Here is a 72,089-nt window from a genome sequence, read left to right on the forward strand (position 1 = left end):
ATGACTAAAGTACCGTATGCGGGTCTGTCTGCATCTCTTGCAGTCACTGAGCATTCTGCTGGGTTTAGATCTCCACCAGACACCAACTGGGCCATGGAAGCAGCTCATCACATGAATGCTGGAGCCAACATTGAACTGATAACACTGGGTGAACTCCTCCAACCTTGATTCCAGTTACCCTGAGTGATTCTGACAAACCTGCCCAATGTTCCTGTGACAATGCATTAGAACTAAGTTTTTAATGGTTGACACCATGGAGCTGAGATGGTGCCTGGTCTTTGGAAGGTCTCTGAGTGCAGCAATGTGGATTGTTACTTCCTCCACCAGCTGCAGCAAAATGTCAGCAATGTGCTAACTGGGTCCAAATCTAACCTGGAAAGAGAACCCATCAAAGTGAAAATATCTGAGTTGATGGATGGTGCAGGGGAAAACGTTGGCAGTGCATCCCTGAGGGATTTGTAGCTTCTTCCTCAGAAATGGAGGGGCAGCTGATGGGCTGAGAGGATGGCTGTTTTGAGGGATGCCAAAGAGGAGACAGGCTATTAATTGTGTGATAGGATAGAAGCTTAACCATCTTAAGAATATGTTAATGAAGGTGGGAGTGCTGCACAGCACAGCTCAATGAATCTTACTTGGTTGCAGTGAGATGCAGATGAACCCTTCTCATCACAGCAGGTGAGAAGATGAATGTTGGCCACCCCAGCTTCCACCTTCATCCTTTCTGCCTTGTTGTGCAAAACTTTCTCTTGCAATAATGAAAAAGAAGGTATTGAGTGAGATGAAAGCTACTGGAAGAACTGTTGGTGGTGGTTCAGGAACAGAAGACATGGTGAGATGTCCCGAGTGAGTAAGTAGGAGGCATAGAGGCTGGGAAGGTTAGTAGGATTAAAGGGATGACTGGATGAGAGCCGTAGAGTGGAGAAGTTCAACTCAATAGTGAGAACTGTAGACTTTGAGTCTCGGTGGGAGGTATTAGACAAAAGATAGTGCCATTTCTCCTTGCCAAGTGCAGAAGATGGTTAACATTTTGCAGCACTGTTGAACATTCCTCTTGGACTGCGAAATGGCACTGATGTGGTCCAGGCTGGCCATGTCTGGTGTTATGTCAGTGCACTGGAAAAAGGATGGTTCACTTCCCCACAAACTCTTTCAGCAGCACCTCCAGCTCCCTTCCTCCAAAGTGAGGTTCCAGGTTCCCCTTCAAGTACGTCTCTGCAGACATTTATTGGAGCAATAGCATGAAGGACAATTCCTGTCTTGAAATGTCTGAAGCAGTGTGCAGTTGATGGTTAAATATGGCACCAGTGGCATGAATGGTGCAAAGTGCTGGCAGCAGCAAGCACCTTCATCTCTGCTGATTACATGATCACTTGAGAACATGCTCTGTGGAACCCACCATTATTATTGAGATCAGCATGGGCAGTTTTGTAAGAAAGGTAGCCATTGGCCAAAGTGGGAAACCATCCGTGAAAATAAACTTGGCCAAAATATAGGAATATTCAGCCCATTAGTTCTACTTGTGTTCTTGGTTTATTTGTTATGTTTCAAATGCCATATGCATTCGTTTACAGAGTCCTTATTTTGCTCTTTTATTATTGTTGCAACCCCCAGCCTTATCTATTGATTTTGTGTTAGACTTTTATTGTCTCTCGCTTCATTTCTCAGTGATTTATAAATATATTACTCTTTTCCATTGTCTCCGATTTTTGATCCACCATATCTTCCCAAATTTGATCTCTTGCCCAACTATTTAGTTTAAAACCCTCTCTTCTTTCCTTGTTATGTGCTTGCTAAGACATTGGGCCAGTATGGATTGTCCCAACATTATCGATCCCACTTTGTCCAGTACCAGTGCCAGTGGCCCATGAATCAAACCCATTTCTCTCACTCCAGCTTTTTTAGAGTAGATTAGATTCCCTACAATGAAAACAGGCCCTTCGGCCCAACCAGTCCACACCGACCCTCCGAAGAGCAACCCACCCACACCCATTTCCCTCTGAATGATGCACCTAACACTATGGGTAATTCAGCATGGCCAATTCACCTAATCTGCACATCTTTGGATTGTGGGAGGAAACCGGAGCACCCGGAGGAAACCCCACAGACACGAGGAGAATGTGACACAGAGAGTCACCCAAGGCTGGAATAGAACCTGGGACCCTGGTGCTGTGAGGCAGCAATGCTAACCACTGAGCCACCGTGCCACCCATGAATCAGGCATTCATTTCTCAGATTCCTCAGATTCCTAATGAAGGGCATATGCCCAAAATGTCGACTCTCCTGCTCTCGGATGCTGCCTGACCAGCTGTGCTTTTCCAGCACCACACTCTTCAGTTCATTTCTCTGAGCTGATTTGGCCTGTGACAATTTGCACGTGGCTCAAGTAATGATTTGGAGAAAAATCTGAAGTTTTTCACTTTTGAGGTTCCGCTTCTCAATTGGGTGCTCAGGTCCTCGTAGAGAGTATGCATTATCTCCTTCCTTGCCCTTTCAATGTCATTGGTAGGTACATGGAAAACAATGACTGAATCCTCTTCCTCCCAATGTGAGTTCCTCTCCAATTACCACCGCATTCTTTTTTGCTTCCCCTGTTTGAATGGCTTTCTGTAACAGAGTGTCATGGTCAGTTAGTTCATTCACCCCGCAGCCCTTGCTCTAATTCATCAAGCCAAAAGCAAATCTCAAACCTGTTAGACAATTGCAAAGGCTGAGTTTCCTGGACCCCCTTAACTTCCTCACTCACAGTTCTACCCGTTCTTTTTGTGATGAGTGACCAAATCAGAAGATTTTCCATTATGGGGTTTGACCATCTGCTGGAATATAAAGAGTTCAGGTAATTTTCCCCCTCTCTGATGCATTTCAGTATCTGTAGTTTGATCTCCAGCTTACTAACTCCAAACCAAAGCCATATACCTTGCAAATGCTGAACAACAGAGGTATTGGGCTGATGTGTTGGCCCTGGATAACACTGGCATTTAGGAGCTCTCATATTCCACAATTGCAACACATCACCTGCTCTGTCATTTTTAATGCATTTTAATTGACTATTCAATTATTTATTTTCCTTTCTTTCTACATTTTATAACTTTGCCAACAATTCATGTTCTATTTTAAATCTTAGGACTAGAATAGATCTTAATTGCTTGCCATGTACTCACCAAAAAGCTAGTCTCTTCTCCTCTGGTAGAGTAAGGATGAATACCAGGTGGTTGAACTATTAGCAAGAGAAAAGCAGTAATTCTTTGTCCTCTCCAGCTAATTCCCTTACTCACCAGATATCTAGCACTCTGTTTGAACTTGCACTCTACAAGAAAAATGGCAAATTTTCAAGATTTATAAATTTAACATCGAAGTAACTGCACACATTCTAACTTCACACCCTGATAAGGGTCACGTTCACAACTTTGTTATGATATGGAACTTGCTCATAATCAATTTTTCACACCATACAAGTACCATATGTTTTACCATTGCTGATCTGAACATGTCAGTGAAGGTGTCTCAGGTATCAGACTAAAGGACAACAGATGCCAACATATATGTGGCACCGATGATGATTGTTTTCATCGTGGACACACAGAAAATCCACAAAAGATCCTTTGTGTTAACAATTGTCTTAGCGGTGTACTGAAAACAAAAGTGCTAGATCACAGTGGGTCAGGCAGCATCCATGGAGAGAGAGTAAGCTGACGTTTCGAGTCAAGATGACGTCATCAGAGCTGATGTGAATTGTTAAGGGGGCAGCTTTAATGGGAGGGTGGAGTGCATGGCGAGAAAGGGTGTTGATAGTTCGGATGAAGTGATCGGAATGTGAGAATAGCAGAACAATGCTGTGTCTAACTACCAGACTGGAGAGAACAGACAGTCCCACTGGGGTGGGGGGAGGGGAGAGAGGAGACGGTGATGGACAATGTAACAAGTTCAGTAAAGCTAAAAGAAGGGGAAGGAATGAGTGTGGGTTCGCAATCTGAAGGTGTTGAACTCAATATGAAGTCCAGAAAGTTGTAACGTGCCTAGTCTGAAGATGAGACGTTGTTCCTCCAGTTTGCACTGTGATTCACTGGAGCATTGCAGCATGCCGAGGACAAATATGCGAGTAGGGCACTGTGTTAAACTGAATGGCTACAGGAAGGTCAGGGTCACGTTTGCACACAGACTGGAGGTGTTCTGCAAAGCAGCCACCCAGTCAGTATTTGGTGTCTCCAATGTGGAATAGGCCAATCTCATTCATTGAAAACTGTCAACATGGTATCGGCCATCTCAATCTCTCTGCTCCCCACACCCAGTCTAACCTGTCCCCTTCTGAAATTGCTGCATTCCAACCCTAACTTTGTCATCAAACCTTTGCCATCATATCATTTCTGCCAACTCACTATAGGCACCCTCACGAGTCCTAGTTATACCTGCCTTTTATGGGGTACGTAGAACAATTTTTGTTCCAATCCCACACTAGCCCCCTCCTACATCTCGTTGTTTGGTACATCCACAACTGTTTCGGTGGCATTTCATGCTCCTGCCTGGACGGTGAAAAAGTTTGCCTCCAATTTCCACCCCTTTATAAATTTAACATGGTCCCTTTATGACACTTCCCTTCCTTTCCTTGACATCTCCATCTCCATTTTGAGGAATGAACTGTCCACTGCCATCCATCACAAAGCCACTGACTCCCATATCTACTTCCATACAGCTCATCACACCCCATGTCCTGCAGGGACTCCATCCCATTCTCCCAATTCCTTTGCATACATTATATCTGTTCGGATGATGCCACCTTCCAAAACAGCGCTGCTGACCTAACCGTGATTTCCCTCAATCGTATCCGATCTATCACCCATGCTTCTACCCTTGCCCCTTCCCATCACTCACAACAGTGTGATCAGGTCCCCGTTGTCCTCACTTTTCAAGCCACCAGCCTCTGCATTCAAAAGATCATTCTCTGCCATTTCAGAAACTCCAGCAGAATGCCACCGTCAAACACATCTCCTCCTCCTCATTCCCCTATCTGCATTTCACAGGGATTGTTCCCTTCAGAACACCCCAGTCCATTTCACAACCACCAACACCATCTCCCCCCCCCCCCCCACTCCATGGCATCTTCTCATGTAACTGCAGAAGGTGCAATACTTGCCCTTTCACCTCCTCCCTGCTCACTATCCAAGGGCCTAAACAGTCTTTCCAGGTGAAGCAGGATTTCACCTGTACCTCCTCCACTCTGGTAGATTACATTTGCTGCCCCCAATGTGGTCTACTCTACATTGGAGAAACCAAACACAGACTGGGTGACCAATATGTAGAACGCCTCCAGTCCATGCCCAAGCAGGACCCAGACCTTCCCACAGCCAATTATTTTAACACAGTGTCCTGCTCGCATGTCTGTCCTTGACATGCTGCAATGCTCCAGTGAATCACAATGCAGACTGGAGGAGCAACATCTCAGCTTCAGACTAGGCACTTTATAACCTTCTAGACTCAATACCCCTGTACTGTATTGACTTCAACGCCTTCCCCTCCCCTTCCATCCCTTCCTTTTAGCTTTACTTGTTGCATTCTCTGTCACCATGTCCTCCCTTCCCTCCGGGAGAAAGTGAGGACTGCATATGCTGGAGATCAGAGCTGAAAAATGTGTTGCTGGAAAATCGCAGCAGGTCAGGCAGCATCCAAGGAGCAGGAGAATCGATGTTTCGAGCATAAACCCTTCTTCAGGAATGAGGAGGGTGTGCCAAGCAGGCTAAGATAAAAGGTAGGGAGGAGGGACTTGGGGGAGGGGCGTTGGGAATGCGATAGGTGGAAGGAGGGTAAGGTGTCCTCCAGGCGTCGTGTTGCCATGGTCTGGTGATGGAGGAGGCCAAGGACCTGCATGTCCTTGGCGGAGTGGGAGGGGGAGTTAAAGTGTTCAGCCACGGGGCGGTTGGGTTGGTTGGTGCGGGTGTCCCAGAGGTGTTCTCTGAAACGTTCCGCAAGGAGGCGACCTGTCTCCCCAATGTAGAGGAGGCCACATTGGGTGCAGCGGATGCAGTAAATAATGTGTGTGGAGGTGCAGGTCAATTTGTGATGGATATGGAAGGATCCCTTGGGGCCTTTGAGGGAAGTGAGGGGGGAGGTGTGGGCACAAGTTTTGCATTTCTTGCGGTTGCAGGGGAAGGTGCCGGGAGTGGAGGTTGGGTTGGTGGGGGGTGTGGACCTGATGAGGGAGTCGCGGAGGGAGTGGTCTTTCCAGAACGCTGATCGGGGAGGGGAGGGAAATATATCCTTGGTGGGGTCTGTTTTCCGCCACCTCCAAAACATTAGCTTGCTCTCTCTCCATGGATGCTGCCTGACCCACTGTGATTTCCAGCATCTGCAGTAATTTGCTCCAAGAAAGGGAAAAGTGCAGCCAATTGGAGATCAATAAGTCAACTTGTTAATGAAGTTGACAGGCATGGGAATGATTTAAGAATACTTTTATGTGTTTTCAAAAATAAAGTGAAGGAGGAAACATTGTTATTAAATATTGAATAGAATAAGCACAGTGAGGGCAGAAATGTTAAGCAGTTTAGCATTCTCTGATGTGATAAATCATGAGGTCCAGATGAAAGGTTAAAGAGTCATAGAGAGGTAGAGCATGGAAACAGACCCTTCGGTCCAACCCGTCCATGCTGACCAGATATCCCAACCCAATCTAGTCCCGCCTGCCAGCACCCGGCCCATATCCCTCCAAACCCTTCCTATTCATATACCCATCCAAATGCCTTTTAAATGTTGCAATTGTACCAGCCTCCACCATTTCCTCTGGCAGCTCATTCCATACACGTACCACCCTCTGTGTGAAAAGGTTGCCCCTTAGGTCTTTTTTATATTGTTCTACTCTCACCCTAAACCTATGTCCTCTAGTTCTGGACCCTCGACGTCAGGGAAAAGACTTTGTCTATTTATCCTATCCATGTCCCCCTCATGATTTTGTGAACCTCTATAAGGTCACCCCTCAGCCTCCGAAACTTCAAGGAAAACAGCCCCAGCCTGTTCAGCCTCTCCCTGTAGCTCAGATCCTCCAACCCTGGCAACATCCTTGTGAATCTTTTCTAAACCCTTTCAAGGTTCACAACATCTTTCTGATAGGAAGGAGACCAGAATTGCACACAATATTCCAACAGTGACCTAACCAATATCCAGTACAACTGCAACATGACCTCCCAACTCCTGTACTCAGTACTCTGACCAATAAAAGAAAGCATACCAAATGCCTTCTTCACTATCCTATCAACCTGCGACTCCACTTTCAACGAGTTATGAACCTGCACTCCAAGGTCTCTTTGTTCAGCAACACTCCCTAGGACCTTACCATTAAGTGTATAAGTCCTGCTAAGATTTACTTTCCCAAAATGCAGCACCTTGCATTTATCTGAATTAAACTCCATCTGCCACTTCTCAGCCCATTGGCCCATCTGGTCAAGATCCTGTTGTAATCTGAGGTTACCCTCTTCGCTGTCCACTACACCTCCAATTTTGGTGTCATCTGCAAGCTTACTAACTGTACCTCTTATGCTCACAGCCAAACCATTTATGTAAATGACAAAAGGTTGTGTACCCAGCACCGATCCTTGTGGCACTCCACTGGTCACAGGCCTTCAGTCTGAAAAACAACTCTCCACCACCACCCACTGTCTTCTACCTTTGAGCCAGTTCTGTATCCAAATGGCTAGTTCTCCCTGTATTCTGTGAAATCTAATCTTGCTAACCAGTCTCCCATGGGGAACCTTGTCAAATGCCTTACTGAAGTCCATACAAATCACATCTACTGCTCTGCCCTCATCAATCCTCTTTGTTACTTCTTTAAAAAACTCAATCAAGTTTGTGAGACATGATTTCCCCTGCGCAAAGCCGTGTTGACTATCCCGAATCAGTCCTTGCCTTTCCAAATACATGTACATCCTGTCCCTCAGGATTCCCTCCAACAACTTGCCCACCACTGACGTCAGGCTCACTGGTCTATAGTTCCCTGGCTTGTCCTTACCACCCTTCTTAAACAGTGGCACCACATTAGCCAACCTCCAGTCTTCCGGCACCTCATCTGTGACTATTTTTGATAGAAATATCTCAGCAAGTAGTATCCCAAACTGCTCAGAAAAACATAATTTGGAGATGCTGGTGTCGGATTGGAGTGTACGATGTTAAAAATCACACAACACCAGGTTATAGTCCAACAGGTTTATATAGAAGTGCTGACAACCACCTGATGAAGGAGCAGGAGAAAGTGAGGACTGCAGATGCTGGAGATCAGAGCTGAAAATGTATTGCTGGAAAAGCACAGCAGGTCAGGCAGCATCCAAGGAACAGGAGAATCGACATTTCAGGCATAAGCCCTTCTTCGGGAATGAGGAGTTCTTGGACTAAGGGGGACAGGACCGTGTCAAGGTATGCAGAGATGAGTTCGGTGGGGCACTCCAAAAGCTAATGCTTCCAAATAAACCTGCTGGACTATAACCTGGTGTTGTGTGATTTTTTACAAAGAAAAACATAGAAACATAGAAGATGGGAGCAGAAATAAACCATTTGACCCTTTGAGCCTGCTCTGCCATTCAATATGATCATGGTTGATCGTCAAGCTAAATACTCTAATCCCCCTGCCTCCCCACATATCCCTTGATCCCTTTAGCCTTAACTATATCTAGCTCCTTCTCAAAAACACACAATGTTTTAGCCTCAACCACTTTCCGCGATTGTGAATTACGCAGACTCACCACTCTCTGACCTGTGGTTCTGGACTCCCCCGCCATCAGGAACATCGTTCCTGCATCTATCCTGTCTAGTCTTGTTAGAAAATTTTAAAGATTTCTATGAAATCACATCTCAATCCTCAAAACCCCAGTGAATACAAACCTAACTTTCCTCAAACAGCAGTGCTGAATCAACTTGTTAAATGTTTGCTGCACTCCCTCTATCACTAGGACATCCTTCTTCAAATAAGGCGACCAAACTGCTCACAGCATTCCACGTGGTCTCAACAATGCCCTTATAATTGAGCAAAAAACAAAATAGTACCATAAAGGACCTGGCCTTTCGACCCGCCAAGCCTGTGCCAACACATGATGCCATTCTAAACTAAAAGCATTTAGCCTCTGCATGGTCTGTATTCCGCCGTACCCTTCCTATTCATGTATCTGTCGAGATGCCTCTTAAACATTGCTATTGCACCTGCTTCTACCTCCTCCTCTGGCAGCACATTCAAGACACTTACCACCCTTCGTTTAAAAATACTTTCTTCTCACATCTCTTTATCTTAAACCTGTGTCCCTTAGTAATTGATATTTCTATGGCGGGGAAAAGACTCCAATGATCTGTTCCATCCATTTCTCTCATAATTTTTTAAATCATCTGTCAGGTCGTCTCACAGCCTTCAATGTTAAAATGACACGACATTTTTTGGAGTCTAGCAGATCTTATCAGGGTCTATGAAATCATAAAAGTCATGATGACATCAATTCCAACATCTTTTCCCATGGTAGGGAAGTCTAAAACTAGAGGGTATAATTTTAAGGTGAGAGGGGAATGATACAAAATTGTCCAAAGGTGTACTTTTTTCAGAGAGGGTGGTGAGTGACGAAAACAGGCTGCCAGAGGTAGTGACAGCCATGACTACAACTTTGTCATTTAATAAACATTTAGACAGGTACATGGATGGGCTAAGTATGTAGGAATATGGACCACAGACAAATGGGGTTAGTTTAAGTTGTGAAAATTGGGCAGGAGAGGCACGTTTGACTCTATGACAACAAACCATCTTTATCCAATCTCTCCAAATAGCTAATCCCCTTCAATCCAGGCAACATCCTGGTAAAACCTTTCTGTACCCTCTCCAAAGCCTCCTCATCTTTCTGGTAGTGCAGTGACCAGAACTATAAGCAATATTCCAAACATGGCCTAACTAAAGTTCTATACAGCTGCAACATGTCTTGTCAATTTTTATACTCTATGCCCTGATTGATGAAGGTAATCATGCATGTGCCTCCTTGGCCTCCTTATCCATCTGTATTGCCACTTTCAGGGAACTGTGGTCTTGTACTCTTGGACTTGGACTGGTTTCTCTGTATGTTAATACTTCTAAGGGTTCTTCCATTGACTGTATATTCCCCCCCTGCATTAGCTCTTTCAAAATGAACCACCTTGCATTTGTCCAGATTAAACTCCAATTGTTATTTCTCCATGCAAGTCTCCAGCTCATCTATATCCTGCTGTATCTTCAAGCAATCCTCCACAGCTCTCCCAATCTTCGACTCATCTGCAAACTTACTAAGGAGACCATCAACATTCTCCACCAAATAATTTATACATATTACAAAGTACAAGGTCCAGCACTGATCCCTGTAGAACACCACTGGCCACAGGTCAGAAAACTACCCTTGCATTGCTACTCCCTGTCTTCCATGACCAAGCCACTTCTTTATCCATCTTCCCAACTCACTATCGGTCCCATGTGACTTGCAGCAAGACATTCTTGTTCCTGTACTCATATCCTCTTCCTATGAAGGTCAACATATTGCTTGCCTCCTTTTTACTGCCTGCTGCACTAGCAAGCTTACTGTCTGTGAATGGTGCAGGAGAACATCCTGGTCTTGTTGAACAAGCCCCTCTCTCAATTTACAACTATTCAAGCAATAATCTACTGTCCTATTTTTGTCACCAAAATGGCTAATCTCACATCTATCCATATTACACTGCATGCCCTGCATTTGCCCACTCACTCAGCCTGTTCAAATCACACTGCAACATCATTGCACCCTTCCAACCCAGCTTTTTGTCATTTACAAATTTTGCAACATTATATTTAGTTCCATCATCTAAATAATTAAATACATTGTGAATAGTTGGGTCTAAGTACAGATCCCTTAGGTGTCCCACTAGTTTAGTACCTATTATTTTGAGCAAGACCAATTTATTCCTATGCTGCTTCCTGTCAGCTGACCAATTTTCTATCCATCTCAATGCACTACGCCTAATCCCACATGCTTCAATTTCACACTTTAATCTCTTATGTGGGATTTTGTTAAAAGCCTTTTGAAAGTCCAAAAAAGTCACATCTACTGGCTCCCCCCAACAATTTAACTACTTTCATCCTGGAAGAATTCCAGTATATTTGTCAAGCATGACCCCCCTTTTGTAAATCCATGCTGACTGTATCTGATTTCCCAACTGTTTTCTAAATGTTCTGCTATAAAATTCTTGATAATGAATTCTAGCATCTTCTAGCATCAAACTGACTGGTCTACAAATCACTGTTTTCTCTCCACCTCCCTTTTCTAAGTGGTGGGGTTACATTAGCTACTCTCCAATCTGCAGGATCTGTTCCAGAGTTTAAGGAAACTTGGAAAATGACCACCAATGCATCCACTACTTTTCTGCCACTTCCCTTAGTACTTTAGGATGTAGATTATCAGGCCATGGAGATTTATCAGTCTTCAATCCCATCAATTTCTCCAACACCATTTCTCTACTCATACAAATTTGCTTCAGTTCTTCCCTCTCACTAAACCTTGTGCTCCCCAGTATTTCTGGTAAATTATTTGTGTCCCATTTGTGAAGACTGAAGCAAAGTATGAAGTTAATTGATCAATAATTTCTTTCTTCCCCATTATGACTGTCAGGGAGCTATATCAGTGTTTACTATCTTTTTCTCTTTACATGAAGAAGGGCCTGAAGAAGGGCCTGTGCCCGAAACGTCGAATCTCCTGTTCCCTGGATGCTGCCTGACCTGCTGTGCTGTTCCAGCAATAAAGTTTCAACTTTTCTCTTTACATACCTAGAGAGACATTTATAGTCCATCCATTATTTTTGCCTTCCTAACCTCTTTTCCTAACTTCTGAACTGTTCCCAATCATCATGTCTATTATTTGTTTCTTGACAAGTTTTATGCCTCTTTTTTGCAACTAATACAATATCTAATTTCCTGTGTAAGCCATGGTTTGCCTAATGTACTCTTCGCACTTATGCCAGACGGGACTAAACAACCTTTGTAGTTCACCCATTCACTCTTTTAATGTTTGCCATTGCCTATCCACTATCCCATTCCTTTCAGTAAAATTTCCCAATCCATCATAGCTAACTGTGCTGACAACCTTACACCATTGTCGTTTACCTTATTCAGATTTGGGAGCCTAGTCTCAGAATCAACTACATTCTCCATCTTGATGATGAATTCTATCATATCATGTTCACTCATCCCCAAGGGATTTCTCACAACTACATTACCATTTATTCCTTTCTCATTGCATAATAATCACTCAGACTGGCCTGTTCGTTAGTTGGTTCCACACTGTATTAGTTCAGAAAACTACTCCATACACTACTCTAGAGATTCCTCCTCTCCAGTATTGTGACGAATTTTATGCATCCTGTTTATATGCAGATTAAAGTCAGCCATAATTACAAATACTCCTTTACTGCATGCATTTCTGATTTCCTGTTTAATGCCATCCGCAAGACCACAACTAAAGTTTGGATGTCTATATACCACCTGGACTAATACATTTTTCTCCCTGGATTTCTCAATTCTACCCACACAGGACAGCATGGTGGCCTAATAGTTAGCACTGCTGCCTCACAGCGCCAGGGACCCAGGTTTCATTCCAGCTTCAGGCGAACGTCTGTATGGTGTTTACACATTCTCCGCGTTTTCCTCCAGATGCTCTGGTTTCCACAAAGATGTGCAGGTTCAGTGAATTGGCCATGCTAAATTCTCCATAGTGTTCAGGAATGTGTAGGTTAGGTGCATTAGTCAAGGGTAAATGTAGAGTAAAAGGGTAGGGGAATGGGTCAGTGTGGACTTGTTGGGCCAAATGCCCTGTTTCCAAGCTGTAGGGATTTTATTATTCCACACAGGTTCTATATTATCTGAGATAATATATTTCCCCGATATTGTGTAGTCACAGGTGAGGTGCCAGAAGACTGGAGGTTGGCTAACATGGTGCCACTGTTTAAGAAAGGTGGTAAGGACAAGCCAGGGAACAATAGACCAGTGAGCCTGACTTCAGTGGTGGGCAGGTTGTTGGGGGGAGTCCTGAGGGACAGGATGTACATGTATTTGGAAAGGCAAGGACTGATTAGGGATAGTCAGCATGACTTTGTGTGTGGGAAATCATATCTCACAAACTTGATTGAGATTTTTGAAGAAGTAACAAACTGGATTGATGAGGGCAGAGTGGTAGATGTGATCTATATGGACACCAGAAAGGCGTTTGACAAGGTTCCCCATGGGAGACTGGTTAGCAAGATTCGATCTCATTTAATACAGGAGAACTAGCCATTTGGATACAGAACTGACTCAAAGGTAGAAGACAGAGGGTGGTGGTTGGAGGGTTGTTTTTCAGACTGAAGGCCTGTGACCAGTGGAGTGCCACAAAGATCAGTGCTGGGTCCACTACTTTTCATCATTTATATAAATGATTTGGATGTGAGCATAAGAGGTATAATTAATAAGTGTGCAGATGACACCAAAATTGGAGGTGCAGCGGACAAGGAAGAAGGTTACCTCAGATTACAATGGGATCTTGATCAGATGGGCCAATGGGCTGAGAAGTGGCAGATGGAGTTTAATTCAGATAAATGTGAGGTGCATTTTGGGAAAGCAAATCTTAGCAAGACTTATACACTTAATGGTAAGGTCCTAGGGAGTGTTGCTGAACAAAGAGACCTTGGAGTGCAGGTTCATAGCTCCTTGAAAGTGGAGTCGCAGGTAGATAGGATAATGAAGAAGGCGTTTGGTATGCTTTCCTTTATTGGTCAGAGTATTGAGTACAGGAGTTGGGAGGTCATGTTGCGGCTGTACAGCACATTAATTAGGCTACTGTTGGAATCTTGCTTGCAATTTTGGTCTCCTTCCTATTGGAAAGATGTTGTGAAACGTGAAAGAGTTCAGAAAAGATTTACAAGGGTTTTGTCAAGGTTGGAGGATTTGAGCTACAGGGAGAGGTTGACTAGGCTGGGGCTGTTTTCCCTGGAGTGTCGGAGACTGAGGGGTGACCTTAAAGAGGTTTATAAAATCATGAGGGGCATGGATAGGATAAATAGACAAAGTCTTTTCCCAGGGTTAGGGGAGTCCAGAACTAGAGGTCATAAGTTTAGGGTGAGGGGGGAAAAATGTAAAACAGACCTAAGGGCAGCTTTTTCATGCAGAGGGTGGTACGTGTATGGAATGAGCTGCCAGAGGAGGTGGTGGAGGCTGGTACAATTGCAACATTTGAAAGGCAGCTGGATGGGTATATGAGTAGGAAGGGTTTGGAGGGATATGGGTCGGGTGCTGGCAGGTGGGACTGGATTGGTTGGGATATCTGGTTGGCATGGACAAGTTGGACCGAATGGTCTGTTTCCATGCTGTACATCTCTATGACTTTATAACCAAAAATGTAATTCCAACACCGCTTCCTTTTTGTCTGTCCCTCCTAAATACTGAAAATCCCTGTATGTTTAGTTCCAATCTCTAGTCACCCTGCAGCCTTGTCTCTGTAATTCCAACTATGACATGGAAAAACTCAACAGGTCTGGCAGCAGCTATGTAGAGAAAGTAGAATTACCATTTCAGGTCCAGTGACATGAAGTGAAGGTAAATTGTTGCTTCACCTGGAAGGTGTGTCTGGGGCATTAGATTTTCAGGAGGAAGGAAGTAAACGGTCAGGTATTATATCCTCTGTAGTTTCATGGGAAGGTGCTGTGGGGTGTGGGAGGTGTTGGGAGTGGGGTAGGAATGGACCCACAGAGAACAGTCACTGTGAAAGGCTGACAAGGGAGGGGAGGGAAGGGCAATATGTATCTGGTGGTGGCGTCTTGTTGGAAGTAGTGGAAATGGCGGCTAATAATCCTTTGGACGTGGAGGCTGGTAGGGTGATAAGTGAGGACAAGGGGAAACCTATCGCTGTTGTGAGAGGGGAGAGAATGGGTGACAGTGTGGGAGCTGGGTCAGACACGGCTGAGGGCCCTGTCAATCACATTGGTGGGGAATCCTCAGCTGAGGAAGAAGGTGGATATTTTGTCACATCTGTTCTTATAATGCCAGCTTCTATAAGAGATTAAAAAAAACTGCTGATGTTGGAATCCAAAATGTTCTTCCAGCCTCCTGCTTGTCAGCTTCTATAAGACCCTTTGAAATGTCCACCTTCTTCCTCAACCAAGGACTCTCCAGCCTTGTGTTTGACAGGGCCCTTAGCCGGGTCTGACCATCTCCCACACTTCAGCCCTCATCCCTTGTGTTCCCTTTGTGCTCGCGTACTATCCCACCAATAGCCTCCATTTCCTTCACCTCCAGCAAGATGCCACCACCAGGCACATATTCCCCTCCCCTCCCTTGTCAGCCTTCTGCAGGGATCATTCCCTCTGGGGCACTCTAGTCCACTCCATTCCCAACATCGCCCCACACCCCACAGCACCATCCCATGCAATTGCAGAAGGTTTAACACTGGACAATTTATTTCCTCCCTCCCCACTATCCAAGGGCCCAGACACACTTCCCAGGTGAAGTAGGGATTTTCTCAATGTAGTCTATTGTATTTGCTGCTCGCAAAGTGGCCTGTTTTACATTGGGGAAACGAAACATGGGTGGGCAACCACTTTGCAGAGCATCTATGTTCTGTCCACAAAAATCTCCCAAGTTTCCTGTTACTTGCCACTTATCACACCGCTGTGTTCCCTCGTCAACATCTCTGTCTCAGGCTTACTGTAATGCTTTAGTGAAGCTCAGCACAAGTTGGAAGAACAGCATCTTGTTTTCTACTTGGGGACTCTGCAGCCTTCAGGACACAACATCAACAACTTTAGAGCCTGAGCCTCTTCTCCAATGTCCTTACCCTAATCCCAACACACCAGACATTGCCATTATATGAGTTGTTAGCACAACCAACCCAATTGTCAGGTACTAACAATCCCCATTAGCATCTATTCATTTTCCCAGGCTGACCTTTAGCCATTCCCTTGTCTGCTCAGCTGTTTTTCTCTCTCTGCGGGCTCCATCTCCACCTATCAATTACTCTCCCCATTCCCCCCACCCCACCTTTAGCATACATGCAAACCTTTTCTGAGCTCCAATCAGTTCTTAAGAAGGGTCACTGGACCCAAAATATTAACTCTGCTTTCCCTTAATGGATTCTGCCATACCTGCTGAGTTTTTCCAGCAATTTCTGTTTTTATTTCTGATTTCCAGCATTCACAGTTTTTCATTTTTTTCCAACTATATCATATTCATTTGTACTTGTTTGTAAGATTAATTCATCCACTTTATTTTGAGTGCTCTGTTCAATCAGACACAAAGCCTTAGGCCTGTCTTTTTAAGAGTACCTTGTCCCATTCCTGTTGTTGTTTTTACTGTTGCCATTAAAAAAATTCTCTGTCTATCACTTCTCTTAACCCCCTTTCTGTCTTGTGTTCTTGTCTTTGATTCCCTTTCCTCTGATGCTGTGCAGAGGTTCCCACTCCCTTGCCAATTTAGTTTAAACCATCTCCAACTACACTAGCAAATACAACCCCCTCCCCTAGCCCCCGGCCATCAGTCCTGGTCCTGCCTAAGTGTAGCCAGTTTGTACTGATCTCACCTCCCCCAGAACAAGTCCCTATGCCCCAGGATCCTGAAAGCAGGACTTATACACTTAATGGTAAGGTCCCAGGGAGTGTTGCTGAAGTAACAGACCCTGGAGTGCAGGTTCATAGTTCCTTAAATGTGGAGTCACAGGTAGATAGGATAGTGAAGAAGGCATTTGGAATGCTTTCCTTTATTGGTCAGAGTATTGAGTACAGAAGTTCGGAGGTCAAGTTGCAGCTGGACTGGATGTTTGTTAGGCCGCTTTTGGAATACTGCGTGCAATTCTGGTCTCCTTCCTATCGGTAGGATGTTGTGAAACTTGAAAGCGTTCAGAAAAGATTTACAAGGATGTTGCCAGGATTTGATGGTTTGAGCTATAGGGAGAGACTGAATAGGCTGGAGCTGTTTTCCCTGCAGCATCAGAGCTAAGGGGTGACCTTATGGAAGTTTATAAAATCATGAGGGGCATAGATAGGATAAATAGACAAGGTGTTTTCCCTGGATTGGGGGAATCCAGAACTAGAGGGCAGACATTTAGGGTGAAAGGAGAAATATTTTAAAAGGACCTAAGGGGCAACTTTTTCACACAGAGGGTGGTGTGTATGGAATAAGCTACCAGACAAAGTGGTGGAGGCTGGTACAATTACAACATTTAATGGGTGGGTATATGAATGGGAAAGATTTAGAACGATGTGGACCAAGTGTTATATTAATTTAGCATATCTGATCAGCATGGACAAGTTGGACTAGAACTGTTTCCGTGCCGTACATCTCTATGACTCTTTGTTCATCTGATAAATCCTGCTATTTTTAGCATGTGCACTGATAGTAATCTTGAGATCATTACCTTTGAGGTCTTACTGTTCAGCACAGTTCTGAACACCCTATATTCTGCTTTTAGGACCTCAACCTTTTTTTAACCAATGTGTACCATGACCACTGGCTGTTCATCTTCCTCCTCCATAATATCCTTTAGCTGCTCTGAGACATCTTTGACCCTAACACCAGGGAGGGAATACACCATCTTGGAATCTCATTTGTGGCCACAGAAATGCCTGTCTGTTCCCTTACAATTGTATCTCCAATAACTATTATGTTTACCCATTTTTTGACTCTTCTCTATGCAGTCCAGCCAAACATAGTGTCATGAATTTGGCTGTTGCTGTTTTCACCTGAGAGGACATTCCCCTCCACAGTATCCAAAGTGGTCTATCTAGTTTTCAAGGGAACAGTCAGAGGGATTCCTGCACTGCCTGCCTAGTTCTTGTATTCTACCTGGTGGTCACCTATTCCCTTCCTGCCTCTGGAGTCTTAACTTGTGTTATGAACTCTCAATATTTGTTCTATCAGCTCCTGCCCTGAAACCTAGCAACTTCCAGCAGCTGCAGATGGAGACATTTCCTACGCTGGAAATATGTTCAGCTTCCCACTTAGAGCAGGAGGAGCACACTACAGATTTGAGCTCTCCTGCCATGACTTAACCCTTTAAATTAAATCTTTTGGAAGATACTTAATATCAAATAATGCCAATTTCTCTCAGACCCTTCCTGTTCCTTGTTACTGCAGAACACAGTCCTTGGAATCGATAAACCTCAAACCGACTTTACAAACTATAAGCGACCTGAGCTTACCTACTAGTTACCAATCTTGGAGCCTTTATGCTTAGAGTAGGGTAAGACCACTCTGGTTTTCCTGTGATATCACTCGTTATGTTTTCCCAACAAGCAGAACAACCTTCCCAGAAAGCAAAGGAAGAAATAGTGACCATCATTTTTCCAACCACCTTTGGTGACAGATGATGTTGTTTCATTGTCTACAAAGGGATAACCCTTTGTAAGTACAGGACACTCAAGCTAACCTCAGCAGCGTGCAAGTGCATGGAAAATGCTCTGAGAGATTGTAGAGATTGCCATTTACACAGGCACATTAAAAATAGCACAAATTTGTTATAGAAAAGTAATGTCTGAGTAGTGATTGAATTTTTGAGGAGGTAACAAGGCAGGTAAATCAGAATAGTGTTTTTAGTGTAGGTAGTCTGCATGGATTTCAGTGAGGCTTTTGACAATTTGGTCAGAAAGTGAATAGTTCATGAGACTGACATTCTCTTTAAATAGCGCAGCAATGTTCCCTGTGTAAGTGTACGCCACTTGGTGTGCTGACACATCCACTCCTGTTTTTCCAGCCCTGGGGGTCTTTGAGAAATTAAGAGGGGTCATAGCCTGGAACCCAAGAGAAAGTGGCAAATGAGGTTCAAAACTGGCTAGTGACAGGAAATAACTGATTAGTTGAATAGGTGTTTTTGTAACTAATGCAATTTCCAGTAGAGTTTAACAGGGCTCTGTGATGGGTTCCTTCCTGTTTGTGGTAAATACTAATAACTCAGTTTTGAGAGGTTGTGATTAAGAAATTTGCAAATCATTAAAAAAATCAGCCAAGCAGTTGATAGTGAGAAGAGAGATGTAGAACTTCAGGAAGACTATCAGCAGTGCAGAAAAGTCAGAAATGCAATTCAAACTGGAAAATTTTGAGGTAATGCATTTGTGGAAGGAATAAAAAAGATGAAGGAATGAACAAGACATGGTAGTAATCTGAGAAGTTTAGCAAAATAGGACCTTGGAGTATATGTCCATAGGCTCCTAATAGGCCAGGAAGATAAAGTGGCCAGAAGGCATCAGGATAATTTCCTTTATTAGTTAAGATCTGGCACATACAAGCAGGGAGGTAATGCTGGAACTGTATCAACACTAGTCACATCACACCAGGCTTACACTTCAGGCTTTAACATTACAAGAAGGATGTGTTCAGACTAGAGAAGGCACAAGAACATTGCAAAGACATGGGAATGTTAGTGGTGAGGAAAGATTGCATTGGCAGAGTTGTCTTCTTTGAAACAAATGAAGGAATATTTATTTTAAGTAAATTATGAGGGGCCAGAAAGAGTGAATGAAATGGAGTTACTTCACTTAGCTTTAGCTTAATGACCAGGAGGCACCAATTTTAAGGAACTAAAAGGATTGAATGGGGAGTTGGAGATATATTTTCCACCCAGAAGGTAGTGAAGATTTGGAAATCATTAAATGAAAGGATGATGGAGGCAGAAACCCTTATGGCAATTTAAAACAAAAACACTTGGCTATGACAGACCAAGAGTTGAAAGTGAGTTTGGGCAGAATAGCTTTCTAGCATAGGGCAAGATGGACCGAATTATCTCTTTTTGTGTCGTAAATCTTCCATGTTTCTACTCAATCTTTTACGCGTTGGCAAGACATTAACTACTTGAGAGCGATCTTTCGGTTAAAAATTGTGCAAATGCTAATTTCCGCTAATTCTTGAGGATTGAATTACTTTGGAAGCAATGCCACACCATATTCATCCTGTCAACAAAGGAAACAAAATATCGGCTGAAGTTTATTCTTTCTCTATTTCGTTTTGTTTGAATTCGTAACTGAATTGTTTTGAAACAAAGTTAGCTGAAAGAGAACATGGGCCCAAAGCGGAGCTGACCCAAAACATAATTGTAGCTTCCTGTAAACAGATCCATTTTAGTAAGACATAGTCCTCGCATAAAATACAATTAGAACTGAATTTAAATGCACAGAAATTGTGTTATTTACGGAATGTGTCCGCTCGGTTGTTGCTAGGTCCATCTAAATTCTTTCTTAATTGAGTGAAATGTTAATCTTTCTGTTTTTACCAGATTGTAATTTGGCCACAGTGCCCAGTCTCGACAGCCTGATCACGGGAAGACAGATATTTAATTTAATATTCAGAACCAGTTCTTAAAATGTTTTACTTTCGAGTTAATGAGATGGTTCCGTTTACAATTAAGTGTCTGACACCCGCGTTTCAGAAAATCGCTTCTAATTCGCGGGTGTTAATTGAAATTAGTTTAAAAAGTAACTCGGTGTTAAAAGCAACAACTTTTTGACCCAGTAAGTGAGAACACTAGGAGCCGAAACGGACTCTGCCTTTAGAAAATATTTGGTAGGTTTTCAAATATACAGTTAGAATTGTTCCCAGTCTATAAACCATTCTGTCTGTCTGCAATTGTACGAGGGACAGAGGACGTATCAATATTCTTATTAGAAGTAGATGTCAGAAGACATGCCTGGTTAAATCAAATATAATTTATTGTTAAAAGTTAATCCTTTTAACTGGGCTGTTACAGATAATGCGGCCATTCACAGAGTTTGACAGCAAACAGCACTTTTCTGGGTCCATATCATCTACACACAAGCCGAATATGCAAGATAATCTTTATTAGACAAATATTAAGTTTCATTTTCTTTTTATTTGTTCGAATGTCGTCTGATTTCTCAGAACTGACTGATTCATAAATGTCACCAGGTTGGTGAGGTGTTACATTTCGGAATCACTGCTTTCTGGCAGGGGAGATTGAACCAAATAACATTCCACGCCTTGGAAACCCGCTCGTTTCAGAATCTGTCTGATACAACCAAACCGGTGCGGAGCACCCAGCCGCCGTCATTTTAATGTTAGGTAACCTGCTTCCGTTCATACAAAGCTGCCGAATCCCTTCAGAAATGAGGTCGACATGCACTCCTTCATTTCTATCTTTCAAAAGTTTCAAATCCGCATTCTCAGTGTGAATGTCTCGTCCTGTTGGTTTTCCCACTTGTGGGTGACACTCCAAGGGGGGGGGGGGGGGGGGGGGGAGAGAAAGGCTCCCAAAACACATACAGAAATAAGGTTAAAATCCAAACAAAACTACAGGCCGAAATGTTTGGTATTCCCGCATCGATTTTTCATGCTGCGCGGCACAAAGTGGGATTACCCGTTTACTTTGAGAGGTAATTCTGCCACTGAGCGATTGGATAGTTTGCTCGAAATATCTTCAATTAGTTTTCAATTTTTTTTGCGTCTGATGGTCGGCAAATACGGATTTGACCTTAGTTTATACTGGCTGCATCGTTCGGGTATTTTAGATGTCAGGACTGACAACAAAATAAAACATGGAAATGCTGCCGATGTAGGGAATTTGAAATTCAAACGTAAGACGTTTGAAATAGTCGGCAGATGGGCCACTGTGTTTCCGATGGGACAGGGACTAAAGGTGAACCAGAGAAGTGATCTTATTTTCCTGTCAATACACACGCTGCCTGAGTTGCCTGTTGATGTGGGAACCCAGAGGATCCCTAAGTGAACAGAGGACAAACACTGTTTACTTTAGATGCCACACACATTCCGTCAATTTAAAGTATTTCTTGTCCTCTAATTGTTAAATACTGCAAAAGGGGATGAATAGTCGTTGTGCCCGATGTATTGCAGATGATGTGCTACATTGGACTGTACTCACTTTATTTAACGCCACACCAGTAAAAAGGGTCAAATCGGATCAAGGCGTGAACATGCCAATATCTAAATGAAGGGCTCATGCCCGAAACGTCGATTTTCCTGCTTCTTGGATGCTGCCTGACCTGCTGTGCTTTTCCAGTATCACACCCTCGACGCTAAGTGTGGCGCTAAGTTTGCGAAATGTTCACCCCGATTTTGTACCTTTCCAAGATTTTCACTTGAATTCAACGGGAGCACACACCAAATTATAGGAAGGGACGAGACTGCAAAGTGGACAATAGTAGATTATAAGGTGGTTGCACTACACTGAATCGATTGGCAATTGTCTTGCATCAGCCTGGATGGAAGCGGTGTGCCACACTTCCCGGGGAAGGTGAGACCCCAACCCCTACAGAATGAATACCACTGAATTGATATGGAGGCGCGCCCTTTATTCTGAGCGCTCCTTCCGAGCCGCCACAAGGTGGCGCTTGCAGACACCCCTCCCCCTGCGTTTATATAGCATTTTTAATAAGCGCCATCAAGCTCCCAACACCCATCCCCAAAATAAGTTGACAGGCGCTGTCTAAATTCACAAGAAGCCAAAACAGAAGTTGCTGGAGAAGTTCAACAGGTCTGGCAGAATCTATGCAGAGAAATCAGAGTTAACGTTTCAGGTTCAGTGACCCTTCCTCTGAACAAGAACCTAGTTTGGAAATTTTGTGCCAACCACACAATATCGCTGCACACAGGAATAAGGGAAAACTGATACCAGCCTCCACTTCCCGCGAGCATTTTATTTTGCTTTTAAGGCTTCTTCCATTGTTCGTGTGGTTTTGCAGTTTCGGAACGCAGTTCAGAGGCATTTGATTTAACTGTTTTTGAAGGACGTAAACCAAACAAAAATAATCAAAGAGTGCGACCCGGGTACAAGGCAGGACCAAAATAAACAGAAATTTTCCACAACTGCAAGAATGACGATTAAAGTGTAACTGCGTTGAAGGTGAGATTGCAAAGCGACAGAGATTTCGCACTGGTCAAACCGGATGGAGAGAGCATATACGAACGCGCATTTCATTCACCAAAGGAACGCAGCAGCTAAATGCTTTCGACGATGTGTCGATTAAAACACACACACACACACACACAAAAGTCGTCAGTCTCCCCGACCGGCCCTGCATGAGCTATGATTTAAACGTGTTGTCAATTGTGAAACATTTGCACCATTTCCAGTCAATGAGATTATGCTTTCCTGATTGCTGTCTTCTTTGTTGGAATTAAGCCTTCCTCAGAAAACAGGGCGGTTTTACACAACATTTTTATGCGGAATTTCCCCCCGATGATTGTTCCAACAATCAAAAATATTACAGAAACATTTCGTTATTTCTTGTTGTCTGCTCTTTCTACTTAGAATGCATAATTTGGAAATAATCAGCGAGATAACCATTTCTCAAGAAGCCAGTAAAGGGATTTCATTACCGCTGCATTTTAACCAATTCTTGAAAATCTAGTACTTTTATTTTGCAAATAAACCACATACCGACGCCATCTTTTAATTAAGCCCTGATTTGTTTGTTTTTAAACTCGTAGCAAATAACATTCCAAGATCATTTCAGACTGATGTAAAATGATCTACGTTCAGCAGGTACATAACAGGGTAATTGCACGCACAAAAATAAATGTTTGTCCAAGGCAAAAAAGTCTGAATTTGCCGAGGCGCATTTATGCTGAAACTTTTAAGCACATCGTGTTACTTGAAGAATGATTTGAATTATGTGTGAGATTTTAATGTCCACAATTACAGTCAAGTGACCACCACAAGCCTGATAAATTTGTAACTAAGGTGCCAACAGGTCTCTCACTATTCTATTTCTGTTATGTGAATGAGGATGGGAAATGGTCAGAATTATAAGTGCATTAGCTGTGCATTTATCAAGCCTTTAGTTGCCTTCTCACAGTATCCCTTGGAAAGCTGAAATTTTGCAGTCTGAACCAATCTTATTTTATTGCTTTTGAAAAAATGTAATGCTTGAAAATGCTGTTTTTGCTTCATCTGTACATATTAATGGAATTGGAAAGGACTGGGTTTTATTCATTGAACTAACACTGTCATTTTCTTTTACACCATACTGCACCCATTCTACAGTAGACTATAAAGAACAGGAACTGTACATATTTGTATTGTCAAATAAATAAAACCACATACAGTAAACGTCAATCTGGTATTTAAGCCCCACCCACCAAGAAATTCCTCCTAAAGTTAATACTATATATTATGGGACATCACATTAGACCAGGCTTAGCTAGAATTTCTCCATCTTATCGCTTACAGCATCAGATAGCTTTGGCACCTTCTTAAAAATTTGATTGCACTATTACACTGTACAAGGTCAGTTCTTAAGGTGGAAGGAAGCTTCAGTCTTTTTGGCACTCCTAAGACCATTTCGACATTTGGTGAATGGATTGGATATATACAAACAAACATCTCGGGAATACCTTAAGGGCTGGTGTAGAAAGTATAGTAGCCCATCGCTTTTGCACCATCCTTGTTATACTCTTTCGAAGTAATTGTCTCACATTTAATTGTTGGTGAACTTTCACTGCTTGAGTTGCCAGCTGAAACCCTTCTTCTTTTGCAGGCATTTTCATAGAGTCCAGAGTCTGAGTCCATGGATTTAATGGATGGTGGGGTTTCAATCCAAGGTGAGTTGGCTTCTTCCCTTGCCTTGTCCTCGGAGGACAATACTTGATCTTCAGGGAAAGCTGGTGGACTCGTTCTGGAGGACCATGTTAGCCCAGAGGTTATCTTTCTCTGGTATTGGGAACTCCTGGAGCCCCAACCAAATGTTGGGTCAGGATAATAGCTCAGAGAATGAGCTGACTGAATGGGTAAAGGCTTGAGACCATAGGGCAGCAAGGCATTGGCAGCATAATCTGCATCGTAAGAGGTAAAGTCCAACCTATTGGTGCCAGGCTGTTGCACGGAGGTGACAAACCACCTCTGGGGAGGATTGCTGGACTCCTCGGTTTGTTGTGGGGACAGGATGCCACTTGTTTGGGGCACTGCACGTTCACCATTGTAGAACCGGGCTGATGGTATGCTGTTGGCAAACTGATCCTGGAAGAAGGGTTGCATGGCATAACGTGCCCCAGGCACTATCTGATGGGACCGGGGTGAATCCGTGGGAGATGGGGTCAATCTGTCATTTTCTGGAGTAGTGAACATACTGAAGAATTAAAAAGGAAATTAGAACCTTGACCATGATATCTTGATATTTAAAGAACAAATGTATCTGAATCAAATTTATTAAATTAAAAGCATAAACTTACGAATCATAGTTGTCTCTGAAACCTTTGGCAAAAGGATTGTGATCTATCTTGAGCTGGGTAATCTAATGAAAGACAAAATAAAAGTTTTAAAACCTACCAGTTGCCAACTGTTACATTTGCTTTAACAATTCAAATCTACAATAAACAATCCTTACATCAGTGTTCTGGTAGGCAGTGACAGCAATGAACTGTGATTCGGGGAAAGTAAACGTTTGTGTTTTTGAAGACTCAGATATGTCCTCCACACCATCCTCATTCACCTCCACTATATGAAGGCGTGGTTGGTATTTGTGCAAGGACTGCAATACAACCATCTGTAAAAATGAAAGACACACAACTGTGAAGACACTCACCACAAAAGATTACTCTCAGACAAACACATCAGAGATATGCATTACCTGTTCACTGGCTCACCTGAGTGCTGTTGTTGGTTGCGCCCTTATTGTTAGTCAGTTTAAGTTTCCCAAAGGAAATCTCTTGTCTCATCCAGTGAGCTCCAGTGTTTGGAGACTCAGGGTGGACATAAGATCTGTTACCTGAAGAATAAAGTTAAAGATGATATTGTGAGTAACAAGTTAGGAACAGTGGAATATCTTAAGTTTCCTTTCTGAATTTTTTAAAAGAATACTAATATCAGTTTCAAAATTGACTACAAATGAGTAGCTTTTTCTAGTGAAATTAGCAGAAAATTGGGTCTTTAAAATACTGCATTTCAGTTTGAACTGTATATGTCTGCAAGGTATGACATGTGGCTACTGCAACCAGTTCACATTAATCAAAAAACATTTACACGAAAGCAAAATTCTGTGGATCACGCAAATTTGAAAAAAAGAAACCAGAAAATGCAGGAAATTAAAAGCCAGTCTACATCCATGAAGACATAAAGTGTTAAAATTTCAAGTCTGTAAATCTTCGTCATAATTTGTTAGAAGACATACATTTATCCTACTCTATCTCAACAGCCTTGCAGCCTGACATTCCAAATTAATCCTTTGACATTCAATCAGCCACAATCTTAAGGAGTCAATTTTCTCTGATCTGAACATTAAAACTCAATGTATTTCTACATAATGTGTAAAATTCCACTGATAACTTATGCCACAAATGAGGAAGAAGCTCCAAATTTTAAAGGTGCAGCACTTGAATTGCATTCCAGGAAATCAGTGTTTGCTTTGACACCAAGTTGTTTGTGCAGAATTGCACATTTTAAAATTAGGGACAACCACCATTTTGAATACGATGCCAGTTGGGCAGGGGCAGATTGGTTTTGACTTTACATTGGAGAGAAGCTTTGTTCAAGGTCTTGAAATAAATCAGTGTTATTGATTAGATTTTACTAAAGTACAGATTAAGTATTAGTTGTGCAAATTTAAAAGCTGCATTGGTCCAATTAATTTGATTTAAAGTCAGACAGATTGCATATTTCTGAAACTGTATTTGCAGAATAAAGCCGTAGGCTATCTAGGAACATGATAACCTGGTGAACAACTAGTGAGTTTGAATCCTCATGATTTAACTGCAAATTTTGCTAACTAACTGGATTATTAACACCATCTTTGTGATTGTTAGCTTGGCTCCTCGACATCATGATCAAATACCAAACAATCCTAGGACAAAGATATCCTGTAGTCCCGATCCATTAAACAGAGATATTGACATGAGGTGGTTTCACGGGAGATGAAAATAAAATTTATATTTGTGTATTTAACTAACAGAACATGAAAAACAGTCGATAACTAATTCTGAACATTCAGAACAAGTCATGTCAGACTCAAAACATTTGTCTGTTTCTCTCCCCACAGATGCTGCCAGACCTATTGAGGTTCTTCAGCATTTTCTATGCTTGTTATTAAAAAAATAGTGCATCAACCAAAAGAAAATTTTTAAGTACAGACTGAAAAGGTCACAGGCAATTTCCATATGAGGGGACGATGTCTCAAATTCTCAGATCAGTACAAGTCTTTTTTGTCCCCATCAACTTTAAACATAAGCACAAACAGTGGGCCATCTACATTAAAATTTGTTTAGCAATTGGCCCTAAAAGGACTCTGGGACATTTTAATATGTAAAAGGCACTATATAAGTGCAAGTTGCTTTAAAAGACAAGAAAAAGGGTCAGGAGTGAAGAGTGGCTGGAGAATGTGTGCAACAACACAGGAGCTATGGAGCGAATGACAGCATTCTGTGCTAAAAATTCTCACTTCATTATGAACGACACTCTTGACCCAGGCAGAAGCAACATTCCGTCATACACAATCGATTAAGAAGAGTAAGATTATAAAATTTTTATTCAAAACATCTTGACAACTCAAGCATGGCAGGTCAACCAGCTGGACGTCAATTGTTTCCCGCCTGTAAAATGATGAGTTATTCCAACGTTTTCTGTTCTTCCCAATGCACACGTAGTGTGGGTGGTGGGGGCGTGCAGTATGTGAGTTCCATGCAGGTATCAAAATATAACCGCAAGTACCGCGGTACTGGAGATCTGAAATCATTGGATTTCTAAAATATAATGGACTACACCAACAGCTGCGCGGATAAAACGGGGCTAATCGGAGGATTGCCGAGAAGGCAATGTTTGCCCAGCGATTTAATTTCAGTAATGCCTAACAGTGGACAATTTACTAAATAAATCAACATTTGGGAGAATTACGTCCCGAAATCCTGATGAAGTGTGACTTTATGCCCCTTTGACAGGCATCATGTCACGCCATTACACAGAGGATCCGTGACAGAATTACAAACAGATCTACAATGTACAAAGTCCGCACAAACGAGATGCTGCACAATCCGCGCGCTCACACACACCTTGAATGTTGTTGTCCGCTTTTCCGCAAGTCACCCATTTTCCACCTTGAAATCGCCAGTGATTGGGATCGGACAACACAACTTCCACAAACACATTGTAATGAGCGGTTGGGTTGAGAGCAGAAATATTGAAACTCAGGAAGGGGAACATACGCCTGGGAGAAGCAAAAACGAATAACTAAACGATACAACACCCCAAATGCATAAAAATAAACGACAGAAACCCGAACAATACCAGAAAATCTTCAAGAACTCAGCCAGTCTGGCAACTATAAAGAAAACGCATATCTGAAAGCTTCCCTCTGTTTCTCTCCCCACAGGTGCTGGTTGTCTGCTGAGTGCTTCCAACATTGTCTGTTCGCATTCACACCATTGCAATCATTTGCTTTGGCTGTGGCGAGAAATAAGTTTTCCCCTGTCATCGGCATTGAGGAGCGGTAAACATTCACCAACCTGTGCAGACTCAGGTCAGAGGGGGAAGAGTAACAGTCTTCGGCCATAGTCTAATTTTAATGATAATTTGCAGGATATGATTCCCGATCTAACAGACGCAAGCAACAACTGCGTTGAACTTTCACCATTTACCCTCCCTCAAATGTTTTATGAAGCGTGAATGACTTTTGAACATGCGGGAGGAGGTATAGTCCCAAAACAATGCCCCTCGAGTTTTGGACTCTGTGACCTCACTAGAGCTGAAAACTGAGTTTCTAAATGACAGCAGCACGCTGCTTGGTGCAGAGACTTTGAGCTGAGCTGTTGTTAACGGCCTTAAATGATAGGACCATTATCAAATCTGGTCCTGTACTGCTCGTGTTCATGAACCTGGGAGCACCGAACCTCTCCGTTCCAATATCTCCAAAATTCATTGCATGGAGCGGTTAGTTATTCAATACAAGGACTCCAAATTAAACTCCACTCCGCACTGACAACTCTACATAAATAACATTGTGTTTCCAGGCTGAAATGTTACAATCTGCGAGTCGGGAGTATTTCACAAACTGTAGCAAGGCATTGCCTGACGTTTCTTGCTCACTCGTGACACCTTAACATCTAATCATTTCTTGGGGGCAACCGAATTGGTATTGGAAATACGAAATTAGAGACGAGGTTGATTTTATGCATGTACACATAAACAGTACAGACCAATTATTATTGAAATGAGAAAATTGGGTTTAATTATTACCTACTGATCCGGATTGTATTCTCCCACAAGGCGTAAAGAAATATAGAAATATCACTCATCCCGAATAAATAAATCAAACATTTCGTCTAATTCAACAAAAAAAATGGGGTAGCGATTTCAACCAGTCCATCCATAAGACATAATCGGGCTACATCAATTCTTCTGGTACAGGATATCGGCCCCAATTTATGGAAGTACTATATTGTAGCATTTAAACAGGCCCTCTTTTCCCACACAAAACTGTGGTCTCATTCGCAATGGCGAAAAGATGTCAGCTCCAACACCCAGCTGATGTGTGGAGAAGCATTGGGGCTGGCTGTGATGGAATCCACTGATTCCGAATTGGCTGCTGTGAAAAGTGACCACATTATTTCATAAAACATTCTGGACCAGATGCCCAGGTACAGGCCGTGGCAGGAAACTTGGGCCAGTCTATCATGAACAACCGATTAAGTATGAGTGATGGGCTTCATTCAAACGCTACAAAGTGGAACAGCTGAGAACAACGACAGGATTGGAGTCAGTGTAATAACACCGAGGAAATCAGCACCGACATTAACAAAACGTGATTTCATTTTCTTCTCTACACGAATGAAACCAAAACTGAATCCAGACTTTTGTGTTTTGTTTGGGTGAGAGTGTGGCCTTCGAAGTTACAATACCATGCCCAGTTAAATGGGGCATGAAACTTCTACAGGCAATTAGAGAGGATGGGAAATGGGAAACAATACGGGTATTTCATGGGTGAGAGATTGTAAACACCTCTCTGAAAGCCAGCCCATGTAAAGGTCTTCGACCTGCAACAGAAACTGACTTCTCTCTCCACAAAGGCTGCCTGTTCTGTCGAATATTTCCAACATTTTCTCTTCCTTCAGCTTCCCAACACCCGCCTTTGAAAGCACGGACGCCACTCTGAACCTGGTAAACAGACCTGCCGAATCTGAGAGTAAATGTCCCTCCTTCGGGTGACCTTGTGGAAGGTAATTGGAGTGGACAACGTGAGTAACTCTGCAATTACCCCTGATCGCTCGGATTGCCAGAGCGTAAAAAGGCGAGTGCAGCCTCTCGTTACATATTAGTTTCAACCTTCAAACCTAAAATCAGGTGAAAATGCCACTATAAATTGCATATTTCACCCAGCACCACATAGCAGTCAATCACCGGGGAGCTCCCTACCTTTAACTCGCCAGTTTGGAAACTGGAAATATATAATTGATTCTGGGTCTGAGTGTAAATTCTCCCGCAATTCAGAATTCTTCCATTCCTTTACACAGTAAAGGAGGTGGCCGATATCTCAATGCCTTTATAATAAATGCGTTGGAGAATTGATTAACTACACTAATCGGGATTCCGATAGAGAGACTTAATTTCTTTTAAAGGTATCAACTTTCTATTTCTCTGCAAACCGAAAGTCTGGCGCTAGTGTCCCGGTTCCGTCATTCGCCAACCTTTTAAGCTTTACACAATCCTCAATAACGGAATACATCTGTGCTACTCAGGATCTGACACAAGTCGCTTAGGCTCGGGAATGACTCTGGAGTCACATCTTAAGAAAAAAAGATGCCATTTCCAGAGAGAACAAGCCAGGCTGGAAGCTCGGGAATGGTCACCAACCCCAAATCTGCACAGTTACAGTCGTTCCGCCGTTATCCATCATCAAGAATACTCTCTCCAGGATGTAGCAGATCCTGAGGGAGTTAGAACCTAAGCTCGACAGTGGCCTGGCGCAGTTCCTTCAGTGGCTGAGAGGTTGTATCGCGGACCCAGGACACTGAGCCAGGTGTGTCGTTCAACACAGGTAAACCCCCCAGCCCCACGTTACACAGCAACACTCCCGAATCTGCAAGGCTTTTCTCGATCGGAAACACAACAAAATCTAAACATCAGACCGTCCCCAATTCTATCAGATGTGGATGTCATCTCTGATGCTAGTTAGGGTTGGCACACATCTCAAACAACTTGTTTAACACGGTTACCAGAGAGAGCTCAAACTCAGCCCGGGCCATCAGGTGATCCTAATGCAAAAGTCTTAAGGTTGTCAGGCAAGTATTAATTTTTTTAAAAACCGCTCTCAGGACTGACTGACAATTCAGAACTCAAGAGGAATCCCAGGACCCCAGAAAAGTGAAGCAAGGTGCGGGGGTTACTGTGGATTTCCGCCTTACCTGCCCTGTTTGGTGATGATCATCTCGGTCTGGTGCCGGTGAAACTTCAGCCAAAGTGCCCGATTGCAGAGGTAGACCTGCGCCCGGGTGGGGTGCGGGATGCTGGGGCTGTACTGCGGATAGAGCGGGCCGCCCTGGTAGCCGTGTCCATACTGGGAGCGCCCTGAGCCGGGGTACGCTGGATAAGCCGAGGGGCCGAGCGCCGGGGCACCGGCCGCGGTTAGAATGGGATTGTAGGCGCCGTTGCTCAGCACGGAGTGAGGGCTCAGGTAGCGGCTGGCCCCGTTCACCGGGAACGCTGGTGAGGGGTGTTGCCCGGGGTAAGGCAGCAAGGAGCCGGGGTTAGGAGCTCCCTGCTGCTGGGGCTGCTGCTGGGGCTGCTGCTGGTGGCCGGGACTCAGGTTCTGCGGGGCCACGGGAGACAGGAAATACCGTTCGGGCCCCAGACTGTCCAGGCTGTAGCGAACTTCGGCCAAGTCTTCCTCGGCCGGCCCAGACGGCGAGCCCTTGGCGCGGTCTCCGGCCGCCGGCGCCCCTACTTTGGCCGGGCTGAAGCTGTGGCTCTGGTTGTCCGTCAGCATCCCGGAGCCGGCAGCGAACTTCTTGTGGATGGCGCCGGTGGTGTCCTGCAGACTGTCCGCCCGCTCGCTCTCCGCGAATTCGAGCTGCGAGGACGCCGGGCTCTGACTTTCCGGGGACGAGGACAAGCTGTAGAAAGGTTTGGGCAGGCTGGCGCTGGAAGTGAAGCATCGTTCTGCTAACTGCATCATTCCGAGTCCAAAAACACACACACACACAGAAACCACAAGCCGGCAGCTAGTCCTTCACTGGGGCTAAAGTCAGCTTCTTGCAGCGTGCTCCCTCTGCCCCTCCCTCCGCCCCTCCTCCTCCAGCAATCCCATCACAAACACAAACCCCTCACCCCTCTGCTCCCCCCGTCCCATTGGGTACCAGAACGCAGAGGTGGGACCAGAGGGTGGAGTCAGGTTCCCGGGGTGGGAGTGAAGGGATTGGTAACAAACAAATAGCAAACTTGGTCTCTCTCTCTCTTTCTGTCTGCCTCTCCAAAACACCTTCTATCGATCCATTTTACACTCACACACTCTCCCCGCCCCAAGTATTTAATGATTTCAGGAAATGGAAGGGTTACTATGTTGAAAAATCCATTCGAGCTTTTCCCCATCTGACCATTTCCCCGTAACCGGCAGAAACCAGTGCAATTTAAAAGAAAACAAAAAAATCTGAAAGCAACATTAATGCGGGCGCTGGAGAATCTGAAAGAGACAGAAAATGCTGGAAATACTCAGCATGTCTGGCAGCATCAGTTGAGAGAGAGAGACAGGGTCAATGTTACAAGTCTGTGACCTCTCAGCAAAACTGTAAATCTACCCCTCTGAGAGGTTACGAGTGCCTTTTATAATTCTCCTTCTGAGTGGGCAGCGACTTGATTTGATAAACTCTGGTGTGGGAGTGCAGTCCGTATCGGCTGGGGCACAGTCCCGATCTCGAAGATCGCTGCAGTTTTATCGTTGATGTATTTTCGCATGCCGCCGGGAGGTTAACTTGATGCATAAGCACGATTTTGTTTGGCACAGTTACGTCTTTCTATAAAGGTGGCAGACTTTATTTTTCACGTTGTATATTCGAGGCAGACAATCCCAGCGCTTTGCATACTGAATTCCAAACCCGTCGGTCACAAACAACCAAATAGAATACACGTGTCATAACAAGAAAGCGTCCCTTCTTCTCCAGCACTTCCATGTAACTGTATTGGTCTCAAACCATTTAACTGAGTCAGAACAGAGGTATCCCTGTTCACAGAAATGCAACCGAATTGTAACTCCCTCACAAAAATACATGTTTATATATTACCGTTAACTGGATGAACTTTTTCTTGTAAGTCAGATGACAATTTGGTGTGTGGTTTCTGGAGGATTTCATAGACGTTTTGGGTTGTATTCGCGACCCGAAAACGTGTCGGAAACTTCACACCTGCGGTTCCTCTCGTTCTCCCCCAACTACAGTATTTGCTTTAGTTACTCTTGCAAACCGATCTCGCCCTCCCCTTTTCATGCAAGGTAAATACTTAATGATTTGGGCTCTTGCATTTCACTGCATTTTGTGATATCTTATCAGATCCAACGAAACTTTTCAGGTAAAGGCAATTTCTCTCCTGACATGGCTTTCTAGTCCCGGGGCTGTCACTAACTTCCTGCTTAATTAACCTCACTACTTTGTCATAGAAGATTATATGTCCATATTAACCCCTATCCATACGAAACTACTGCCAAATATGATTCCCACAATGGGACATTGTTTCTAAACAAACCCCTCGACGCCCCGTTATTTTTTCTTTTAAACCAGCCCTGGCATCGAACAGATGAGATTTTGTTTTCTCTCTCTCTCAGGAGTAAATCACGATTTTTGCATTCCGCGTGGTTTCGGACAGTTTTTGTCTTAACTTTCAGACCGTGAGACACTTAGAAACAAATAGACAGGGATGTGAACCCGAAGTTACTGCTCCGAATGCATTTGTTGCAATTGTCCCAGAGAGAAAAAAAACCTTATTCCCACCGGGTCCCCGTTTCTATGTAGGATAAAAACGGCCAATTATTTTTCTGTCTGAGGGAGTCTGTGATGTTCAGGAGAGTGACAGCTCGGCGCGGCGAGACAACATCATTAAAACAGCTATTATACACCACTGAATATTCGTCTATCAGAGTCCCTCACATCAAGCTTCTACCTGTGAAATGTAAGAAAAGAACTCAAAACACATCCACTCTCCTCATCCCCATAGATCAGCTTTTGATCTCCAACCTGATAGTGATCTTCTATTTGCACAACCGCTTTTGAAATACCTCGGTGAATTTATATGAAACATATTAAAAATGGCTTCAGACATTTAAAGACTCTGTATATATTTACATCGTTAATTAACAATTAATGTTAAACTACCCCAAAGATAACATATACAGGTTTCCTTTCGTCGATCTTCAGAACTGATGTTTCGAGCATATTTAACAAAGGATGAATGAGTGGACCATTCAGTTCATTGCCTGCTCTTTATTTTGTGTTAGCCTTGTGAATTTTTAAAAAATCCTAATTCGCTGTCCCTTTATCTCCACATGTTAAAAAAGTGACCCATGCAAAGAAATGGTCTTTTTTTTAAACTTCCGATGAACTTTGCATTGTCCCTTTGTCTAAAAGGTTTCTGTGGAACGAGAAAGATGGGGCAAGAGGCCTCTTTTAGTTTTCTACCTTGTAATTTGCTCATGTTCGAAGATGCTTGGCTGAGATTTCTTTTCCCTCATAGCTGCTGTTGCTTTTGCAAACGCAATCTCCACTCATGGACGTGTAACTGGAGATTGAACCGTACATCGATCTAAAGTTTGTGATGAAAAAATGAAGATAGCTTCCACTACATTCCCCCAGTCTTGTTCTGAATTCCCTATTAAAGACGATTTTTCTGTTACAGAATTAAATTATTGCCTTCACCCCCACTCAGTTGGACTTTACTGAAGAATACTTAGTCACGTTTCATGCCTCTCGATATTTCCACTCAGCAATCGACCCATCCCAGTTAATGAAATGCAATAGTCTTTTGGGGAGACCAGTTGCAAATTTCCACCTTCCTCTGTGACAAAGCCTCGATTGAGCCAGATTTCAACTTTACTTTTTACTGCCTCTTGTTTTCGATCTCCTGCACTACAGCTCCCGCATCAGCCCCATCCCAGCAAATAATTTCTCCTTAATCAATTCAACCTTTTTGCGTTGGAAACTCCATGATTAGATCACATCTCCTCTCATCTAAATTCGTTTACACAGAGCAAGTTTTGTAACCGTTCTTTGTAATTTATCCTGAAGCCCTCGTCTAATTCTCGTGGATTTGTACAGTACTCCCTCCAAGCCCAAAGCGTTGTTCCCGAGATTTGCAAGAATTAACTGACGTAAACCAAATTTCCTATTCATTTTCATCCAATGACAAAGCCACTTGAGGTTAGAATAACGACATCAGCATCTTGCATTTTCCTAACACCTTCAGGGTCGGGAGATATCCTGATGTACTCCACAGAAAGATACTGAAAAGGGACTGTTAAACCAGACATTCAGATATTCGGAGGAGATAAACTATAAAGGCGTAGATAAGAAGTAGACTTAGGGGAAACCTTGAAATCTCTTAAATGCAAGTTGTTGACACTGGAGAAGCGGAAACTGAAATGGTGGAAAAGTTTTGGAAGAGAATCCCACCGTAGGGTCTGAGTTGGCTGAAAATTTAGCGGGGGTTGGGGGCGATGAGGTGTGTAGGGTTGAGGGAGATGGGGGTTTGAGCTGTCACTACAAGTCAGAGGAATGGAGGGGGCAGTGTACGCCTACAAGTGTTAACAGATTCATTTGATTCCATTCCGTATTTTATTCATTGGTGTATTTTTTTATTTTATTGAATGTCTGTGAATTTCTCCATTTCACCAAGCTCCAGTTTTTCTAATAACTCCTGCACGATAGTTTTATTCCATACTGTGAAGAAAGAAGCAGACACTTCCTGAGTAATTGCAGTCAGATCTTCTTGGTTATCATCACCATACATTCACTTGGCATTAAACGGCCCAATTCACCTCTAGTTTTATGCCCTCACAAAAACATTTCGAACTACACTGGGTAACTAGCTGCAATCTTTTTTCATTCTCCCCCGCCCTCTTCACCTCTTGTTCTTATTATTTAAAAAAAATCTTATCTATCCTTCGTCTTGCAACAATTTTTCAACCTTAGCTGTTTTGGTTTAATATAAATCCTAATCGCACTCCACGTGGCTGGCCATCTAGAAATGCTTTTTATGGTACATATTTATTTTAACAATTGCTCAGACAGATTCCATTGTTGTTTCATAGGTTAACTGCCTAATAGTTGTCAGGCCTAATTATTTTAGTTAGTAAATCATTTTGCCATTTGCTTTGAAGTTAACATTGTTACATTTAAAATATGCAAACATCTTATGTTCTTCAAAAGCTAATTTGCTATCTCAACAGTGAATAAACAAATTCATAGCATATTATGTAAAAAAAAACATGCATGCTGTATACTATGAAAGTCATGGATGTTTACATATTACAATTAAAGAAAAACCATATTTATCATTAAAAGGAAACAATTGTTGATAAGCAAATCACAATAGTCAAATATCATTGCTTTATTGAACTAAACATTATTTTGCTGCATATGATGTATGGATGTGGAATTGTTTCCCTCATCAACTTTAATATGGTGCCTCTTTAAAATTAAGCAATTTTATAGAAGACATACTATATGCATGTAACTTAATTTATTTTTATATCTAGATTTTTTGAAGTTTATTGTTAAACTGGCAAATCTTCTCTTAAAATCATATACAATATATGACACAGAAAGAGGCCACTTGGCCCATTATGTCTGTGGTGACTAAAATATCAAATCACCCATCCTAATTCTACTTGCCAGCATTGGTCTGCAGCTCTGCAGTTACTGAAATTCCAGACCATTTATATGAGTTGAGGACATCCACATCTACTATACTTTTAAACAGCAAGTTCCAGGCTGTAACATCCTTATCAATCCTCCGTGTTACTCCCTCACAAAATTCAACCAAGTTGGTCAGGCATGATCTTCCCTTAACAAATCTGTGCTAATTATTCTTTTTAAAAAATAAATACCCTTCTAAATTACTATTTATCCTGTATTTCAGAATTAATTCCAATAATTTGTCTTCTACTAAGATTACTGACTGACCTGTAATTATTTTGTCTATTCATTCCTCTCTTTTTTTAAAAAAATGGTATGACATCAGCAGTCCTCCAATCCTTCCACACCGCATCATACTAAGGGCACTGGAAAATTATGGTTCAACCTTTTTCCATTTCTCCCTTATCATAATTTATTGGCTTGGGGCATATTTCCTCCTGCTCAGTTGAATTATCCACTCTCAAGGATGCTAGTCCCAATAATATCTCCTCTCCCTCTATGTTGTCTTTATAGTTTTTTATACATGATTGACCACACCATCCTTCTCCAACACACCACTTCTGTTGTCTCACTGGTGGGAGTGCTCTGAGCAAGATTGCTGAGGGACCCAGGCCAAAAATGAAGGACACTGGAATGGGTGGGGTACTGTGACTGAGTCACGGAATTGCTTTCAGTAGTCAATCCCAGCTCATGCCAAATCCCTAGATTGGACACTTCATTTCTTTATGGGAGGACCCCTATTTTGATTTCCTACTGGTCTTGAGGACTCATTGGAGAACCATGCCACCCTCACAAAGTTCCTAAATCACCATTAAATTCTGATGGGCACTGGCATAATTGATGAGGTAAAAACAATGACTGCAGATGCTGGAAACCAGATTCTGGATCAGTGGTGCTGGAAGAGCACAGCAATTCAGGCAGCATCCGAAGACAGGCAAAATCGATGTTTCGGGCAAAAGCCCTTCATCCCCGAAACGTCGATTTTGCCTGTCTTCGGATGCTGCCTGAATTGCTGTGCTCTTCCAGCACCACTGATCCAGAAACTGGCATAATTGATGTCAATTGGCTCAATAATCAGCCTAATTGACAACCTGCCACAAGTGGCTCAGTTTCCCCCATTGTCCCAAGCCCAAATTCAACTCAAGTGCTTCAGGGAGTTTTTTTCTGTTGCCTGGAGACTGTTGTGAAGCCTGTTGTGTGATTTACTGAAACCAGCCTCCTTATTTCATGTCACATCTAGATGCATTAAAACCAGCCTTCAGTTGCAGTTAAAATCCCGCCAGTGTGGATTGAAGCCCAGATCTGGGTATGAGGATATCACTGCACTGCTCCAAAGAAGAAACTAGGATGGTGTTGGTAGTAATGGTGTGCAGCATTTGATTTTAATTGAATTGATTGAAAGGACAATACTGAGAGTCCACTGACATCTGTTTCTGGTTTCCCAGAATGCATTTTCATTGTACAAACTCTGTACTGGGGTCTCAGTTTTGTTTGAGATCACTTTTTTATAAGTTGATCAAACTTTAGCTTTCCATGCTGATTTGATTGTGCAATTATTTTAATGTTGAGATTTGATCATGCTTTAAATATAGTATTGTCATTTAAGCTTTAAAATTGGAACATGTATTTTGCTGACATTACAGATTTCCCCCATCTATAAGAATCACTAAATTTCACAAGTACATTTTAGTGAAACTAAGATGAACAACCCACAACTTGCATCTTTATGGCACCTTCAGTGTGGAAACTGCCCACAAGTTGTTGCAATCATTGAACCAACACCTTTATCAGACAAATAATGTTCAGAATTTAACTGTGAAAATCTTTCCCTCACCTTGTGACAGAATCAAAGATAGATGAAACTTTATATACAGTTCTGTCAGTGGGTAAAATCCACTGGATGTTGTGATATAAATCTAAACAGTCAGCTCATGGATGTCAGTGACTCAGAATCACAGCTAAAGATGCACCATTAAGAGAGTGGCTTTAATACTTAAAGTGAACATAACTGAAATTTTACTAGTTTTTAGGAGAGGACAGAATGGCTATGTGGGAAACAGAAGAACCATTATTTCTGTTTAGTGCAAGTCAGATAAAATCAATTTATGAACAAATGTGTGATTTCTTTCTACTCATTTTACAGCACCTGCTAACTAAATCAAGTTTTTTTTATAAAGGAAGTATGTTTTTGTGTTACTGAGAGGAGAGACATGTCATTGACCCTTTTATAGTCAGCAACATTCAAGCAATATTCAAGTTCAGTATGACCAAATAAGCTTTTGTTTTTGTCAGGAGATCTACACCCACGGTGATTTGCATTGGAAAAGAGATTGATAACATTTCAGGAAGCAGACTTTTCTGATGTAATGTTCCACCCGCTGTTAATAGTAATTGCCTCGTTTACATTGAGCCCTCTCCAGATGAAAAGGCAGTTCCTGTTAGGATTTTCTTCCTCCAAGGCTGTTTGCTTTTAAGGTAAATTTTAAGATTTGATGCAAAGTTGCAATCCCTTTTACTGGAAAATAGCACAGACAAATTTAGATTATTATCAACCTGGAGTTAAGAAAAAAATAAATTGAACAATTCCAACTCTGAAAACTTTTAGAAAACCATATTTTGTGTATCATAAAACATACATAAATATGAACAAGTGCTATGACCAATAATGTGATAAATTGGTTGTTAATATTAATAACTTACAGATCACAATCAACCAAGGAAACCCATTGAAAAAAGTGGAGTTTTAGCTTATTGAGTGGATGTAAAGAAGGCTTTTGATAGCAACGATCTAAGTGGTTACTAGCAGACATAATATCCAGCAATATCATTAAACATCAACTTCATCAACAGTTGTCTCTTTTCTCCAATTCTCCTCTCCCAAACATGTTTTTTCTTTCTGTGGTATAGTTCCAAGGACAAAAGTCACTGTCTAATATTTTGCAAATGGCTAAGTGAAATCTGCTTCAGCCTTGTCACTAATGGCAAACTTTGACTCGAGTTTAGACAATTGTACCAGCCTTTGCCTTTGTTTCAACAGATGTGGCTGATCCTCTAGCTGTCCTGATGCTATACTCTGGAACTCTTTTTGTTGCAGCTTTCCACGACTTCAACATTCTCCTCAATATTATTTTATCAACCAATCCTTCATCAGCTTCCTACCATGAAACATCTCTTCATCACAGTCGAGCTATAGCCAAAGATTTCCTCAGAGTTGCTCATCCTCTGCCACTGTGACTAAGCTGGAAGTGTAGGATAGAGTTTCTGCTGCACTTCTGGTAAAGCTACAGCAGTGGAGTGGGAGCAGTTCTGAGGAGGGTCACAGCCTATGCCTATATTTGTTTGCAGTGATTTGCTTATTTTTGACAGAGAAATAGGAAGATCTGCAAAAATATAAACTTTGTAAGATTTGCTGGTTCATTATCAAAGCCACAATTTCATTGCATTAAAGTTATGAACCTTTCATATTCACAGTTTTGAAGGAGGTGTTTAGTTTTCTTACACTTGTGCAGTTCTGACGTATTTTTCACAAAATTAAGATTGCAAACTAACAACAAAAATTATTTTGGCGAATGTGCCACTCTGTAGATCTATATATGATTGTCTTCATTTGGATCTAGAGACTGAATTTTCATAACTATTGATGGGAGGGCAGAGCAAAGTAGTAACTCATTGTATAATACTATTTTAATTGGTTGATATACTTTATCTATGACCACATGCCTATGTGTTAGATGGTACACTGCAAATATTGAATTGCATCATTTGCTTCCAATAGCTACACCATTTATCTATCCTGCTTATTAGCCCCTTCAATATTTAGTAAATTTGGAATGTTTTGTGTCTTCTATTGTGAAGAACAATGGAAAGTATTTATTCAATTTGATTGGCATTTCCTTGTATCCAATCATTTTTTTACCCCCACAGCCTCATTCTCAAAGTGTGCAAAGTTAAAAATCACACAACACCAGGTTATGGTCCAACATGTTTATTTGGAAGCACACTAGCTTTCAGAGCGACGTTCCTTCATCTGATGAAGGAGCGTCGCTCCGAAATCTAGTGCTTCCAATTAAACCTGTTGGACCATAACCTGGTGTTGTGTGATTTTTAACTTTGTACACCCCAGTCCAACACCGGCATCTCCAAATCGTTCTCAAAGTGGCTTATGTTCACTATAGCCCTTCCTTGACTTTTCATATATTTAAAAAAGCTCTTGCTGTTCATCTTGACATTGCTTTCAAGTTTATGCATCAAAGTTAACTAAAATAAAAATAATATGAATGCTGGAGATTGGAAACAGCAGAAATTGCTGATGGAACATCAATGGGTCTGGCAGTATCTATGGAAGAACACAGAGTTAACATTCTTACTATGGGAACTCTTCATTAGAACAGAATCTTTGTCACATTTTATGTTTTTTTCTTTCAATTTGATGCTATCCTTAACTTCTCTGGTTAACTGTCATTGACTTATTATCTTCCTAGAGGTCTTTTTCATCACTGGAATATATCTTTGCTGTGAACCATGAGCTATTTTCTTAAATATCTTGCATTGCACCTCAACTGTCTTTGCTGTTAAACTTCTTCCACAGTCCCTCCAGCCAGCTCTGTCTTCTTTCCTTTGTAATTATGTTGTGAAACTTGAAAGGATGTTGCCAGGGCTGGAGGGTTTGAGCTGGAGGGAGTGGCTAAATAGGCTGGGGTTATTTTCCCTGGAGTGTATGAACTGAAGAGTGGCCTTATAGAGGTTTATAAAATCATGAAGGGCATAGATAGGGTAAATAGACAAGGTCTCTTCCCTGGGGTGGGGGAGTCCCAAACTAGAGGGCACAGGTTTAAGGTGAGAGGGGAAACATATAAAAGGGACTGAAGGGGCAACTTTTTCACACAGAGGGTGGTGCGTGTATGGAATGAGCTACCAGAGGAAGTGATGGAGGCCGGTACAGTTGCAGCATTTAAAAGACATCTGGATGGGTATATGAATAGGAAGGTTTAACGAGATAAGGGTCAAATGTTGGTAAATGGGACTAGATTAACTTAGGATATCTGGTCGGCATGGATGAGTTTGACTGAAGGGTTTGGTTCAGTACTTTACATCTCTCTGATTCTATAATTACCCTTCTTTAAGTTTAGCTTTGTTGTTTCCAGTCATAGTTTCTCCCTCTCACGCTGAATGCTTAATTCTACCGTGTTATGGTCTCTCTTTTCTAAGAGCTTTTTTATTCTGAGATCATTTGTTAAACCTGGCTTATGGCACAACACCAGATCCCAAATAGCCTGATACCTGCTTGTGTCCACATCCTGATGTTCGAGCAAACTGTTCCAAATACACTGTATGAATTCTTCCTTGTTGCTACCTCTGCCAATCTGACTTGCTGAACTTGCAAGAAGATTAAAGTCACCCATGATTAATGTGCTACTTTTCTTACATGCCTTCATTACCTCCTGATTCAGTCTCAATCATACCATATAGATACTATTGGGAGTCTTTTGACTACTCTTACAAGTGTTTTCGGCCTCTTGTTATGTCTTATCTCCACTCATATGGATACTACATAGAGTTACAGAGATATACAGCACGGAACCAAACCCTTCAGTCCAATTCGTCCATACCGACCAGCTATCCTAAATAAACCTAGTGCCATTTGCCAGCATTTGGCCCATATCCCTCTAAACACTTCATATCACTATATCCATCCAGCTGCCTTTTAAATATTGTAATCACACCAGCCTCCACCACTTCCTCTGGCAGCTCATTCATACACGCACCACTCTCTGTGTGAAAAAGTTGCCCCTTAAGTTCTTTTTAAATCTTTCCCCTCTCACCTAAAACCTATGCCCTCTAGTTTTGAACTCCAACCTGGGAAAAAGACCTTGTCTATTTAACTTATCCACACTCCTCATGATTTTATAAACCTCTATAAGGTCACCCCTTATCCTTTGACACTCCAGGGAAAACAGCCCCAGCCTCTTCAAATTCTCCCTATAGCTCAAATCTTCTAATCCTGGCAACATTCTTGTAAATCTTATCTGAACCCTTTCAAGTTTAACAATATCCTTCCTATAGGAGGGAGGCCTGAATTGCACACAGTATTCCAATAGTGGCCGAACCAATATCCTATACATCCAATGTCCTACACAACATGATCTCCCAACTCCTATAGTCAATGCACTGACCAATAAAGGCAAGCATACTAAACACCTTTTTCACTATCTTATCTACCTGTGACTCCACTTTCAAGGAACTATGAACCTGCACTTCAAGGTCTCTTTACTTAGCAAGAATCCCCAAGATCTTAGCATTAAGTGTATAAGTCCTACCAAGATTTGCCCTTCCAAAATGCAGCAAGATCATTTTTTTGCCATCATATGGATGGTCCACAAGGAGCAGCAACACACAAGAAAGGGATGTTCATTCAGTGCCTCAGAGCAAAAAGCTACCAGATAGTTGTGCAGCCTACAAGACACATTCATGTTTGATATGGTGGAAATGGTCTTAAATAATTCTTGAGGATGAGAAAAGTCTGAAGTTTGAATAATGCTGATTCCTCCTCCAAGGCTTGGGAAACAGTGAGCCCATAAAACAATGGGTAACAGCTTTGCAGCAATTGACTTCCATGTGCAAATTTAGAATACTAACCAATTAAACAATTTGTGACGAGCTCATTGAAAAGTATTAATTTCCATGAATTGCAAAATGCCATCTCATGGAGGATAATTATTTCATGTTGCAAAAAGCTACATTCATAGTCATTCTAATCAAATCCACCAGCTTTGATTTGAAGAGGTTATAAACAGAAATGTGTGGTCGGATTCAGGGGCACAGATATAGTTTGCACAATTAGTTCCAGTAGGAGGGATACAGACAAAGAGACATCAGCAATTTAATTACTCATTCACCCCTAACAAATATGTCCAAATAGTGAAAGCACTACCTGATTCACAATGCCACATTCATGAGAAAATGTATAACTTATGCTCAAAAATGAACTACTTTGAAAATAAGCGCTGAAAATTTGTTGCTGGAAAAGCGCAGCAGGTCAGGCAACATCCAAGGAACAGGAGAATCGACGTTTCAGGCATAAGCCCTTCTTCAGGGATTCTCCTGTTCCTTGGATGCTGCCTGACCTGCTGCGCTTTTCCAGCAACACATTTTCAGCTCTGATCTCCAGCATCTGCAGTCCTCACTTTCTCCTACTTTGGAAATAAGTGTAGTTGATGAAAAAGAAGATTCCATTACTTTTACAAATGGATAAATCAATTCCTGAGGATGAAGCAAGGTGTGTGTTCATGGAAATATGTGCAGTAGTTCATATTAAAGATTTGTCAGCCAAGACTGTGGGCCTCCCTGTACTTCTCCCTGTACTTGCCAATTTTGGTGCAAGAATGTCTTTATTGAATGACAAATTCTACCATTTTTACTTTTCACAATTTTGATTCATTCTTGTGAACTCTTCAAACTTACCATGACATGACCATTCTGTTTTACCAACGATCACAGTGCCAGTACAAAACAAAATGTCAACATGAACGCATTCATATTCTACATGGCCAAATCTATGCCATTCCTGATGAAGGGCTCCTGCCCGAAACATTGATTTTCCTGCTCCTCGGATGCTGCCTGACCTGCTGTGCTTTTCCAGCACCACTCTAATCTTGACTCTAATCTCCAGCATCTACAGTCCTCACTTTCACCTTCAAGCTTAGAGACTCTACCAGAGTGAATATTAACATGATCAATGACACTGACTATGTAAATGGTACCAACCCAAACCTCCAGATTGGAGAAATTAATGGGTGCCTCACGTTGACCCATCAATCCTACCCGTTTTGTAAAGTTTGGGATGGTTGCATTTGTGATCCCAACTGAAGTGGAAACACCTCCATCAAAAAAGATATAATTGAGTGAACTGATTCATCCCAATTAATGTCACCTTTGATCATGACACAAACAAAATGTGAACTCAGACTATGCAATGCTCTTAAGGCAGTGAAAAAAAACTATGCCAGACAGATGCCCACTTACTATGATACAAGCATAATTTCATGGTTTCAGTGTTCTTGATCTTGATATGTAACACAGCCAACGTCAGTGTGCAAGGGTGATATTTCACAGCTTTTATTACTTCCAAAGGTGTCTTTCAGCACCACTGTATACCTTATGAACTAAGTTCATTGCCAAGTATATTGCAGAAGATAATTTATTCATTGTTGTCAGACATTGAAGGGATAGTCATCCTCCTCGATAATGCCATTGTTCATGTAAAAGGCAAAGCAAAATATGATTATTAGCAGGTGGTTATCTGGTTTACACAAAACAGTCTGCCTTTCATCATGGACACATACACAATTATAACATCCAAGAATGACTTTCTAGAGTACAGAATGCCAGCAGCTGGAATAAAGCCTAGCTACTCATGGATTTTCAGCTCCATCTAACATGGGAGAAGTGTTAATTGTTTCTTGTCTTAACGTCTTGTCAATCAAGCTTATAAATGAAGCTGGGGCACTGAGTATGGGATGAGAGGAGTAAAACTGAGCAAGATAATAAACTTTCTCCACAAAGAAATGATTCATATCTTGGTTTCTAGCTGACCGACCGTCTTGGAATCTATTGACTATCTATTATCAATTACGGCACTACCAACTTTTATTTCAAAGTAGTTTCTAAGTCCAGAATGTTCATACAGCCATTTTTGGAGCTGCTGTGCAAAGATGAAGGAAGGGAAAGGACAATCGCCCAACAAGCAGCCTTTGACATGCTGAAAGTGATGATAGCATTTCCGCCAGTCCTCATGCATTCCAACCCACGTCTAGAACCATTTGCCACAACAGAGACATAGGAACTACCACTGCAGCTGTACTCTCTGTACACTATAGGAAACAAATGACAAATTGCTGATACATTATGCATATTGTCTGAAACTGAACACATATTCTGTACTGGAGAATGAGAGGTACTAGTCTCTACCTGCCCTTATGACCATTGAGCATGTAACTCTATGGCAGGAAGGTCATTCTCTGTACTGCTTACCAAGCACTGACAACACTGTTAGCCACGTCAAGATCTGGCCATTGGACTCTCCTCATCAATGGATTTTCAAATTGCCTCCATCAGTTCAACTTTGAAGCCAAGTATCTCTTACAACAGAATAGCTGACATGATTAGGTGCACGGCTATCACCATGTTAGCCATAATGAAGCCAATTACAAAATCATAGAGTATCTGACAGTGGCGATCTTGCAATTAGCAGCTGAATCTTGTTATGCAAGAGGAGTGGAAAACAGAATCTGCAACAGACAGCATTGAGATCACTGAAATATACGATTGGAAGTAAATCACTATCTAAAAGCTTAGTGACCTTGACGGGGAAAAGACTGATCAGGTAGTGCAGAGAACGTGGTCAGCTGCCATTGTTTGATGACCCCACTCTATCATATGCAGAACCCAAGTGTTTATCCCAAACGTACCACTGCACCTTGCGTTGCATGTTGTAGGTGAAAACCATGCTGGTGTCCAGATGAAACAATGACCTGTGACTCAGTCTGGTGGCCAGAAATACATTGTTTTCTTAGAAACTGGATAGCTTCATGCACTCAATGAAAAACCTTTAAGTGGTGTGCCGTTCCTCTACAACCAAGTTGGTATTTTTGGAGATGTGCAAGCAATCCATAGCAATCGGCGTCGCTTGTTTGTTGCTCTTAGTCTCCATGACAAATAAATCACTACCAGAAATTCCAGACCCACATTGCCATTTGAGGCAGGTTGTTCGAAAAATAGATTTTCCTGAAGGCCATCATTCCAGACAATGGACTGCAGTTATTTTTAAGTCAGTTCAGAAATCCTGCTAGACTGTCACATCATCTGACTTTGTGATATAACTCAAAATTGGACGGTGGTGTTGAACGATTCAACAAGGTGGTCAAGGATAAATGTGAAAGCTTGCACATTGGAAGGGGAAATATTTGAAAAGTTCATTCATATCAGACTTTACACGTTTCAACCACCCCACACTCTCTGAGCAGAGAAACACTGATCAAGCCTTGAACATTCACTTGCCATCACCGCTATATGATGAGAATTTCAGAACAAATGCAAAATAGGTCACAAAGCAAAAAGATGAAGCAAAAATGCATTCCGACAAATGCACATGCATGAGAAAACCCTAATTTGCAGTTAGATATTGGGTTTGCATTAAATTACTGAATCGGTCATAAGCGGGAAGGGGCATGATGAATTCTCCCTTCAGAGTATGATTTTGGTGAAATGGGGACTCTATGCTGAAACATTTTCCCGGCTCAGAACCAGTTATTTTGCAGACCTCAGCAAATGTTTCTGCATTAACACTGAGCCATTTGTTGCCTGAATAAAGAATCTGAGAAATATAATGTGGAGCAGTGTTAAAGTGACAGAAGCACCCTGAAGGTTGGAAGAGTTTGTTGATTGAATGTTCCTACTGAGTCCAATACAGTTGAGGAGGGATTGAGGTGAATGGACGGATGCAAAGCCACTTCCAATCCATCACTCTCGTCAGATCACGGCAGAAATATTCTTGCCTCTTATCTGAATGCCTCCCTTCATTATACCTAAATTGGCCATTGAAGCAAGTGATGGTGGGCATATTGAAGGAAAATCTAACAGGCACTCCAACAATATTCTATCTCCATTTGCATTTGTTAGTGCTTGTCCTGCTGGGGGTGGGAAATCCCAACCAGGATAACCGTTAAGTAGATGTCACTATTCAATTTAGCACTTAGTTAAAAATCACACAACACCAGGTTTTAATCCAACAGGTTTATTTGGAATTACAAGCTTTCAGAACGCTGCTCCTTCATCAGGTAGCTGTGGGACAGGATCATAGGGCATAGAATTTAGAGTAAAAGATCCAAGTGTTTTACAACTGAAGTGAAGTAATGAATAAACCGAGATTGCTGATAAGTATTTAATCGCTTTGAATAGGGATGGAGGTTTCCAGTGATTAATATGTAAATCCCAGAACCTCCTTTAAGTCACAGTCCTGAGATAACTTAAGGTTTTATTTAAAAAAAAGGTGACATCTCAGCTCAGACAATGCATTAAAGAGTCTGTCTGTATCCTGATCTTGAGTCAGAATGGTTCTATTTCCAAAGTAGGAATTTATAAAATGTCACATGGACTGACTGCCTACAGATTGTGTGTTTTTTAAACAAAATAGCATGTATCTGCAAATGCAAGTCTACAAATGCAAATTCACCCCATAGATTTATATGTCTGTACATGTATGCGTGCATGTGAGGGAGAGAGAGTGTATGTGTGGGAGAGAGGGAGAGAGTGTGTGAGCGTGTATGTGTGTGCATTTGTGCGTGAAGCGTCTGTGTGTGTGTTTAGCACACTGCAGGTTTTCCACCATTAGACTAGTAGCAAGGATTTTGATCAAACACAGAACATTTCCCTACATCAGCTTGGTTTACATATATTGGTTGAGTTCTCAGTGGTAATTATGTTTGCACTTGGAAGCTCATCCTTGCTTGGCTGATGGTAGCTAACAAATGATCACTACTACGGAAGACCAAGCTTACAGGAGTGAGTATAGATTTTTTTTTTAAAAATGTGCTGTGTTTGATGAATTAGAACATTCTATTTGATGTGACCTGCCAATTGTTCTTTTTTGATTATTGACATAATTGTTGACAATCCAACTCCACAAGGAATATTGGGTATGATAATTGTTATTATTGTTAGCATCCAACATTGTGAATGTGATGATGATGGAGAATGTGATTTAAGAGGCCATTCCAGCAACACTATGTAATTTGAGCACATCTGTCAAAATATCCCCTCAAGAAGGAAATGCAATGAGTTGCAAACAGAGCCAATGATCTGGCTTTACTGGTCCCACCTAATTTGCAACGCCTACTTCACTACAACTAGGTTCACACCTTCAAACTTCTGCCTTTGTCCAAAATGGCAGTCTTCCATCACCACTTCCCTTCTAAAATGCTTAGAAATAACGGAAGTGATTTTCTTAAGCAAATACCCTGTGTATTGGGTTCTAAGGCATTAGACAGAGGAAGTTGAAGTGAGATCTAGAACATAAGATTGTCAGCTTGACTGAAATTTAAGGGGCTTATGCCCAAAATGTCAACTCTCCTGCTCCTCGGTTGCTGCCTGACCTGCTGTGCTTTTCCAGCGTCATGCTTTTTGACTGAAATTCTAGCACTCATACCTGAAATAGAGGATGACATTTAGTTTCTGAAAACAATGTGGAAATTACATCACGATGTTCAGTTGATTTTCCAAGATCCATTGGGTGGAAAACAGAGAAAAGTATTTTCCTAAGACAGCATCTGGGAGAGGAAGGGTTGCTGCTAACCTTTTAGATTGGAGGCTGTGATAAATCTTCAGATCTCCAAAACACACTAGTTTTCTGTTCTGATCAGGGCTATCCAAGTTGTCACCAGCTGCATTCCAGTCAGAATCGATTTCTGGGATGATAATGCTCTGATGACATGCTACTCTTCTAAGAAGCGAGTATTAAGAACTGAATACTTATCAGTGAGCAGTTTTACATGAACGTGAAAATTTAATTAATATATCCCAGCAAGATCGAACAATGAAAGGAATGGGAGCATCCTTATTATTAGAAATGCCATCAGAATTATGCATATATTCCAAACTTTAAGTATTGATTCTGATGAACTCAGTCTGAAACAATGAGTGTACACATCTCATCCCTAACATTTAGCAACCACCTAGATGTAGACTGAAGCTGCACTTTCTAATAGCAGAGCTGGGCAAGGTTGTCCTAGAATCTCATCTGCAATCTCCCTCATTGAAAGCCAGCAGCCTTTTATCAGCTTTGCTGCAACCACTGGATTAGCACTGTGTGGGAGCATTATGACAGGCAAGGCAGTAAGGGAATGGTGATTTAGGTTCAGTACATCAAAGAGTTGGCACATGGAACCAACAATTCACATGTGCCTGTATTTGACAGCTCGGGAGAAAGTTACCAAACCTCATAAAGATGTTTGCATCTCTCATCACAGAAAATTAAATCCAGCTTTCTTGGGGTATAAAGTTTCAGTGATCTTTCTTACGTTACAGTGATAAGCAACCTGAGATGTTGCATACAATATATTGCATCCTCCAGCCTAGAATGTGCCTATTACATAAATGTTCATCACCATGCTCAACATCACAGCAATGCAGTTCTTGGGGTGTTCCGAGGTGCCAGTTGTAGTGGCAGATTTCAGTGAAAGCGTCAGTGGTGAAGTGCAAACACACATGACACAGTGGGCAGAATGTATTCAGTGGTGTGCTATTCCCAACGGTAGAACCAGAATGGGTACCATTTCTGCTTTTGTTCAGAAGCCAGACCCACATGATTCATAATATAAGGCCTTTGGTGTGCATGTGATATACATGCAATTGAGAGGCTGATGGGTTTCTACTAGGCAAGCAGGGAAACTTCATTCCATATCCTTCCTCTGTTTGTTCTTAATTTGGTCAATTTGTTCTGGCAGTTCTTCATAACTCAGTCTTCCTCAAACTTATCTCATTACCACTCTCCACCTTGTTAAAATCTATTGTCCTTTACAGGAACCCTCTGTCATATCCAAGGCATTATAATAAGCTTGGAGTTGTTAGAGCAAGGATAGAGACCAGTCCCTGAGTTTTGCCATGTACCCTTGCACATTCTGCCCTAAGCCATCAGAGGGTGGCAGGGTGTCCTCTTCCTGAGTGATGGCTATGGGTGACCATTCTGTCTGACCAAAATGGCCTAAATAGAGATCAGAAATGAGTTTAGAACTGTAAGGTCTAGCCAAGATCCTGGTTGTGGAGCTACTTAGAGTAATAGAATCAGAGAGTTGTACAGCTTCAGTCCAATTTGTCCTCGCCGACCAGATATCCTAAACTGATCTAGTTCCATTTGCCTGCATATGGCCTTTTCCCACTAAACCCTCCCTATTCATTAAATGTTGTAATTGTATCCACCCCACCCCCTCCTCTGGCAACTAATTTCATACATGCACCATCTTTTTTTTTGAAAAGTTACTCCTCAGGTCCCTTTTAAGTCTTTCCCTTCTCACCTTAATCCTATGCCTCCAGTTATCCCCTACCATTGAAAATTACCTTGGCTATTCACACAATCCAGATTTTATAAACCTCTTATAACTTATATATTTCAAAAACCTTCTTCGATCCACTCAGATAAGTGACATGTGACATGGCATTCCCTCTCACACAGGCATCAGGTAATGTATTTGTGCAAGTGTAAAGCTAAGCTAAGGAGGTGAATTCATGATCTCACAGCATATTTGGTCAAAGTATGTGACAATTTAATTTGTGTAAGTGATTGAATATAATGTAATGCAGGCCATCATGTGACATGGGGAATATGTGTAGACAAGGTGAGTCAGTTGGTATTAGTCAGGTTACTAAACCTCCTCTTTCTCCTATAAGAGAACATAGAATATAGAACATTACAGCGCAGTACAGGCCCTTCAGCCCTTGATGCTATGCTGACTTGTGAAAATAATCTGATGCCCATCTAACTTACACTGTTCCACTATTATCCATATGTATATCCAATGCCCATTTAAATGCCCTTAACATCGACAAGTCGACTACTATTGCAGGCAGGCCTTTCCACGCCTCTACTACTCTCTGAGTGAAGAAACTACCCGTTATATCTGTCCTTAATCTATCACTCCTCAATTTAAAGCTATGTCCCATCATGTTAGCCTTCGCCATCCGAGGATAAAGGCTCTCACTGTCCAAAATATCTAACCCTCTGATTATCTTATACGTCTCAATTAAGTCACCTCTCAACCTTCTTCTCTCCAACAAAAACAGCCTCAGTTCCCTCAGCCGTTCCTTGTAAGACCTTCTTTCCATACCAGGCAACATCCTAGTAAATCTCCTCTGACCCTTTCCAAAGTTTCCACGTCCTTCCTATAATGCAGTGACCAGAACTGCACACAATACTCCAGGTGTGGCCTTACCAGTGTCTTGTACAGCTGAAGCATGACTTTGTGGCTCCAAAACTCAATCCTCCTACCAATAAACGCCAACACATCACATGCCTTCTTAACAACTCTATCAAGCTGGGTGGCAACTTGCAGGGATTTATGCACCAGGACACTGAGCTCTCTCTGTTCATCTGCACTGTCAAGAATTTTACTATAAGCCCAGTAATCTGCAATCCTGTTACTTCTTCTGAAGTGAACTACCTCACACTTTTCCGCATCAAGTTGATTTCTCTGTGTCATGGAAACATGCTGCTGTGCTAGTCATCTTCCTTTCCTCGATAAACAAAGCTCTGAAGCACACAAAAACGGGAATTACTGGAGAAACTCAGCATGTCTGGCAGCATCAGTGGAGAGAAAAATGGTTAACATTTTGAATCCCGTGGCATTCCTCTGTTTCCCTGGATGACTGCCTCCAGGCCATTCTGCCTGCTGCCTGCTTTTGGCCTCACATTCTCTGTTGTTGACCAGTGACAGCCCCCCACTGACAAAATCCTGTCCGCTTGCTCCCGGGATTGTAGGACAATTGGGTGACTCAGACCCACAATTATCCTAATACAGTGAACTGGGTGAAAAAGGTGAGTAGTGAATGAGAACCTGTATCCACAGATTTTGTACTGAGCAGTGAGATTTTCTGCACTCCTGGTAGCCTCAACAAGTTTTAAAAAGATATCATCAGCTACAGCGAGCAAGTGACCTGAGTGTGCCCTTGGGAACCTCTGAGCTTCCATCCACTTCCTGTCACCTTCAACATTATCCTCTGACCCTCCCTCCCCTCCACTCATCACCCTGGACCATGTCACCATGGAAGTAGCTATGTTATCTGTCAGTCCTTCCTACCAGCCTAAGCCCAAAATCTATCTCCAAGCTTTGTCTCATTCCCCAGGTTCCTTCTCTGATCCTCTGCAATCATTCTTCGGGCTTCTCTCTGATCACTGGACCCACCAGGATCTTTAAATATCCCCACTTCATGTCTTCCTACAAACTTATGGTCTCCATTGTGAATGTTCTCCCTATGTGTCAGCTCCCTGAAATTTACCCTCAGGACCCACATAATGACACACTGTTTAGGCCCCGTCTTGCTTATCCAAATTACCTGTACCCATCTAACCCCACCTATGGCCATACTGAAGATGCTAGGCCATTCCCACTTGTATTTCCACACTCTGACCTCATATTGTGTCCTGTCTCTACCACTTCTCCATGCCTCACATGAAGAAATAATACCCCCTCACCACTGACTTGATATGGTGGAGCTGAGCCTCCCTCCAAGTTACTGTTCTCCTGCTGCCCTCCTTCATGCTGGGAAATCCAACAAAGCCAACCGCTCACCTCAGAGACAACTTGCTAGAAGCTGACTGGTGCACACCACTTTAGACAAATGTGAACTGGATACAATGAGGTTCATGCACTGCTTACTTAGTATTGTGTTAATTGCAATAAGTTTTAATATAACTGCAGTGATAGAGGTTAATAACCATATAGATGAATGCCTGAGGTAAGTGTCTGATGCTGTGACCTCAATAGCCATGTGTTTGTGTTTTACTCAGAAGGCGGACCCTATATAGTTTCTGCTCCATAGCCAACATTACCTCAATGCTGCACAGCTGTGAGCTGGCAATCACCATGCCAACACTGTTTGCAGCATTGATGCCTGATTCTTGAAGTCACTGCTGTGCACAGATCTCCAAGATGCACACAGAAGGAAAAGAATTAGCGGGAATGTCCATTGCCTTACTGTCATGTACAGGGTGACAATAAATATAGTTTAATAGTTATGAAGAAGTCTGATCTGAGTTTGTTTCAAGACTCAATGAATCCACATGAGAATACAATCAAACATTAATGAGTATTGATGGCATGCAAATTCATTACAAGAACCTGCCACAGGACTGGGTGAGGCCTGATCCACTATTATCATGCCACTAGCTTAATTTTTCAATCTGAGCCTGCTGATGTAATTTCGACAGTATGGCACTTTCCTGCTTTACTCAGCTCACCCGTCATAGTCTCCACTCACAGATTCTTCACTAAATTTCACCCACGGTTCCCACTGAGGTTCAGATCACGGAACTGATTCCTGAACATTTTGGGTGGACATGATCACCTGCTGATAGACCTCCTCCTCCTCCTCCTCCTTCCTCTTCCACCTCTTATTGGCTACTGTTCATTCTCCTTGTTACAACGTCATCCAGGGCAATAATACCTATTGTACCCATGATTGAGAGCAACTGGTTTGTGCAGGATCCCTGAAATCAAGTCAAGGCACAAGCCACAGCCTCCCAGTAGACTATAGCAACTTTGGCCAATTCCGAAAACCATCAAACACTTTTATGATCACAGCAAGAGCCAGTAGTAATGCATCAGGAACTTCCCTGAGGGTATCTAACGATTTGTTTACTACAGGGTTCTCTCTGCTGCTGAACTCATGTTCAACTGTATGTGTTTAAGGCAGTTTGCTAACTGAAGGTTTGAGCTCCAAGATAGGACTTCCGTAATTCCAATCTGCCTGTTCTATTTGATTTGATTTATTATTGTAACTTGTACTTTACACTTTAACCCCTATCTCCTGCAATACAAAGATCTGCAGGTTAGTTGAATTGGCCAAGCTAAATTTCCCATAATATTCAGGGATGTGTAGGTTAGGTGCATTAGTTTTGCATGCAGTACAGACAGAACATACCATACAAAGTGCATTAGGGTAATAGTACAGAACGAAGAATGCAATGTTACAGCGACAGAAAAGGTGCGCAAAGAGCGAGATTAACATTAACTTTAAGTTGGGCCAAGTTGATCATAGAATCTTCAGACCTGCAAGTAGATTTCAGAGAGCATTGTTAGTAATTTTAACTGATGCAGAATTGAGCTTTAAAAGAGCAGAATGATTCTAAGATATGTCAGAATAAGATTTGCTGTAGAGAGCTTGCAAGGAGTTGCCATACTTCAGCACCATCTTGAATCTTGATTTCTGCATATCTCTAGCAGATGCTCCATTCACACACGCTCATGGCCCCACTCACATGACACACTTGAAAACAGAACAGCGCTCATGCTGACAAATCCAGTGCTATGTATTCAAATTTCATAAGCTAATTTCTGGATTGTTAATCAATGTTTATGCATTCAAGAAATTAATTCAATTATTGGAAGGAAAGTTAAAGTTAAAAGCCCAGAAACTAGATTTAAAACTGACTTGATTTCTATCCCAACTTCATGTGCAGCTGAAGCCAGTTGGGATGAATGCGACCTGATTGAAGCACACCAGAGTGTGTGGAATCATGTCAGTCACTGATGGTTTGTTTTACACTACTCAAATCTCGGAGGTGTAGATATTTCTGGGACCATTACCCAGGAAGAAAGACAATGCACAACTTTGCCACATTTCCAAATGGATACTATGTGCCTCGGAAGTCTATCAGGGATTAGCAAGGTAGTTAGAAGTAAGTGAAGCACAGTTGAAATAGGGTAACTGAGAATCAATACTTTGCTTTTAAACTCTGAATGATAGACCCTAGAGGATTGCACTATTAACTGGTTCCTCAAATTCAACTCACAAAGGGTCAACTAAAAAGCTACAAGTAAGCTGCATTTGGGTCACTGTTTTGCAGCGACTGAGAAATCATATAACACCAGAGTTTGTTAGCACAATATCAAGATGCTAATGACACTTTTTTTTTCTTGCCAGTGCCATGTACTCAATAATAAAAATGTAAATTATAAGAATCCTGTGATGCATTTATAAGTGAGAAAAATTAGTTTATAAAAGTGACAGTCTATTTGCTGTGCTTGATCTTTTGCAGGTACAGGATAGATGTTATTTTTCCCTGAGAGCAATGCATGTTTATTCCAATGAGTGGTTGCGCAATAGAGATCAGGAATATCAGGAGTATTAATTTGAAATCACAAGCTTTTAGATATATTTACACAGGAAAGCTTGTGATTTCAATTAAACCTGTTGGACTATAAACTGGTGTTGTGTGATTTCTGACTTTGTCCACCCCAGTCCAACACTGGCACCTACACCTCAGGAATAATAATGTCAGCGAGATTATGGTGTATAGGTTCTTTTAATTATTTCAGAACCCTTGGGTTAAGGAGGGAAGAAACCTGTTTCCTGGTCAAGCAACACTTGCTGGAACCATCTTGTGAAGGTTCTCTTAATGAAATAGCTGGATTGTCCTCATTTGGTTGACCCAGTAACAAAGTCAAAACCTTAGCCTCAGTTTTCTGCTAAATTTTGGTTTGAACTGTTAGTATCCTTGGCTGATTTTACATCGGGGTAAACCTAGGCTTCTTTGCATACTATTAATAGTTTGATATCTTGCAAATTGTGATGTGAACTAAGGTCTACCAGCACCGCATGTTATTGGTGTGGTTCACTAATCAAATTTAACCCATTTTTGTGAGAACTTTTTCACCTATCACTCTCCTCACTAGTCCATGACCTTAAACTAAATCAATATAATGATATTAAGTTCCATGCATTTGATATCCTTTCATAGGCCTTTGTTGTATCTTGGTGATTTTCAATTTGTGATAGATAGGACCAGCAATTTATGATATGCACTACTAAAATGTTGAAATGTTTGGTTTAGGCAATGGCTTTTGGTAAACCACATCATCTGGTTGCTGCAACATTGACTCATTGAGTGTTGTTTTACTTTAGAATACTTACTTACAGTGTGGAAACAGGCCCTTCGGCCCAACAAGTCCACACAACCCTCCGAAGCGCAACCCCACCCATACCCCTACACTTAACACTACGGGCAATTTAGCATGGCCAATTCACCTGACCTGCACATCTTTGTGACTGTGGGAGGAAACTGGAGCACCCGGAGGAAACCCACGCAGACACAGGTAGAATGTGCAAACTCCACACAGTTAGTCGTCTGAGGCAGGAATTGAACCCGGGTCTCTGGTGCTGTGAGGCAGCAGTGCTAACCACTGTGCCACCGTGCCACCCACCGTTATTTGATTGTCAAATCTTAATTACTCACATGGCAATTTAATGTATTATTTAATTGATGACTTCTTCAGAAATTATCCAGAAGAGCTTCTCGAAATATAACCTTTTCAAGGATTTTGCCAGGGTTGGAGGATTTGACCTACAGGGATAGGCTGAATGGGCTAGGGCTGTTTTTCCCTGGAGCATCAGAGGCAGAGGGGTGACCTTTTATAGAGATTTATTAAATCATGAAGGACATGGATAGGGTAAATAGACAAGATCTTTTCTCTGGAGTGGGGGAGTCTAGAACTAGAGGGTATAGGTTTAGGGTGAGGGGGGAGTATTTAAAAGGGACCTAAGGGGCAACGTTTTCATGCAGAGGGTGGTATGGAATGAGCTGCCAGAGGAAGTGTTGGAGGTTGGTACAATTACAACATTTAAAAGGCACCTGGATGGGTATATGAATTGGAAGGGTTTAGAGGGATGTGGGTCAAGTGCTGGCAAATGGGACTAGATTGGGTTAGGATTCTGACTGGCATGGACGAGTTGGACGGAAGGGTCTGTTCCCATGCTTTACATCTCTGTGACTCTGTGACTCTGTAAAAGATGATGATTAGTGCCCATGAAACTATACTGCAACAGAGAGTTGATACCTGAAAAGGAACAGAACAGGGAAAGCTGGCAATAAAGTAAAATGATCATCCTTAAAGTAACACAGGCAAAGAGAGTTAAAGGGATGTGGGAACAGGGCAGATGTATAAGATTAGGAATACTGGTCGACCATGGCGTTTAGTATGTTTTCCTTTATTGGTCAGTGCATTGAGTATAGGGGTTGGGATGTCATATTGTGGCTGTTGGTTAGGCCACCATTAGAATATTGGGTGCAATTCTGGCTTCCCTCCTATCGGAAGAATGTTGTGAAACTTGAAAGGGTTCAGAAAAAGTTTACAAGGATGTTGCCAGGGTTGGAGGATTTGAGCTATAGGGAGAGGTTGAATAGGCTGGGGCTGTTTTCACTGGAGCATCAGAAGCTGAGAGATGATGTTATTGAGGCTTATAAAATCATGAGGGGCATGGATAGGGTAAATATACATGGTGTTTTTCCTGAGTTTGGGGAGTCCAGAATGAGAGGACGCAAGTTTAGGGTGAGAGGGGAAAGATTTAAAAGGGACCGAAGGGGTAACTTTTTCACGCAAATGGTTGTGTGTGTGTGGAATGAGCACCCAGGGGAAGAGGTGGAGGCTGGTACAACTACAATATTTAAAAGACATCTGGATGGGTATATGAATAGGAATGGGATATGGGCCAAGTGCTGGCAAATGGGACTAGTTTAATTTAGGATATCTGATTGACATGGACGAGTTGGAACCAAAGGGTTGTTTCTGTGCTGTACATCTCTATGACTGTATGGGATAAACAACAACACGGACAATTGTAATTCAATATACTTGCTGCACTCGTTTGGGTTGTCATTTAGTCAAAAAGTAGATGATAGTGAAAAGGCTGATTTTTATCACTCTGACTATTTATTGATTGTTGTTTACTAGATTGCTGTACGGATAATGACCAGATTTAATCCAGGCAGTATAAGATGAATAAGTCTGTCTTTATGTGAATCTGTATGTCAGACTTTTGGAAATAAGTGGCATTTTGCTCTATTTCTGACTTTCCAGTGTCAAGTTAAGTCAATGGAAATTTAAATTAAGGCGTCTGAGCTTATAATACATTTCATGTTATTACCAAAATTCAAAGTGCCCCCAAAAACCAAATGCAATGATCCAGAATTGTGTCTGTAGCCTTTGCAGTGTAGAAGTTGTCACTTTATTTATATTCCAGTAAAATACAGAATCATTTCAGCTTAAATACTCCTGTGTAAATATCTCATATTGTGTGAATCTTAATATGAAATGCTGAATGTTATCATGGCTCATTGGTTACCTTTCAGGCTACAGGAGCGGGTCTGAGACTAGGAATACTGCGGTGAGTAATTCACCTCCTGACTCCCCTAAAGTCTGTCCACAAACCACAAGATGCAAATTAAAAGTTCGATGGAATATCCCTCACATGCTTGGATAAATGCAGCTGCAACATCACTCAAGAAGCTTAACATCATCCATGACAAAGCAGTTTATTTGACCGGTACAACATTCATGAACATTCAGTCCCTCCACCATTGATGCTTATTAATGGCAGTACCATCCACAAGCAGCACAGCAGAAGTTCACCAAGCCTCCTTTGACAGCCACTTCCAATCCCACAACTGCCATCTAGAAGGATGGAAACACCACCACCTGCCCTCCAAGCCACTCACAATCCTGACTTGAAAATATATCGCTGTTCCTTCACTGTCACTGGAACAACATTGTCATTGCCCTCACATTACAGTATGAATGTTCCATGTAAATGTCTCAACTGAAGCGTGAATTTTGAACAGATGCTGTCATGTGCAGGAATGGATGTCTTCAGTATCTGAGGACATGGCATTGAATGAGCAGGCATCTCTCCTCACCTCTGGAGTTCAGCTGTTTAGTTGTCCTTTGGTTTACTGCAGAAATGAGGTTTGGAGCAGGATGGCCCTGCCAAGACCCAAACTGAGTGTTGATGAGCAGGTTATTTCTGAGCAAAAACCACTTGATAGCAGTGTTATTGACACCTTCTATCACTTTGCTTGATTGAGGTTAGACTGATGAGTTGGTGATTGGCATCTATACTACTTACTTCAAACACTCTCTGTGCTGGCGAGTTCCACATTCTTACCATTCTTTCCAAAAAGATTCTTCAGAATTCCCTATTTGATTTCTAGCAAATATAATAGAGGGTTGGCTTTTCCTGATCTGTGGACATACACATTTTTAACATCATCTTTGTAAATCTCTGCTCATTCTCCAGAGTCTTTTTCTATCAATTTTGCAACATGGTGACATGAACTGCACTCAGAACTCTAAATGTACTCGAAACAAGGTTCAATAAAGTTTATTATCACTCCTCCATTTCTAATGTTATCCCCTAGAAATAAAAGCTAACACTTGGTTTGCTATTCTTAAAAATGGCCTTCCTAAAATGTGGCACAACCCTTAATGATTAGTGTTATTTGTATTTTGAGATGCTTTTGTTCATCTACCACACCTAGACATGCTTAAACAATAAGTAACCACACTTTTCTTCCTAAGGATACTTACAATCTTTTAGTTCCAGTTTTGAACTTCATTTATGAATTACTTGCCCATTCTTTGAGTTCATTAATGTTGTCCTGTAATTTGTTACAATTCTCTTCCTAATGGACTATGCTTTCTCTTTGCCGTTACCTTAAAATGTGTCATTTAAAAGTTTGGAAATTGTGCTCTTGAGTGCAAAGTCCAAATCATAAATGTAAGTTGTGAACGGGAATGTCCCAACACTGAGTCTTGTGGAAAACCATTTCCATTTTTCTGCTATTCTAAATAATGATTGCCTATTACCACTCTCTGTTTACAGTCTTGAAGTCAATGGGCAATTCATTCAATCCTTTATCTCTAACTGCAAAATGATTCACTAGTCTATCATGGGACGTCTTATTAAAGGCCTTCTGAAAATCTAAATATAATACATCTACTGCATTCACAATCTACTCTGTTACCATCTCAAAAAAGTCATTAAGATTGGTATTTAAGCATTTCCTTTTGAAATCCATTCTGACTATTTATTATTATACTTACCATTTTTAAATGTTCTTCTATTTTCTCCTTTAGTTATCATTGTTTTTTTTCCCACTGATTAATGTTTAGCTGATAAGTTGATAATTCCCTGAATATCTTCTACCATTTGAGACACCCAATGTCAGAATCAATCATTCTGGATTATATGGGGCAAACCAATGCCACTGGTGAGGAACAAAGGAAATTCTTACAGTTCTAAAGCACTACTCACAATCAATAGTCATTTTGAAATACCTTATAGTCAATTTGGTACTTCTGAAGTGTAGTCAGTATTGTAATGTAGGAAGAAGAGTGGTTAATTTGCATTTAGCAAAATCCACTATACAGGAATATGATCAGTGGATCTGTTTTTGCAATGTTTGTTGAAGGATAAAGAATGATCAGGAGACCTGGGATAATTTCTTGGCAATTCTTTGAAATAATTACATTGTAGTTTTCATAACCACTTGACAGGGGAGACTAAGCCTCGGCTTTTCTAAAAGATAGCAACCCACAATGCTAACAGCACTCCTGCAGTACTACACTGGAATGTCAAACTTGATTTTTGGGCCCACATTTCCATCATAGGAGTAAACTCAGAACCTTAGAAATAAAGTGCTGCCGACTTAGCCACAGTTGACACTCTTGCAACAGCAAGTCTCAGGAAATTGTTGTACAGAGCCAATTATTTTCTATCCTTTCAAATCCCAGGCTGCAGGTCAATGATTTGGCATGGTACCTTTCTAGAAGTAGCACACTGCACTGAGGTGCACTATTGTAACATCATTCCATTTGAAGCTTTAAGTGCAAAATAAAGCTCCCTACTCTGCTTGATAATAGATCTCTGTTCAAACTCCATAAGAAGTATCAGATTTAAAAAAAAAAGGTTTGCAACACCTGCCCTTTATCTTGTCAAATTATCAACTCTTTCTTCTCTAGTCAGTAGTACTGAACTCAAATTGTCCAAGTCATTCTGACATTTAGCCTTAAAGGGAAACAAAGGGAACTTCTATTCCATAAACTCAGTTAGAATCGAATACAGTACTGGAAGGAAAAGATTAATTTCTAATCCACTGCACTACCTGTCCTCAATTCTATCATGAGTATTGCTGCAAAAAGACACATTTCATTGCAACTTTTGCCTTGCATTCATTAGGACATTTTTCAAGAATACAAATTAGCATGAAACCAACATTTATACTGCATGAGAGGAGAGTGCTGATTGGTTTGCATGTGAACACTAATTGGTAGAGGCTTTACCATAGAGAATGCATCCATTGATATTGATTTACAGATAGCAGCCAGGCTTTGTTTAAAATATAAATTAAAATATTTAAGCAAAGCCTGATTATTAACTGTCAGTCAGAATTAATGGCTGTAGCAAACCATCTTTTGATCAAAGTCTATTTACCAATGACTAAACACTCTCCTCTCATGCAAGGAACTGTTGATTTAATTGCCTTGAATTTGTATTCTTGCGAATTGTCCTGATGACTAAAAGACTAAAAGCTTCAACAAAATAGTCTTTTTTTTCAGCAAAACTCAAGTCTTATACTGCCAAACTGGGTTATCAATTAAATAGATCAATTTCTAATTTCATCTGGTTCACACACCAGCTCCTTATTGAAAAATGTGCGTATTATAAACAGTATTTATTGTCTTTTCCTTGTTACCCTAATAATGCTAAGATGACCTATTCTGCTTCAAGGAGTCAACCATATTTGTATAATGGTGGAGTCACATACACACCTGACTAGGTAGAGTGGCAGGCTTAATGAAAAGATATTGTGAAATGGTTAGGTTTTATATCACAGTCAGACAATCTTATGGCCTATTTTACTGATGCCAGTTTTATTATTCCCTGATTTTAAAGCAAAAACTAAATTTTAATTCTCAAAGTGGCATGCCAGGATTATTACCCGAGTTCTCTGATTTCTGAATGCAGGAACTTAATCTGTACACTATTACATTCTTAACAAATTAATTCTCCAGCTCTTCATGGTGAAGGTAGACACACTCCATTAAGGCTTGTGACTTTATATAATTGATGTTTACAAAAATAGCATTTGTGTCTGGACAGACTGCATGTTGACCAATGGGTGAGTTATGCTGCAGAGAGAAGGAGCACAGCTTCTCAGGAGGAACCTGTTTCATGTCTGTATTGAAGCAAATGGTTTCAACACAGGGACCAAATCAGCTATCTCAGAAATATGACAATTAAATAAATTACAAAGTCAGACTGACAAAGGCAATGTACAGAAAACAGTCCAAAGTAGATGTGGTTCCTCTGGGTCACTATTATCTAAGTCTCAGTCTGATTAATTTTCCTATCCAAATCAGCCTCAAAGCATGTATTAGATAGATGAAAAAATTGAAAGTTACCAGAATAAACAGATAAAATCAAGGAGAAAATGAAATATAAAATAAAGGAATTAGGCAAATAGAGAGGGAATTGATTCAATGTCTCAATGAGAAACATTATAAAGCTTGTAAATATTTTTTCTGCATGATATGCATAGCTAGGAGGTGCTAGATCATCTGGAGTTGGGCACACTCAAAGCAAGGCTCTTCCAATCCATGGCCAGTCTCTCCCCTTACACCCTTTATAAGCTTGAGCTTATCCAAACTTTTATACCCATATTGCACTTAAGTCTTGTTCACACATGAAAAAGATTGACAGGACAGAAGGAGGCCACTGTACATATTATGCCATTGCCAACCAAGAAAGGGTTTAATCTGACCTTCCAGCTATTCATTCATAGATTGAAACACCTCAACCACATGTTCAAATGTTCTTTTTTAATGCAGTGTGGAATTCTGATTCTAGCACTCTTCTCAGCTTGGTTCCAAACCCTCACTTCTTACTGTGTTAACAAAGTTATTCCTCAACTCCCCTTTAATCCTTCTATCATTGACTTTAAACAAGAAAGAGAATGAATAAAGGAGATGGTGAGCAAGGCAAATAAGAAATAGAATAGTTCAAGAACTTATTACCAGACTCTAGATGCAACATTATTGGCCATCAAGAGCTCCTGCCTAGGAGGCAAGAGCACCGTGCTGCTAAGATCCCCTCTCTCAGCCTCAGTACCACCTAGTAATAGAGGCCAAGCCTTTTGAGATGTCAACTGGGTAACAATTAGAATGCGGATAACATGCATGAATAAAAAGGGCCTGGAGAAGTACTTGCCTCTCATGGCTCTGGTGCCATATTTAAGCCAGCTACGCACCAGTGCAAACCAGAAACTGCACCTCACAGTATGGTGCTTAAGCCGTGACTTTCAAGACATAGCCCAGAACAAAGAAACGTTCACTCCCTACTTCATGGGCAGAGACCTGAGGTGATGGTGGACAGGGTGCTGGTGAGGAGGGGAACCCTTTCTCCCAGGGACTGCCACAGAAAGCCATACTGTTTGATCACCATTCACCAAATCAAGCCAGGACACAGATTCCAGCCTGAGCCAGTACTGTGTGTCATGGTGGTACAAGACATCCTGCAATACTAAATGCCAACATTTCCTCCCTGTGACTTCTCACCCACTGGTAGCATTGACTCTCATTCTGCCTCTACACAACCCTCTTACCAAGGCTGTTGGACCATAACTTTCCCTAACGTATTAATTAGCACTGCTGCCTCACAGCGCCAGAGACCCGGGTTCAATTCCCGCCTCAGGCGACTGTCTGTGTGGAGTTTGTACATTCTCCCCGTGTCTGCGTGGGTTTCCTCCGGGTGCTCCGGTTTCCTCCCATTGTCCAAAGATGTGCAGGTCAGGTGAATTGGCCATGCTAAATTGTCCGTAGTGTTAGGTAAGGGGTAAATGTAGGGGTATGGGTGGGTTGCGCTTCGGCGGGTCGGTGTGGACTTGTTGGGCCGAAGGGCCTGTTTCCACACTGTAATCTAATCTAATCTAATCTAATCTAATCTAATTGTCTCCACTCAATAGCACTTAGCCACCTCATCCTCTCAAACTACTCTCCTTTGCACAACTTGTTCACTCATTGGACTCACATCACCAATTCATGCAAGACCATTAACTGCTCTTCCATCTACTTCCATCATAGTCAATCCCACCTTTGGCTCATTGGAGGAAACATCATTCCATAACCAGGCTGAGATTTCATTACTGGCAGGAAGGGTAGCAAACATCATGCTCTTTAGTGCTTGTGAAGGAAAAATAGTGCAATATCCACTTACATTGGGATAGAGAGAACTCAGTGAGTAACCAATCCAGTAAACTTCATTGTGCCATGCTGCACTAATCTCCTATTACCATGAGTAGTAATTTATTTTTAACCTGCACAATATTTAACCCAGTTATCCAATAAATTCCCTCTCTTCTCTCTTGCAGATGCTGGCAGCACCCAATGAACATCTATAAAGAGGCTGATGCTGTAGACCCTCACGACCACCTTAACCTCTGAGGAGGAATCCTCTAAACCCTCAGAGAATGCCCAGCAAGACCTGCATTTCCACCAGCTCAGAGACTTTCGCCTTGGGCTGTGAAAAATCTCTTTCGAGATTAGACATGGGAGTACTGTCCGGTGAATGCATCATTAACATGTCTCTGCAGCTTGTCAGGAAAGAAATACCTGAGGTTCTGAGCACATAGAGAATGGCTAGCAACCAGGCACCTACCAGCTCTCGGCAAAAGATGTGTTCCTGTTCTCAGCCATTCATAACTCTGACAACCTGCAGAGACAGGCATGGGACCATCAGGCAGGATTCCGCTCAACCTGCAGCTTATGATTGGAGATTTTATTATTAATTACATGTCTAATAAGATGGATAATGAGGCATTTATTTAGCAACACAAAAGGTCACAGTCTGCAAAAATAACAACGTCCACATATCCTCTGAACTAACAGAGGCTGCTTGTAAGATTATGAACAGAATCTTAACGATTAAGTGAAGTCTAAATCCAGCTCTACTGTCTTGGAAGTGGATTTCAATTAGATTATTTTTGGCTCAATCATGCTGTCTTCCTGGTCAACATCCTGATCCTGAGCCTCATCATCATCTTCAGAGCGTTGCTCTTGACACCGATTTCATACGTGTACAGGTCATTCCAGCCCCCCTCCAAAAATATAAAATTAACAGCTCCAGTTATGAAGTACACAGCATGCTACAATGATCCAGAAGGTTCCTTCTGGGTTACACTGTGAGCCCCCACTAGAGTGGTCCATATATCAAAACCACATTTTAGCGATCCCTCTGATCTGATCCACTACGGACCTAATGCAAATATTAGATTGGTATGCTTTGTTTTATTGGTCAGAGTATTGAGTACAGGAGTTGGGAGGTCATGTTGCGGCTGTACAGGACATTGGTTAGGCCACTTTTGGAATAGTGTGTGCAATTCTGATCTCCTTTCTATCGGAAGGATGTTGTGAAACTTGAAAGAGTTCAGAAAAGATTTACAAGGATGTTGCCAGGGTTGGAGGATTTGAGCTAAAGAGAGAGGCTGAATAGGCTGGGGCTGTTTCCCCTGGAGTGTCAGAGGTTGAGGGGTGATGTTATAGAGGTTTATACAATCATGAGGGGCATGGACAGGGTAAATAGACAAGGTCTTTTCCCTGGAGTGGGGGAATCCAAAACTAGAGGGCATAGGTTTAAGGTGAGAGGGGAAAGATATAAAAGAGATCTAAGGGACAACTTTCTCACACAGAGAGTGGTACGGGTATGGAATGAGCTTCCAGAGGATGTGGTGGAGGCTGCTACAATTGCAATGTTTAAAAGGCATTTGGATGAGTATATGAACAGGAAGGGTTTGGAGGGATATGGGCCGGGTGCTGGCAGGTGGGACTAGGTTGGGTTGGAATATCTGATCGGCATGGACAGGTTGGACCGAAGGATCTGTTTCTGTGCTGTATATCTCTATGCCTCTATGACTCTAAGTGTTGTATCTTCCCTGTGAATGTTTCATAAAGGTAGTATTCATCATGTTTGGAAGTGTCAACCTTTGTCTCCCTGCACCCTGCCCAATTTGGATGAGGAGCTTGGGAGGAACCTGTGAGTTCTCGAATCTGTAAGGAACCATAGAATCATTGAGTCATGACAGCTCCCAGAATACCTAGCAGACCTCAACTATTTGATGGTCACAGAGAAATATAATTTGAATTTATGTGGTGTGGAAGGCTTTCTGCTCCACAGGATGATTTTAACGTGAGTGCAGTTGCTTATGCTGGGGAAAGCCAGCAATGGTGAAGAATCCCAGTGTCTGAGCGGCTTGATTCTGTGGATGAATTTGAAGAGGTTGCTGTCGAGAAAATGTCATCAGAAACATCCTGGATACATTTGAGGACTGGGAGATGCCACATCAGTCCCCAGTTGCTGGAATAAGACACTGGCATAAAACATCATGGCAGATATAACCTTGAAGGACATCGGGATGGCTGAATGCCCGATTCTCTATCCTGCTCTAGCAAGCAATGGAGTTCGGAGATAATGGAGTGGGATATCCTTAACCAATGCTTACACTGACTTTCTGAGAATAGATGAAAACGACAGTGAGGCCTGTAGATCTGGGGACTCACCTTTCCCCAATCACCTCTCTGGTGGATCCTGACCTGTTGCCTCTCCCTCTGGAGGCTGTCCAGCTGCCGCTGGAAGTTACTGTTCTTGCTGGGCATGCTCACAATGCTGTAAAGTGCTGTCTGCTATGACATTGCCTTCAAGGTTGCCCAAAGTCTCAATCGAAGGTGTTCTCTGTGGGAGAACTGTGAGCAGATAATCTGTGGGCAATGTCAGAAAGAGAACGCAGCATTATCAAACCCTCATGCCTGTCACAATGAAGTCTCATGTTGTATCTTCACACCATGTGGCATGAAGGTTTCAACAATGACTCCATAAAGAGCTCTAAGGTAAATGATCTTCTCCAATTGCACAACCAATGTTTCCATGCTTTTTCATACATCCTCCCCCCTCAACAGACTGATGCCTCAAGAGCAGTCTGACTGATTACCTGTAATTCTCACATTGGTTTCACTTGGCCTGCAAGATTAATTGTAGCTCAATTACTGGACTGTAAGGACATGGATCCCTGGACCCAGGTAGGACAAGGCACCTGACTGACTATGGCCAATGCTTGGGCTGGAATCTGATGAACCCCCCCTGACTAACTGGCAGTATCCCTGGCTGACTGTAGTTCCCCCGGCCTCACTAAGGACTGCTCCCGTTTGACCTCACTTATTTGATTGACATAACCCGGTGACTGAAACGACCTGACTCATTGTTCATTGACTCCCCACTCCAGGGATTGGATAGGCTTGGTTCGTTTTCCTTGGTGCAGAGGAGGCTGAGGTGGGGGAGCATCTAATTGAGTTATACAAAAAAATGTTGCGAGAGTATCTGCCTTTCAGGCTAAGCGTTCCATATTACTACCCTCTCTAAGTGAAAAAAAAGCTTTCTCCGATCTCCTCCAAACAAATTATTCCTCACCTTAAACATATGCCTTCTGGTCTTCAAAATGTCTGCCATGGGGGAAGATTCTCATGACCTACTCTGTTTATGCCTCTCATAACTTTGTTTTTAACGTCCTATCGAGGAGATCTGAGGAAAACCTTTTTTCACACACAGGGTTGTGGAAATATGGAACACACTGCAAAGAGGATGGGGGTGGCAGACACTCTCTCAACACTTAAGAAGCACTTAAATTGGCAGGGTAGAGTAGGTTATGGACCAAGTGGAAGTCAACGGGATTAGTACAGTGTTTGTCGATATGGACATGGTAGGCTATAGACCCTGTTTCTATGCCATATGCCTCTATGTTTCGCTGACTATGACAAGCCACTTATCTATCCCTCTGCATTAAAAAGCAATGCAAGTCATAGAGGCAGGAAGTAGGTCAGTGCTGAAGTCAGTGAGTGTGTGCTATGAATAAATACTTTGTAAAGACGATGAAAGAGTGGGGTCTGCAGTTTCCCAGGCAAATGTGAGAGACATTGAGTTCAGCAGCGGACCTCCATGGGAAAAGCAGCAGCGGTGGGAAATAAAAACCAAAGGCAGAGGCACTTCAGCCTATTTCTACTTGTTAGAGCTGAAGTGCAATGATACAACAAAGAAGGGTAGGTGATTGGTGGGTATTTCTTCTGTGTGTCTTTTGATAGTTAAATGGTTCAATTCAAGAGACCTCACTGCAGCTGGAATTAAGTTAAAAAAAATCACTTTTAATATATTTGACTTCCAAATTTATTAACTAATGAGAATAAAGATGGCTGAGCAGGCTTTGCATTGTAGCTGCAGTGTGTGGGAGCTGTTGTATATCAATGAGATCCATGTTAAAAATCACACAACATCAGGTTGTAGTCCTTTCAATTAAACCTGTTGGACTATAACCTGGTGTTGAGGGATTTTTAACTTTGTACACTCTAGTCCAACACCGGCATCTCCAAATGTGATCCATGGTGACAACATCTGCATCACACATCAGGTTGTAGTCCTTTCAATTAAACCTGTTGGACTATAACCTGGTGTTGAGTGATTTTTAACTTTGTACACCCCAGTCCAACACCGGCATTTCCAAATGTGATCCATGGTGACAACATCTGCAGCAAGTGTTGGCTGCTCAAGGAACTTTGGCTCAAAAGTTGGTGAACTGGAGTCTCACTGTAATTTCTCACTGTTCTCTCCATTACTGAGAGCACAATAGGGAGAGAAATGCTCTGCCCATTGAGTAGAATTCAATCAGAGGAGAGTTTTTCCAGACAACTGAACCAAGTGCATGCCACTTTTGCTCTCACTTTGGGAACCACAAATTTTGGTGCAAATTTTGAAATGCTTCTGGTTGGGATGAGAACCATGTTTAATCTTCACAAAGTGTGCTTTCAACAGATCCAATATAATTTTGAGACAGGATATATAATTCTTACCTCTACAAGAATCCGACCAGCATAGTGACTCAGTGGTTGGCACTGCTGCCTCACAGTGTCAGGGACCCAGGTTTGATTCCAGCCTTGAGTGACTGTCTGTGTGGAGTTTGCACATTCTCCCCACGGCTGTGTAAGTTTCCTTTGGGTGCCCCAGTTTCTTCCCACTGTCCAAAGATCTGCAGGTTAGGTGGATTAACCATGGAAAATGTGGGGTTACAGGGACGGCGTGGGTCTAGATGGGATGCTCCTTAGAGGGTCAGTGTGGACTCGATGGGCTGAATGGCCTGCTTCCACACTACAGGAATTCTATGAAGCATCCAGTCTCTTCAGGCTGAGAAGATTGATTGGAAGTTTGCAGCAAGATCTTCAAGCTGCCGTTCTACTAAATGATTTTCTTTCTGAACCACAGCTTCTGTCACCTTTGATAGCTTTTGTGAATTAACCTCATTCACTTCCCTCCTCCACATCAATTATCTCACTGAATGCCACCAACAACATGTGTGCAGACAGTACTGGTCAAGAGCAGCTCCACATCCAAGTGATGTCACCTCTCAGGTTCTTCTCCAGGGATGGTAGGATGTTCTCTACTCCAGGGATACCAGTTGAAGATCAAGGTGACCTGGATGGCACTTACAGAGGAAGTGAGTAGTCATGGTGTCCAGCAATGAACACGACCCAGTGCCACAAAGGCATCAATGACATCAGGGTGTGTGGCAATGTGCCATTGCATCAATGTTGGTATCAAACTTTGCAACGGGGAAAGAGATCAGGCTGGACGAATGCAATCATCCTCTGTGGCAATGGTAGGTTGCAGATCACTCTGGGTATTCTGAGTTGCTATGGAAAAGTATGCTTCTACATACATGTTGTCATCTGGAGCTCAGGATAATGATGGCAGATGCGCCAACATCTTTTTGTTTATGAAAGACCAGAATCTTTCCCATTCACTTTGAAGGACATACAGATTGAAAATCAACCTTTTTTGACCGCATTGTGAATGCATCCTCCTTGGGCATAAACAATGGAACTCAAACTTGGACTCTGGCTGTAAGGCAGGGATGCCTTTCACTATGGCCCAAGACCTCCTACATCATCCTCTGTGCTACATGGTACTCAAGGCCAGATCCTATGGCAATTGTACTTGGTAAAGTGACTGGGCACCAGTTACAATGTTGGGTTTGGTGTCTGGCATGGGGACTCAAGAAGACAAGGAAGTTAGTTGTGTTTTGATGTGATATTAAGTCTCTGCTTTGTCATGCAAACCTCTCTACTCAATTTATGTTTCAAGAAAATATCAATATCATGCTTATCCTTCATAAGTTTGCTTTATGTGAATGTGACAGAGAACTTCAGTGCCAAGAAAAAGGCCAAGTTGGGAGGTAGCATTTTTGAGTTGTAGGTTTTAATGCCACTGAGGAGCAAACCATGAAGAATGCTGAAGAGCAGGGTGCCATTCCATCACAGGCCAAAATGCTGGATTTCCCAGCAAGCAGGGTTTGAACACTTCCAAACTGGCATTGAAACTTGGGCACTAGAGACACATGTGAAACTGCTTTTTTTTAATAGACTAAGCTTCCTCTTCATGTGTTTTTGTTTCGTTCTCTAATGCAGGTATCTACATAGGGTGCAATCTGTAGAGAAGAAAGTAATAATGCTGAGAATGAAGATCTCCAACATCTAGAATATACATTGCTTCTCCCTCATTCTCTACCAGGGAAGTTACAGTCACATGAATGTTGGACAATTTGTGAATAGTTTTGGGGTCACACATTCGTGAATGCTTATAGAATCATAGAATGGTATAGCACAGAAGTAACCCATTCAGTTTTTTATGTTTGCTCTTTGTAAATTTAATTTAATCCACCTCACTCCATGCCTCCACTTTATCTCCATAATTCTGCACATTTTCAGATAATAATCCAATTTCCTCTTAAATGCTGCATTTGAACCTGTCCCTAACATATCTTCAGACAGTGCGTTCCAGGTCCTACACTCACTATATGAAAACAGTTTTCCACATAGTGTCATTGCTTCTTTTGTTAATTATCTTTAGTCTCTGCCCTCTTGTTCTCCATCCTTAAATGAATATTTTTTTTTCTCATCAATTCAATCAAGATCCTTCCTAATATTGAATACTTTGTTTTAATCAAAAATCTTCTCAACCTTCCTTTGGCAAAGGAAAGCAGTCCTAACTTCTACAATTTACTTGTGCAACTTAAGTTCCTCATCCCTGTAACATTCTCATGGGTCTCCTCTGCACTCTCTGTAAATCTGTCACATCATTCCTAAAGTGTGGCATTCAGAATTGAATCAGACACTGCAGTTCATTCTAAACCAGTGTTCTATACAAGGTCAAGATAGCATTCTTTCTTTTGTACACTATGCCTCTATGAATAAAGCTGAGGATTTTGAATGTTTCAACCTACCCTGCCACCTTCAATTATTTATACAAGTATATATCTAGGTCCCTTTGAGTCTATACTTATTCTAGAGTTGCGCCATTGTTTTATATTGTTTCTCCCTGTTCTTCCCACCAAAATTAGTCACTTCATTTCTCCACATTTGTTACAGTGCACTGAGGTAGCAAGACCCACTATGCCTGGAGTCAGCACAAAACTTAAAACTTTTATAAAGTACCGCAAAATTGCCCAATTTACTCGATGTTCAGACTCAGATTGATAAAAAGTTTGGACCAGGTTTCTTCACTGAACAAGAGTGACAAATTATGACAAATAATAAGACTTTAACTATAGATGAACAGTTATAAGCTATTGTCAAATTGCACTACT

The 72,089-nt window shown here is 41.9% G+C and overlaps 1 protein-coding gene across 1 annotated transcript; it reads right to left on the reverse strand.

Moving 5' to 3' along the window:
• Nucleotides 1-20,649: 20,649 nt before the first annotated feature.
• On the reverse strand, nt 20,650-32,105 carry LOC122549663 (eomesodermin homolog). The gene is made up of 6 exons (XM_043689489.1): nt 31,319-32,105; nt 27,971-28,125; nt 25,577-25,698; nt 25,318-25,476; nt 25,163-25,224; nt 20,650-25,059 (listed from the first exon to the last, which is right to left on the reverse strand). The coding sequence occupies exons 1-6, from the start codon at nt 32,086-32,088 to the stop codon at nt 24,330-24,332; spliced, it is 1,998 nt and encodes a 665-aa protein (XP_043545424.1). The 5' UTR covers nt 32,089-32,105; the 3' UTR covers nt 20,650-24,329.
• Nucleotides 32,106-72,089: the final 39,984 nt, after the last annotated feature.

This window comes from Chiloscyllium plagiosum, chromosome 5, assembly GCF_004010195.1.
Source record: "Chiloscyllium plagiosum isolate BGI_BamShark_2017 chromosome 5, ASM401019v2, whole genome shotgun sequence".
NCBI lineage: Eukaryota > Metazoa > Chordata > Chondrichthyes > Orectolobiformes > Hemiscylliidae > Chiloscyllium > Chiloscyllium plagiosum.

Excerpts from the sequence above, each read along its gene's own strand:
- LOC122549663 (XM_043689489.1), bottom strand. The coding sequence starts at position 32,088 with ATGATGCAGTTAGCAGAACGATGCTTCACTTCCAGCGCCAGCCTGCCC. Across the intron at positions 28,126-31,318 it reads ATCATCACCAAACAGGGCAG|GCGTATGTTCCCCTTCCTGA; the intron begins GTAAGGCGGAAA and ends TGCTTCTCCCAG. Across the intron at positions 25,225-25,317 it reads CTGCCTACCAGAACACTGAT|ATTACCCAGCTCAAGATAGA; the intron begins GTAAGGATTGTT and ends GTCTTTCATTAG.